Source organism: Canis lupus, chromosome X (genome assembly GCF_003254725.2).
Source record: "Canis lupus dingo isolate Sandy chromosome X, ASM325472v2, whole genome shotgun sequence".
In the NCBI taxonomy this organism is placed as follows: Eukaryota; Metazoa; Chordata; class Mammalia; order Carnivora; family Canidae; genus Canis; species Canis lupus.
This window is the reverse complement of record NC_064281.1, coordinates 29,654,390-29,726,478: the sequence shown is the minus strand read 5'-3', so window position 1 is coordinate 29,726,478 and position 72,089 is coordinate 29,654,390. Positions and strand designations below refer to the sequence as shown.

Here is a 72,089-nt window from a genome sequence, read left to right as displayed (position 1 = left end):
TTCTTACATTATCTGTAATCATGGCACTGCCTGTGAACAAGTAATGCTCTCATCCAAGGCCAAAACCTGCCCCACACTTTCATGAGTGAGGAAGGGGATATCTACCTGCTTTGGCAGAGTTCTTTTAACTGCAAATTCACATGATTTTTGTGATGCAAAAAATAACTAACCTGGATGGAGCTGAGTGCAAATATTGGTCCAACTGCAATATCAAAACAGTGAAGTTAATATAAAAAACTATAAAGAATTTCTCTAGGATATGTACCTATAAGTGAAATTATTGGATGAGCCCAAAGCAAGAAAATAACCTTAAATCAAAAGCAGATATTATAATGCCTTGTTATACAATTCATAATTTCTTTAAATCTCTAGCTTTTTACACTTGCAAATAAATAAATATTACATAAATTTATTTCTTGTCTTGGAAACATAACTAGATCATTTTATATTCAGTCTAACCACATTTCCTAAGATGGGGTTTAATGTTTATGTCCTTTTTCAATAGGTTGGGATGCAAACAAGGTCATATCTCTTATTTTTCAAATTGATTGCTTAAAACCTCTCATGTCGGGATCCCTGGGTGGCGCAGCGGTTTGGCGCCTGCCTTTGGCCCAGGGTGCGATCCTGGAGACCTGGGATCGAATCCCACATCGGGCTCCCGGTGCATGGAGCCTGCTTGTCCCTCTGCCTGTGTCTCTGCCTCTCTCTCTCTCTCTCTCTCTCTGTGTGACTATCATAAATAAATAAAAATTAAAAAAAAAAAACCTCTCATGTCCTTATTAGCAAGATGGCCAATTTCTCCTTTTTGAGGGCTTTAGCTGGCTAGCACTAACTAAGAAAAATAGAGTTTACTTGGTCCAAAGAATCTATTATTCTCTCAAAATCTATCCACATAGAGAACTACATAGTCTGGTTCTAACACCATTGTGTTGTTGCCATATGGTGTCACAGCTGGACTCTGGTTCTCGGATGGTTGCTTGTCTACTGCTGAGGCAAAGACTTGGTGGTTTGGATCATTTATGGGTCCCATAAATGTCTAGGGATCCAACTTTACCTTTATATGTGTGTGGGAGGAAGTGGTTCTTAATGTCACATTCATATTCTCAGTCCCTGTTATTCAACATAAAATGAGACCTCTTCAGAGACTGAGCACCTATTTACCAATTTTGTGATATAGGCCCAAGATACTTCCTCTGAATGAGAGTGCACTGATGAAAGTCTCCTAATATCTTTCATGAATAAATGATTATCCTGTTGTTTTGCTTTTTTTGTTAAAGATTTTATTTATTTATTCATGAGAAACAGAGAGAGAGAGAGAGAGAGAGAGACAGGCAGAGGGAGACTCAGGCTCCACGCAGGGAGCCCGACGTGGGACTCGATCCTGGGACTCTAAGGCAGGCGCTAAACCCACTGAGCCACTCAGGGATCCCTGTTTTGCATTTTTTTTTTAAGTACAAAGAGAACTTAGACACTTAGGAGTCATTCTGGATCTGTACCGCATCTGGATTTTTGTCTAATTATTTCCCATTTTTTATCATTGCTTCTCCAACAGTTAATTTGACAATTACCAGAACATGCACAAGCACTGTAAACTGGTATCACAATAAACACAGATAGTTCTTGGTAAACATTCATCTCCAAGGTGAGTGGGGCAACAATAGAGTAGCCTACTAGCCCTGAGTCTTGAGTATGTCTCGGGCATCAGTTGGCATGCTTTACAGATACAGTAGAAAGTGTTAGCTAATGTTGGTTGAGTAGAAACAGATTTCTTACATGGTACATTAAATGATATATAAAGTATGACAGGACAAAAGAAATCTGAACTAGGAGATACAGGTTTCCCTACATTTATTATCTTTCACTTAAGATGCCTTCACTCATCTGGTTAATATAGTAATCGTAAAAAAATTTTTGGGTTTATGTTAGTATTCAGATCATGCTTACACAAAGTGAACTTCGTGGGTGTTTTTTTTTTTTTAAATAAATACTGCTTAGTCTGATAGACTAAGTCTCCAGGTAGAAAGAAAGGCGATTAGTAATGCCAGGGGAAGAAAAAGGGTGAATGGAGGGTCAGTTCTGAGCTGAATTCTACTAGCAGGAATGAAACAAAAGGCAATTAGTAATGCTTTTCAACTCTTGTTCTCTGGGCATAGCATAGCTTTAGGCCTCTATGTAAAACAAAACAAGACAAACAAAACAAAACAAAACATTAGTTGGGAATAATGAAGCAATCTTGATGTTCTATCAATTTCAGAAGACATAAAATAGAAACCTCAGCTTTACTACTTAATTGTGTGGCCTCAGGTAAATAACTCAAACTTTACGCAACTTGGTTAACTCACCTGAAAAGCTGTGCTGGCACCTATCTCTTTGTGTGGTTGTATTCACTCAGTAATTAAAAAACATGTGCAAGGCATTTTTTTCCTACAAACCATCACAACTGGTTAAGGATTTCCAGTAGTTAATTAAAATCTCAGGAGAGGAATGAATAGTATTATACAAATAACAAGATGTGTTCACATTCCAAGATCTTTTTTTTTTTTTTTACATTCCAAGATCTTAATACTAAGTTTTCAAAGAGGAAACTCTATCACTTCTAAAAACAATGTAAGTTTATTAAGAGCAAGAACTCTAGACTGTCCTCTAATCTTCTAATCTAGTGTTTATCTATGCCATCTCTCCAGTTCCAAAATGATTCTATTCCATTCTAGAAATTGAAATATGTAATTTGAAATCCTTAATAAAATTTGAATTTAATTAAAAAAATAAAAAATAAAAATAAAAAAATAAAAACGGGCAAAACACTTCGAAAATGCTAGTAGTTGGTAGGCGCTCAATAAATCCTAACTGAGAGTAATATTAACAAAATGATGTGCAATGAAATCTGATTTGGAGCTACTTACATCTCTCATACACTGGGTCATTGATACAAGTATGTCACAACATTTTATTCTCTGACAGTCCTGGACCAGCAATCTGAATGATAGCCACAGAATCCTTTCTCTTTCCCAACCTTCAGGCCAAACATGACAGTACATTGTAACAGGGTCTTATAATGGAACTTGCCTCAAATTTATTTTTTTGTTTTTTTCTTTTTTTCTTTCTTTTTTTGTATATTTTTTTATTGGAGTTCAATTTGCCAACATACAGCATAACACCCAGTGCTCATCCCGCCAAGTGCCCACCTCAGTGCCCATCATCCAGTTACCCCATCGCCCCGCCCACCTCCCCTTCCACTACCCCTTCTTCTTTTCCCAGAGTTAGGAGTCTCTCATGTTTTGTCACCCTCTCTGATTTTTCCCACTTATTTACTCTCCTTTCCTCTATGGTCCCTTTCACTATTTTTTATATTCCTCATATGAGTGAAACCATATAATGATTGTCCTTCTCCGATTGACTTACTTCACTCCACATAATACCCTCCAGTTCCATCCACATTGAAGCAAATGGTGGGTATTTGTCATTTCTAATGGCTGAGGAATATTCCATTGTATGTATAGACCACAGCTTCTTTATCCATTCATCTTTCGATGGACACCGAGGCTCCTTCCACAGTTTGGCTGTAGTGGACACTGCTGCTATAAACATTGGAGTGCAGGTGTCCTGCTGTTTCACTGCATCTGTATCTTTGGGGTAAATCCCCAGCAGTGCAATTGCTGTGTCATAGGGCAGGTATATTTAAATAAGGCATCAAATAGAATGGGTATTGGGATGCCAGAGTGAGGCTGGCAGACTCCCTCTTCCAATTACTAAATTTACAAAGAATATAAAGTAGGACCAGTTCCATATCTCTTAAACCCCTCAGCTGATCAATGGCATAAAAATAGACCTATAATAGAAGCAGTTTTCCTTAAAAAAAAAGAGTGGCTTTATATGTCCAACCTGAATTAAGCCTGATCTACAGAATTGTTTTATTGCTAACTAAAATTTGGAGTTTGGGTTACTATATTGCAGCTGGACATTACGATCACTGAATCAAGATTGTATTTGCCTCCAAAAAAAAAGATTGTAATTGCCACCTAAAGTGACCGGGGGACTCTGAAAGTGAACAGACACCCATGAGCTCTGTAAGAGATATCAATGAAGAGTGGAGGAAGATTATCCCACACTAAAAATGTTTAAAGAGATCCTGAAGGAAGAAAAAAATTAAGTAGCCTTTTTTCTTCAGATGTTTTTTGTTGTGGTAAAATACACATAACTAAAATGTACCGTTTTAACCATTTTTATGTGTATATTTCAGTGGAATGAAGTGCATTCATAATGTTGTACTACCATTACTACTATTGATCTCCAGAACTCTTTTCATTATGTAAAACTAAAACTCTAAACCCATTAAAGAATAACTTCCTATTCTTCCCTTTCTCCTAGCCCCTGGCAACCAATTTCTCTAAATTGCCTTTTGAATCATGTTTTTTCAAACAGACCTGTTACCCATAAATGGTGGAATCATTTCCACCTCCTCAATCTTTAGTATCCACATATCTTGGCTGTTTCCAAGCAGGCTTTGCATTTATTTTCTATAGAATGATTTCCCATATTTTTTCTTCTTCTTTTTTAAGATTTTATTTATTTAATCATGACAGAGAGAGAGAGAGAGAGAGAGAGAGAGAGGCAGAGACACATGCAGAGGGAGAAGCAGGCTCCACACAAAGAGCCTGATGTGGGACTTGATCCCCCGACTCTGGGATCACACCCTGAGCCAAAGGCAGAGAGGCAGACAGCTCAACTGCTGAGCTACCCAGGCATCCCTCTAATACTTTTTCTTCTTATGGAGTCATTGTCAAATAAGTTATTTAGAGCACAGTCAACTCTAACCCTATCTAGACTAATTTCGAAATCAGAGACTTCTGATCTCTTTTTGTTTAAAGCACTATTAATGATTGCCATCAAAACTATTCTCATTTCTGCACGTAATCTACTATCTTATACTTCTGACAGCTACCAGAAGGGATGGTAGAAAGGCAAGAAACACCTTACAAGACTAAGCCTTGCAACATTAGTGGATATAATGAGAAACTCCGGCATGGTTGGAAAACCATTTGGAAGAGTGAAAGAAAAATGGAGCAGCGACAAAGCCACTCAAATTCTTGGCTTAAACAGTAGAGTCTGGATGAGAACAGAGATCAAGGACGGAGTGAACATTTTGTACTACAGATTCAGTGATCCCATGTCTGGATTTTGCAGGGGAGTCCTGATTTTTAATATTCTGGCTAGTTGTTCCTTTAAAACAGTTAGTTGGTGTCCTAAATTTGGGTTTGATGACTTGTTGGTTGGCATGAATCTGGCTTGGTAATGGCAAAAACAGCCCCATATTCAGTAAAACAGCAGTAGGAACATTATCCCCAAATATGCAGAGTTTTCAGTTTGGTGAAATTGCTCATATCCAAGTGAAATTTGACTATACTTCAGGGAAAGATGGTTCTACATATTTCCTGGGGAGAGACAAGGATATTAACAAGGATTGGATGTCACACAAATAATACAGTATGAGCCATGCATGCTGTGTGTGTGTGTGTGTGTGTGTGTGTGTGTGTTCAGACAATGTGATTCACTGCTTGTTTATTCCAAAAAAAAGTCAGAATGTGGATCATGTGAGAGACTAAATATGACAACAGCAGAAAAAGGAATAAAGAGGAGTAAGGTTTTTTTAAACGGGAAAAAGCAAGTCATGTATATATACTTTAGAAATGTCGTTTGTTTTTACTTCTCTGTTTTTCCGTCTATTTCTTTCACTGGATTTAGAGAATGGAAGTAAACATTGAAAATCATCAGGAAAACATGATGAATTTAAAAGGATATGATAAATGAAAATAGAATGAAGAAGCATGGAATAGCTGAAAGTATTTTGCAGCAGGCCTATCAATAATTAAAACCACACCCTTTGAAATAATTTCTATTTTAGTTTTGCTGACTCCAAAGCACAACTTTAATATATTTAGTTTTTTATATTACTTAATCCTGCACTCAGAAACTTGAGCAAAGAATGAAAACCAGATTGGCTTTTTCTTCTCAAAGGAAGCTTATTTCTCTAAGAAAGAAATGTACTCCAGAAAAGTCATGAACAACAGCAACACACATCAATTGAGTCAATGTCAAAATAAATAAATAAATGAAACAAAAACACCAAAGCACACACAACACACATGAAGTATGTGCTCTCCTTCCTGGGCACACACAAAGTATTAAAACATATGACCAAAGAAGTGTCCAGAGATTGAAATGAAAGTGATAGTGAATTGGTAGACTGTTTCTTTTGCTGTGCAGAAGGTTTTTATCTCGGTTAAGTCCCAATAGTTCATTTTTGCTTTTGTTTCCCTTGCCTTCATAGATGTATCTTGCAAGAAGTTGCTGTGGCCAAGGTCAAAAAGGGTGTTGCCTGTGTTCTCCTCTAGGATTTTGATGGATTCTTGGCTCACATTTAGATCTTTCATCCATTTTGAGTTTATCTTTGTGTATGGTGCAAGAGAGTGGTCTAGTTTCATTCTTCTGCACGTGGCTGTCCAATTTTCCCAGCACCATTTATCAAAGAGACTGTCCTTTTTCCAGTGCATAGTCTTTCCTGCTTTGTCAAATATTAGTTGACCATAGAGTTGAGGGCCCATTTCTGGGTTCTCTATTCTGTTCCATTGATCTATGTGTCTGTTTTTGTGCCAGTACCACACTGTCTTGATGACCACAGCTTTGTAGTACAACTTGAAATCAGGCATTGTGATGCCCTCAGCTCTGGTTTTCTTTTTTTTTTTTTTTTTGTGGCTTTTCATTTTTTTTTTATTGGTGTTCAATTTATTAACATACAGAATAACACCCAGTGCCCGTCACCCATTCACTCCCACCCCCCGCCCTCCTCCCCTTCTACCACCCCTAGTTCGTTTCCCAGAGTTAGCAGTCTTTACGTTCTGTCTCCCTTTCTGATATTTCCCACACATTTCTTCTCCCTTCCCTTATTTTCCCTTTCACTATTATTTATATTCCCCAAATGAATGAGAACATATAATGTTTGTCCTTCTCCGACTGACTTACTTCACTCAGCATAATACCCTCCAGTTCCATCCACGTTGAAGCAAATGGTGGGTATTTGTCATTTCTAATAGCTGAGTAATATTCCATTGTATACATAAACCACATCTTCTTTATCCATTCATCTTTCGTTGGACACCGAGGCTCCTTCCACAGTTTGGCTATCGTGGCCTTTGCTGCTATAAACATCGGGGTGCAGGTGTCCCGGCGTTTCATTGCATTTGTATCTTTGGGGTAAATCCCCAACAGTGCAATTGCTGGGTCGTAGGGCAGGTATATTTTTAACTGTTTGAGGAACCTCCACACAGTTTTCCAGAGTGGCTGCACCAGTTCACATTCCCACCAACAGTGTAAGAGGGTTCCCTTTTCTCTGCATCCTCTCCAACATTTGTTGTTTCCTGCCTTGTTAATTTTCCCCATTCTCACTGGTGTGAGGTGGTATCTCATTGTAGTTTTGATTTGTATTTCCCTGATGGCAAGTGATGCAGAGCATTTTCTCATATGCATGTTGGCCATGTCTATGTCTTCCTCTGTGAGATTTCTGTTCATGTCTTTTGCCCATTTCATGATTGGATTGTTTGTTTCTTTGGTGTTGAGTTTAAATGGTTTTCTTTTTCAATATTCCGCTGGCTATTCGGGGTCTTTTCTGATTCCACACAAATCTTTTTTTTTTTTTTTATTTATTTATGATAGAGAGAGAGAGAGAGAGAGAGAGAGAGGCAGAGACATAGGCAGAGGGAGAAGCAGATTCCATGCACCGGGAGCCCGACGTGGGATTCGATCCCGGGTCTCCAGGATCGCACCCTGGGCCAAAGGCAGGCGCCAAACCGCTGCGCCACCCAGGGATCCCCCACACAAATCTTAAGATGATTTGTTCCAACTCTCTGAAGAAAGTCCATGGTATTTTGATAGGGATTGCACTGAACATGTAAATTGCCCTATGGTAGCACTGACATTTTCACAATATTAATTCTTCCATAGAATGGAGTATTCCAGAGCATGGAATGTTTTTCCATCTCTTTGTGTCTTCCTCCATTTCTTTCAGAAGTGTTCTGTAGTTTTTAGGGTATAGATCCTTTACCTCTTTGGTTAGGTTTATTCCTAGGTATCTTATGCTTTTGGGTACAATTGTAAATGGGATTGATACCTTAATTTTTCTTTGTTAGAGTCTCAGTGTATAGAAATGCTACTGACTTCTGGGCATTGATTTTGTATCCTGCCACATTGCCGAATTGCTGTATGAGTTCCAGCAATCTTGGGGGATAGTGAATTGGTAAAAAGATTCCCAACATTTTGAGAAAACTTGCAATAGACATTGAATAGAAAAATATATTGGAAAAATGTACTTGAATATGCCTACCAATCTGCTTTATCTGTCTTGCTTTATCAAAATTGGTGATACCTTGTCAAGAAATAATACGGGATTATCAGAAATCACAGCTTCACTTAGTTCACTGTAGGGTAATGATGTCAAAACATAGAATGGTGGTGTCAATCACCCTGATTCTATGCCAGCTACGAAAAATTGGTCCCTATAAGGGTTACTAGACTGTCTTTCAGCCTTAATTGGCAACTCTAGTAATCAGTAACTTTTATTTATTTTCTATTTTTTCTCCTGAACTGCCAACTATTCATATATAATTGAGCCTTTATAATTTCTTAAGTAAATTGTACTTGTCCGTCATTTTAGTTCTCTCAATCATATGAAAAATCCTGTACCCACTCTGTCTGTACACCACGTGTCCTGGATCAAGTTTTACAAAAGCCATCTTTAGCTTACTTTTGCTTCCACAGGGGGTTTCTATTCTCAACACTGTTCACTGGCACACCATTTTTTTGTTTGTCTGTTTGTCGATTTGTCAATTAAGAAGACTATGTAAGAGTTTCTAAAACCTAATAACTAAAGATCAGGAATTTAAAAGGAATCTGGAGAACAAATGTCAAAGTGGCCAGAGTTTAAAACCACAACAATGCAGCTTTATCCTCTCTTACTTTACCTAGATATATCATTTCCAGGCCTATGACTCTCTGTATTTGATGGTCTTTATCGGTGGGGATTAGCTGCCCTTTTGTACTTTGTTCTGTGATGTACTTTCAGATGACTTGGATAATTGGACTTCTGCCTTTGACTTCTAGGTTCCTAGCAATTTATTTACTATAGTACAGCTGCATAAATCTCTTAAAATGAATTCACAAGAAGGCAGGGGACACTCTTAGTGTTTCTCTGTCTTAGAAGTTGTCTTTTAAGATGTACTTGAAGAGGGAACAACATTTATCTTCATCAGTCAATTAACACATCATCAGAATCTTGGGACTACACCAAGAATTACAGCTCCTAGAAGTGAGACAACATGGCTTAGAACTCCTGAGCCTAGGGATCCCTGGGTGGCGCAGCGGTTTAGCGCCTGCCTTTGGCCCAGGGCACGATCCTGGAGACCCGGGATCGAATCCCACGTCAGGCTCCCGGTGCATGGAGCCTGCTTCTGTCTCTGCCTCTCTCTCTCATTCTCTCTCTCTCTCTCTATCATAAATAAATAAAAATTAAAAAAAAAAAGAACTCCTGAGCCTAGAATACACTGATGCCAATTAAGGTTGACAATGCTGACTAATCATCGCCAATGGCACCAAACTCAGTGATGATTAGAGCCAGCTGAGAGGTGGGTAGGAATGAAACACCATTCACCTGGGCAGCCGGTAATGCATTGAAGGGTAGGGCATAAACTGGTGAATTTTCATCTGCCTAGCAGCTGCTTTGATAACACTGCTTGTAGAAGTTGAGCCCTGAGAGGCCTGAGAAGATGTAGATCATATGTTTCTTGAACACTTGTACACGAATCACTATGGATGCCATTAAACTACAGCCTTTGATTCAGTAGGTCTGAGGAGAGGCCAGGGTTCCGTGCTTCTAGTCAACTCCCCGGTGATTCCAGCCCTGGTGGCATCCTTGGATCACACTTCAAGTAGCAAGGATTAAGAGCACTGGAGATGGAATCTACTGAATAAGGAGACAGGGAGACGAGGGGGGGATGGAACCCACATAGACATGGGACAGATGCGGATCTGCTGAGGCAAGCAAGACATGGAAGGCTTTACCCTCCATAGTGGAACACCGCTTCCTTTTGACTTCTCAAGTAGTCCAAAAGGGTAATAATTCAAAACTATACAGAGCAGTGCTATTTGATGTATTCTTCCTGGAAATGGATGAATACGTTGGCATTTTCACCTAGCTTGGTTAGGGATAGAATTAAGGATCCGTTAGATGTAGAACCAGATACAGAGAAGAACAGAAGCAAGGATTGAGGAAAGGGTTTTGGGTCTAAAAGATCATAAAATTAGAGATTCAAACAAAGTTTGTCTAAATCTCCCAGGGACCAGAGGGTGCTAGCTGACATCTGGATTATAATAATATAATAATTATGATTAGTGCTTACCATATGGCAGACCTTTTACATTATATAAATCACCTCACTAATTCTTACAGCAACTCAATGACACAGGTATCACACCATCTTATAAAAGAGGGAACTGAGGTTAATGGTATATCCAAATCCATACAGTCAGTAGTATCTTAACCTTGGTCTGCCTAAATCAAAAGCAATTCCCATTCTTGTTTGCTGAGGACCAAAAAGCTTAAAAGGAGTGTGTGGGTGGGGGGGGGGGGGGGAGAAGGCTGAAAAAGGTAGGCTAAGGAAAAGCTGAAAAAAATGAGTCAGAGAATGACAAAAAAGCAATGATCTTCATATTGTTCTGATATTTCCATCTATATTTGTTTGAACCTGAATGAGCTGACATTTTGAATTTTGACAGACTGCTGACAAATCACGCAGTACTACTCAGTCACTTCAGAGACAAATTTTGAAAGGTGAAATCTAGAGGTGAGAGCTACACTGAAATAAAATTCCTAAGAGAATCTGTTTTCCACTAGCCTCAATCCCCTAGCATTGCTGACATTTAAGACCACCTTTGGGAAATTCCAGAGAGAAATACCTCAGCTGCATTCTTCTTCTTGGAAGTATGAGTATAAATTGCTCCAGGTATCCTTTCTACTTAATCTTTTTTAAATTTCAGCCTTACCTTCAATTAACTTTGAGCCAACGCTAGAGATTTACGAATGTTGGGTTAATTTTTTCCCCCCGATTGCAGATATGAGTTCTTCCAGCCACAGAGAAGAGGATGGATCCATACTTTCTAACGAAAGAGAACTTTCTTATACTATAGATATAGTCTCTATCAGGAGAAGACTTGGGAAGGGCTCCCAGCTACAATTTTGAGACTGTCAATACAAAAAAATAAACACAAGATAAATAATGCAACAGTGCAAATCATCACATCACTGGATGAAACTATTTGTGAGATGAGAAACTGACACTATTGCAGACCAATTTGGGAAGGTGGAGGTCGGGTGGGTTCCTAACCAGGCATTTCTTAGAATTTTCCCATTAGTCTCAACGGTCTTCATTCAAATGTCTAAGGGTAAAAGGCCTCTATGAAAATTCACAAAGAAGTGCACAAAGATGACTTTAGCCTGAAATCTAAAATCACAGAGGAAGATGAGCTAACAAGTTCCAGAGAGCAATGGAAAGGGTGATCAATTTCTCAGGGTGATTCCTGATGTTGATGATTCCATCTCTACTCAACTTTGCACCAAGAGAGATGTAGAATTAATATATCATGCTGGCAGTGGCCAAGGAAAAGTGAAATTCCACCAGGATGGGAATTTGTTGGTAGGCATGCACTTGCTTTAGGGTCACCAAAAGTTTCAACTTGTAGTTGTAGAAACAAAGAGAGAAACAAAAGTATAAAAATGCCGTCATGAGGCACACCTGTCCGTTTATCCACAAAGCTAAAAGTCAATACAAATAAAATATATAGAGGAAGTTTTGTGCCTATAGGTGATTGCTATTAAGGAAATTAATGCTTGAAAAAGATGGAAAAGGCATTTAGAATTAGTCCCACCGGGAGTATTCTAATTTTCCATGTATTCCTACCTCCTGGGCATCTGACTCATGCTTCTTTCATTATAACAAACATTTATTTTAAAACTAATCATCCTTCAACTCCAGTGGCCTCTTGTGTTTTCACTTCCAAGATTTATTTCCTGTATTTGTGGAGGAGTAAATTATTATGGTCACAGGTACCATTATGAAACAACAATTAACTTGAAATCAAAACATCAACACATAATGTGAATAGCCAATGTTCTATTAATGACTTAAATCTAACTGATTCAACAATATCACACATTTTTAAATTGTTAAAGACCTTAGCAAATGATGGTATTTAGGTTTTTGGGATGTGCAATTCCTTATCTTCATCAATGTTCTTTTTTATGAAAGCAGAAATAAGCAATTATTAGTAACAATCTTTTCTGATAACGCTAAGCCAAGAACTTCGCCGCAACGCAAGAAGAAATCTCAGTCATGCAATACAGAATACACCATATAACCTGGAACTCTCTTGGACCTTATTAATTATCATAAAGAGCAGCCGGGCCTCATTATATCATAGTTTCACTCCCAACAGAATCCTTCTGGCATGGAAGTCAAGAATGGATTTAGAGTAAAATGAATAAACCACAGACGCACCCTTTGTTTCTGATTTTTAAAATATTTTGCCAACATTATCATCCGTGACACTGGAAAAACAGTTGGTGTGTATTTTTAATCTTTTAATGATTGCTTCATCACTTTCCCCCTCCTTTCTATTTCTTCTTCTCTAGGAGCAAACAGGTCTAACCAGTAGGCATCTGGATGTGATCCCAGTGCTGAAAGAGCCTTGGTAGCTGCACTTTAGTAGTTGTACATTTCAAATGCCAAGCAAATGCAGAGATGTGCCTTTGCGGATAGACTGTGAGCAGATGACGTGACATTTACTCCTCTTTATTCTCTTAAGACACATTCAAAGTCTGGAATGTGCTCCTCCTCCCCATCTCTTCTATACCCTCTACCTCCCACCACGACACTTTTCTATTTTTCTGATGAACTTCCCAATCTCTTCCATCTGACCTCATCTCTCACATCACTGCCCCATTTTTCTGGCCTGATTCAAGCAAGGGGTTCATCTTTTCTTTTTCTTCAGGGTCCAGGGAACGACTCCTCCCTGCCTTTCCCTGGCTATACATCTCACACAAAGTCACACATTGCAGTTCTGTGACTCCAATTTTCATGGAGTTCTTCCACCGTGGGATAGAGTTAGGGCCTCCAGCCTTGGCCCCCCTGAGGCTGAGGGCGAGGGGTGACTACAGTACCACGGTGTTCCAGGCTAGGCTCAGGTGAAAGAGCAGGCCTCCGGCCTTGGAGTAACACTATATAATACAGGGCCAACAAAGTCATTCTTCTAAGAGATTTCAAATAAATTCTTTTGAGCTAGGAACTCTTTCTTCACTGTTCAGTGTTGGTCCATATCATTTCTCAGATATAAGTTCATTTCAATCTTCATTTCTACCTCTCTCCTACACACACACACACACACACACACACTCCTTAGTTGTCACCTCCTATCCTACTTCCAGTCAGTTGACTTATTTTTTTTTTTGTAGTTTTCATTTAGTGTTTACTGATTGTTGGAATCCTCCACGAAACTTTTTCCATCTTTAGGGTAAATGTAAGTTCACCATCCCCTAAATAAAATTTTGAAAGAAGTCATATCTGGAGATAATTCATTAAATGGAGTGTTCTTATGAATTTTTCTTTTCCGTTAGGGTAAGATTTTAACCAGATTATAGATATATTACATTATAATCAATGTTGAGGAATTCAGACTTCTTCAGATTTTTTAAGGATACTCTGGTGCACGTGCTGTAAATTTAGACAATACTCAATAGGTTCTGTGGCTGCATATTTATTTATGCTAAGTGGGAATAAACCAAAACCATAAATAGCCTCACATCAGTCTGGAATTGTTTTTTTCCACCAAATGAGTTTGCTACAAACTTATGAAAACAACAACAAAATACTTTATCTTGAGAGCTTTTCATATTTTAAAAGCGAGGACTAAGGATGGTAGATCTGTATTATGTTGTACAAATTCTAAAAATGATTAACAAAGGAATGGAATATTTCCGGAGAATTTGGGTGTTTGTGGTTAAAATGGCTTATTTTTCTAATTTTGGAGACAGTGCAGAGACAATTTTGTAGGTAGGACAAATTAAGATGTGTTCATTCGAGTAAGCAGTTGAAAACAAGCCAGAAAAACGAAGCAAAATGAGTGTGTGTTGGAGGGGCTGAGCGGAGCAGCTAGGGTAGAGGGAGAGAAGGAAGGAACCTCAAATCACAGGAAACAAAGATAAGAAAAAATAAAACTTATTAAAGGGCAGGTTATAGAATTTGGAGAAAAAAGATGTCTTTATAACTGTGAGGCAAAGTCAGGAAATTTTCTTAGATATTATTTTCAAATGTACATTATAAACCCATGAGCATAAATCCAGGTAAAAGAGGGCACCTGGGTGGCTCAGTCAGTTAAGCGTCTGCCTTCAACTTAGGTCAGGATCCCGGATTCTGGGACCAAGTCCCAGCCAGAGCTCTCTGCTCAGCGAGGAGCCTGCTTCTCCCTCCTCCCTGCTCCTTTCTTTGTCTCAAATAAATAAATAAAATCTTTTCTAAAAAAGTCCAGGTAAAAGAAAAATATCACATCCCTGTTAATCATCCTGGTTTTTAATTTTTCAGTGTTTCATTTGTTTTCATAGAGAAGCTTGAGGCTTCTTTCTGCTTGAAAGGTCGAAGACCAAGAAACTTACTGGAAGTTAGAGGTTAAGGAGCTCAGCCTGGTCTAGCATTCCTTTGTGAGGACGGTACATATCACAATTGAGAGGTAAGGGGAAGTTGCCAATTTCCTAATTTCCAAGTGTAAGAAAACCACGGGTTTTTATTTCACATTGGATTGACTCTTATTCTCAAGTCATTTTGACGCTAACTCGATGGTTTCTTCCATTCAAAATATTGCTTCGGCCAAAATGCCGTCCGCTCTATGGAAAGATGTGCTTACAGGAAAAAAAAAATTGTTATCAACAAAAAGTATGAAATCCCAGAGTGCCGAGGACAATGTTTCAATAGAGGAGCGAAAGCATTTCTTTCATTCTTCCGATCTGAACCACTATTTTGGGTTTCTACCAAATTTTCCAGATGGTGAAAGATCTGGGAACATCCCCATCCCCAATGATCTATTCAATAAATTGCTTCTTTTATAGGAAAAGTGGAAAGTAGTCAGAGATACAATAGAGAACCCGCCAAGCCCAAGCTGCACTAGTCAATTACAGAACCACAAAGTCAATTTCGAGGGGCGTTTATTCCTCACAGATAAACAAACAAAAGAGCGAGTCTCCTTAAGAACAGAGGCTAGGGGGATCCCTGGGTGGCGCAGCGGTTTGGCACCTGCCTTTGGCCCAGGGCGCGATCCCGGAGACCCGGGATCGAATCCCACGTCGGGCTCCCGGTGCATGGAGCCTGCTTCTCCCTCTGCCTATGTCTCTGCCTCTCTCTGTGTGTGACTATCATAAATTAAAAAAAAAAAAAACAAAAAAAAAAGGACAGAGGCTAGGTTGTATTGGGCTGAATCCTCAGCTTGGAGCGCACAGTAGGTGCTCCATAAATGTGTGTAGATTAATTACTTAAAAATATGCCACTTTTCCTACGTCAGGCTCTGGGCTAGGTCTTGTGGGGCGCAAGAATAAGTTAATGCCCTGGGAGGAATTCGGATCTCACTTGGCACAGCGTAAAACCGAATGAATAAAGGTTTTAGTCAACGCGCAATCCAAGAACGGAGCCGCAGAGAAGCCAAGGAAGGATTACTTCACATTTTGCAGGAGCTCTCATACCCATTTTAGCGCTTGCGTTCCCTGAGCAATTGCCCTTTATAGGGGGCGCAAAAGGAGGCGAGTCCAGAGAACCGAAGCGATAGCCGGATTGGGGGAAAGTTAGGAAACAGGAAAAACCGCGGGGTTCCAAAGGGCCAAGACTTAAGTGTGTGCTGGGTTTGAAAAGAGGACTATGCCTTTTGTCACTCTTCTTCCTCCAAATCCCCCGGGAGGAGAAACTGGCTGGGGGGGCGGGGGCGGGGTTTACATCAGAGAGACACAGCAGGAGTACCGCTCTTTGCTTTAACGGCCACAGCCCCAGAAACCTATGAATCCACAGCTGACGCCTTCCAGAAAAGGACCCACCCAGGCTCGCTAAGAAAAGGAAGCCCACGTGACCGCGGAGGGTGGGGGTGGGAAGTGAGGCGACCCCGGAGCGCGAGAGGCCAGGGGCGGGGCCGGAGACCAAGCGGTACAAGGAGCCGCCCCGCGCAGACGGTCCGGGGCGAAGGGCTCGCTCTGGGCTAGGCGCTGGTCGGACGCTGCGCAGGAGACAAGTCGTCGGAGCGCCCCGCGCACGGCGATCAGAGCAGAGGGACCCGTTTCGCGCACGGGCACGGGGCGGGGCGCGCGCTAGCCTCTCGCGCCGGGAGCGGGGACCCGAGCTTGGCGCCGCCCGGGTGCGGACCCGCCGCCCCTCCCCGCTCGGCACCGCCTCCCGCAGCCCGGGGCGGGGCCGGGGCGGAGCTAGCTGAGCCGCGCCGGGGCGGAGCGGGCGCCGGCAGAGCGCGGCTCGGGGCTGGCGGCGAAGGTCCGCGGCGGGCTCGGCGTGGCTGCGGCTGCCCAAGACCCCCCAGCCCGGCCGGGAGCTCCCGCAGACCCACCTTCGCGGCGCGCGCTTCCCTCCAGAGGAGGTCGGGCTCCCGGCTCTGCGGACCCGCCTGGCGACCTCGCCTCCGGCGGCGGGGCGCGCGGCTGCGGCGCCCGGGGCATGGCTTCGGCGGGCAGCGGCATGGAGGAGGTGCGCGTGTCGGTGCTGACGCCGCTGAAGCTGGTGGGGCTGGTGTGCATCTTCCTGGCGCTGTGCCTGGACCTGGGGGCCGTGCTGAGCCCGGCCTGGGTCACGGCCGACCACCAGTACTACCTGTCCCTGTGGGAGTCCTGCCGGAAACCCGCCAGCTTGGACATCTGGCACTGCGAGTCCACGCTCAGCAGCGGTGAGGGCCCGGCGCGCCGCGACCCCTGCCTCCCGGAGCCCGGGACCGCCCCGCGGCCCGGACGGCCACCGCCTCTCGCCCCCACCCACCCACCCACCCCTGCCGCGTCCCCGACCCGCCCGCCCGGGGCCGCCCCGCTCCGCTCCGTCCTGGCCCTCCGCGGGCCCCTGGGCTACGTGGGGCCGCCTCCCTGACCCGCGCCCCTCCCCGCCCGCCCCCCCCCCCCCCCCCCCCCCCCCCCGGCTCCTGGCCGCCGACGCCAGTGCCACGGGCGCCCCACGCCCCCACGCCCTCTCCGCCCTCCCGTGGCCGTTCCGTGGGCCCCGGAGTAACGCGTATGCTGTTTGCGGTAATTGATCCCCTTTAAGGCGAGAACCGTGCGGTGGTGTTCAAAATGCAACGCCTTCCACGCTCTCGTTAAAAAGGACAAGCGAAACCGCCCCAACTGCACCAGGACGCCCCGCGTTCTCTGCTCCGTCTTCCCCCTCCTCTCTCAAGGAGCAATTTGCCTGACTTTACCTCGTAGTGCCCACGTTTCTGGCAGCTCTACTCCACTTTGTCTCGGTTTTCCCTGGGGAGTTTCGGTTTGGCTTTTATTTCCTTAAATTTTTGAGGGGTATGGAGAATTGGAAGAGACAGGCGTAATTTCCTTTCCTTTTTTGGTGACACGTCGTTGGTTGTGAGTTGCCCTTTCTCTCCTCTCCCGAGATCTCCTCTCTCCTCCGTCAGCTACTTACTCGCAGACGCCGGGAAAGTTGTGGCTTATTCAGCTCGCACTGGAAGCTGCAGATGGACGGGGTGGAGGGTGGAGAAGAAGGTAGTCACTGGGGCTGCCGAGCCCCGGCTGGGGCTTACTGTCTCCTTGACCCCCAGTTGCCTTGCCCTGCGCCCCACTTAACGCCGTTAGCAGAAATCGGCCAACTTCCGATTTCTTGCAGTAGAAACCCCTTTCCTTGCTAATCTTGATTCTTCAGCTGCTGGTGTCAGTGCAGAGAAAGGGGAATAAAGGAAGACGACCTGCCCGTGATTTTACACTTACCCACGCGTTACCCCCTAAGAAACTGATTAAATTCCTTCGTGACAGTTTGTCTTCTCTGGGACTATTTATGAAGCTTTACTGGAGACGTTTCAAGTTCCAAGAAAGTTGAAATAGCACAAATGCCACACAAATCTGATTTACTTTTGTGTTTGGTTTCTTGTTTCAAGAAAGATTAGTTCACTTGGTTAAGTTTCTTCCATAAATTTGATTTTCTGTTTACAAAAGGCTTTTTCTTTGATTTTACTTCAAAATTCCCATTGACGGGGGCTTTGCCTTTGTTGCTTAATTCACTGTGGCGAGGACTGGTTGGCAGCAGGAGGTCAACATTTAGGTCTTTCAATTCTTTCAGGGTTGGTTGTTTACAACTAAAGATAAAATAAATTGGTAAAATGCCTTTCTTCAGTAACCAGGGGATCCAAATAAACTTTGGAGAAAATATCTTTTCTTTCCCCTCTCCAATAGAAATGGAAATTTATGTAGGAATGCCAGCTTCAGCATGTCTCCTTAGCAACGGGAATCTTTTGCCCCTTTCTCCTGTCTCCTGAAATAATAGCCCCCTGATTGCATAAAGACTTTTCAGATTGGTTAGAGAAACCAGCCTCTACCCCTCTTTTCTTTTCAGACCGTATCCTTTTCTCTTGGCCAGGAATGTGGGGAATGGGGAGAAGCCAGCCCCAGTTTGTTGAGCAGTATGCAGTGTTTGCTAATCTTTCATTAATTGCCTGCATACCCATTTATCTCAGTCCCCCCCCCCCTCCAGGCAAGGAAATAGAGAGACTCAAGCTTAATGCAAATGTAGTGATAAGAGGTCTCTATGAGGTAGAAATTGGAGGCAGGTACGGGTTTCTGATTGTTCCCCCCCCCCCCCACCGCAGCCCGTTGTTTTACCCTTCTGCTGGAACTCATACCACAGCATTTATTTCTATTTGGGTTCCTGAAAATCAGCTTCAGTTTTCTTTTGCTTAAAATAGTTTTCATCCCAGAAAAAAAAAAAAAAGTGTAGTTGGTGAGCAAATGATGTGGGAGGCATAGAGATGGTTTTGTTTGAGGCTAACTGGAACAAGTTCTTGACTTTCTTTATGTAGTAGTGGTTCATTTTTCCTCTCCAAGGCGGTGGGTGGGGGGGGGGGGTGCAGGAGGAAAGGAAACAAAATATGGAAAATTGCTCTATCTCCCCCACTCCACAAAATGTGCTTTCTTAAAACGTTCTGTGAACTTGAAGCTTCTATCCACAAATGTTTTGAAACGAAGAGGGAAGCTTAAACTGAAACGAGCAATGCTTTTCTTGCCTGTTCCAGAGGGCAGGCAGCTTTTCTCAGTCTGTTTGCTGTGTGGAGGAGCAGAAAGCAGGGAGGGAAATGTCTTCTCTGAAGATTTTTAAGAGATCCACTTGCTTGTCTCTTGAAATGAATTACCTTGGGAGGAACCACCAAGGACAGTTTTACTGAAGGCCCTGCACCAGGATCTTCGGGGCTTAATTAAAAACCTTTGTCTTAATTAGAATTAAAACTGCTATGAAGAGGCAAGCTTGTGATTTACAGAAGGGAAATTCAGGAATGTTTCTACTGACGGCAATATGTCCTACTTAGGCCCAGTTCCTACGGAAACTTTCCCCATAGCCATTATTTTTAAAGCTGCATTTTAATTTTGGTATCAAATACGCGTCGTTTGCGGCATATAGCCCGTTCTGTGGTTTTAAGCAAAAGCAGAACCATGCCTTTTGTGTCCTGGTGTATTGAAGGTTGCGTCAGCACTTCTAGTACGAACCAGTAATCCGGGTGTCAGTCAACTGTAATGCTTTTCTCTGGTGTCCCAATTCAGTGTAGGGGGACAGTCCAGGCATTCATCTAAAGCTCTAAGTTTTCCAAAAGGACAAATGGGCAAAACAGCTAATAGACTGCCATTCACGGTGGAAACAAAAAATAATAATAAGGTGTGCTTCTTAGGAAGTTTTGAATAGGTAGTACTCATGGCTGCCGGCCACAGAATTTCTAAGGATAGTTTTCCCCACTACTGATTTTGGCAGCCTTTTAATAAATCTCTAATCATATTTTTAAATGGTAGTAATGTTTTTGGCTTTTGCTTACTCACACTTACTTTTCATAACTTTTGTTTAGAATATAGTTGTTAGGATTTCATAGCCATTACAAAAGAATTCTTAGTGCAAATAGGATTGCTCAAGCAGATACAGAATGCTGATGCCCTAAACTTGACGTCAAATATGTTGTGTAACCTCTAGGGTGGTTTGATGTTTCTTCTTTACAGTTTATCAATATGTAGCTATTTCATGTAAGGCAGATTCCTTTTTTTGATGTCTATGTGATTTATTGACTAAGCGAAAAGCAAGGACATGCAGATGGCCAAATGAACACGTTTAACTAAGAGTCATTTTAGGATATAAAAAGTGCATTTATCCATCTTGCCATCCACAAAATCTATCCATCTTTTCCATCCATGAAATACTTGATCAAATAATGGCTTTTTCAAGGAATTTTGTTAACATCATTCGTGCACTGTCCTAAAAATAGCTTCATTTGTAACATGAGTCACTGGCAGTTTTGAAATGGCAGTGCGCACCGTATGCTAATAACAGGTGAATATTATTATTTTCAGTCGACAAGACGTTCTCTTAAGAGTGCTTTATATGTAGCTTATTTTCCTAGAACTAGCCAAAAATTCCACTTTAAAAGGCATTATAAGAAAACCCACATTAGGTCTTAGTTTAGGATAAACCAAACTACCTAGACAACTGCAAATCTTAGAAAATCTGAGGTTTAGTGCTTCTGAATTGAGATGTATATCCTCTGTGCATATTTTGAATCCATACCTTCATTGAGAAACAGAATTTCTCTGGGAAACCTCACAATGTGATTTACACCGGGAAGGTTCAGCTTGTTGCTTGAAATGAGTTGGTATTGTTGTGTGTTTACAAATAGCTCTGCAAGCCTGGAGGTCATGACAGACCCTCTTTTGGCTTCCTGAAAAAGAACAGAAGTAGAACAAATGCAGTTTTATTTAACCTACACAGCATAGGTGGGTGGAAAAAGTACACAAAGCGTAGCACTCGGCACCAAAACTTTCTCAATAAACCAGAGAAAGCCAAGTATGACTTATTTCACAATCTTCACGATCATTTTCTTTTAGCATCTCCTAAGATTTCCAAGCTCCCAAGATTGACTTTTACAAAGGACGTTTTAATTTGTGGGCAGATATAATTCCTCTTTTGCTCACATTTATAGAATGATTGTAATCTCCAGGGAACCATTTAGATCAGTCTTTGTCAGCAAAGGGATTTGATGGGTGTGTGAGAAGCCTGGCCTTTCATAAAACATTTCACAATAAAACCAAGACAAACAAAAGTGTATCTCAAGCAATAGATTTTGCCTGCTGTCAGGAATATATTTTAGGAATTTCTTTCAAGTTTCTGTTAATGATAAGACCATTTAGTGAAACCAAAGATAAATCTAGTAAAACTAGATATTTAGTGAAAAGGATTGTAGATGCTTCAAAATAAGTTCCTGGAAAACATTACCTAAATACCACAGTAATTTTTTATATGGACGATGCTAAATTGTAATGTAATCCTGTAGGAGGGCAGAGTAGTGTGGCGGAGAATACACGAGGCTTTAGATTCAACCTGCCCTGAACTTGGCCACTTACCAATCATGTGACCTCATACAGTTTAATGGCTTCAGATGATTTGGCATTAAGATTAAATATATAAAAGTATCTGCTCCTTAGGGTTGTGCTCCTTCCTTATTATATATTCAGAAAAACAAGCCCAAAGTGAGGTGGTTTTTTTTTTTGATAGTTGAGGACTCCCCCCACCCTCCTTAAAAGGTAAACTCTTTGCATTGAGTAATGAGATATGCTGTTGGTTTCAAATTTAAACTTTGCCATGCATCACCAAGCATTTAACAATGCCCTTGGTAGATCATGATCACAAAACTATTACCAAAAGCTACCTTTTTTGTCAGCACTATTACAGGGCAGACATCTCAGTTATTCCCAATGTCACAGTAAACTTGCAAGGTAGCTAACGTTATCCCTATATGTTATTGAAGAGACCAGGCATTTTTGTGAGTTTACCAAGTTTTCAGTCAGCGGTAGAGACAGATTTTAATCAAGAGAGTACCAGTTACTAATACTGGGAAACAGACCACCTCAAAAGTTATTGTTATAAAACAACAGTCATGTTATACTCATGACTTCTGTGGGTCAAGAATTCAGATAGGGCATAATGAGGATGGTATATCTGATGCTCCAGGATGTTTGGGGACACAGCTGAGGGTGGGACATAATGGAATGGTTGAGGACTGGAACATCTAGAACTGCAGGATCTTCCAAGTAGTTTCACTGGGTTTGGCACCTTGGTGGAAATGGCTGGGACACCAGACTCCGCTGGCCTTACTAGCACGGTGGCCCCAGGATAGTCAAACTTACTACAGGATAAGTGGTTTTCCCCAGAATTAGGGTCCTTAGAGAATCAAGCTCTGTCTTAACTAGCCTGGGAAGTCACAGAGGAGCCATAAGGCAGCCCAGATTCCAGGGGAGGAAAGTTGGAAGCCACCTCTTAATGGAACAGCAGCAAGGTCCCATTATGGAAAGAACATGCAGGATAGGAGATGCTGTTGGGCTACTTTTGAGGCATATAGTCTGATGCTGGAGTCTAACTGCCAATCTGCATTCTTACTTTATTGCCTCTGAAGAACAAAGACAACTGACATAGCTGCTTTCTTAAGAACTTTGAATAAAAAAAAAAAAGGTGAGGGATGCCTGGGTGGCTCAGTGGTTGGCTCAGGGTGTGACTCCCGGTCAGGACTCCCTGTGAAGAGCCTGCTTCTTCCTCTGCCTGTGTCTCTGCTGCTTTCTCTGTGTGTCTCATGAATAAATACATAAAATCTTTTAAAAAAATAAAAACTTTGAGTCAATTATCAAAGTAAAATTTGGCTAGGGCAAAACTGCCCTCAATACATGGCTTTAACGATTGGTCACTTGTATGGGGTTACCTTGGATTTGGAATCAAATGAACTCAAAAAACTAACCTCTCTACAAAGAGAGACCTTTTACCTCTCTCTTAGCTAGGTGACCTTAAGCCATTTTGGTTTAGAGTCTCAAATGACCAAGGCTCAAACTGATTAAGAATCTGGAGTATAATCTACTTCATGTTGCTGATAAAATTTTATTGTCTTTTTTTTTTAAAGAAAGTTTTGTAGGAGTCTGATGCAATAGATGCTTTGTACACGAACCCTAAAATGTTAAAATTTCAGACAGGAGCCAAGTTTTGTAGCACAGAAAGGTGTTGGAGTTGCAGAATTGTTTCTTGTTTGCTTGTTTTTCCCTTGTTTTAATAACATAATTCTTTTTTTTTAAGATTTTATTTATTTATTCGTGAGAGATAGAGAGAGAGGCAGAGACACAGGCAGAGGGAGAAGCAGGCTCCATGCAGGGAGCCTGATGTGGGACTTGATCCCAGGACTGCGGGATCACGCACGCCCTGAGTCGAAGACAGGCACTCAACTGCTGAGCCACCCAGGGGTCCCTAATAACATAATTCTTTTCCTGACATTTGCTCGTGTGTGTTGAATTGCAGAATAATAGCACATTTGAAGTAGAAAAGATTTTAAAAGTATTCGTGCCCCATCCAATTTCTTACATGGATAGCAAAGAATGAGGAAGATGCAATGGTAGTTACTCAGTAGGGATTGAACTTCGCTGTAGTATTTTTGCAGGGTGCATTTTCAGACTTTCCTGTCATATTGCAGGTAACTAACTATCTTTTGGTGTTTGAAAGTTTGTTGAATACTCTCAGGTATGGAACTTTGGATGCAGAGATAAAGTGCCACACATGAAATAGATGTCTAGTTTTTATAATCATCCAAGATTTGATTTCACATAGAATTTAAGGTCTTCAGATAGACTCCTCTGTCGGTAAGTCCGTGAAATTTTAGATGTTTCTTGTCATCAAATTTACATTGTTGGCATGACTAGTCCTTAAAAATCAACAAAATTTCTTCAAGTTTTGCCGTGAAAGGACGCTTTAAAACATCTGTTTAATTTTAGGTTGAATCATAATTGCAAAAGTATGTGGAAGGCAGCCATGTGAGTTTCTTAAATTGATTAAATGAATATAAATTTCACTAGATCGAGTAATTACTGCATCCTGGCTTTATTTTTAAAAAGATACATTTATTTATCAAAAGAGACTGATTTTTCCCTAAACAGAATTTCATCCTTTTATGTCAAAGACACTGACAGTTAAATCTTACCAGTCTTTTCAGAGTATTAGATCATCTCCCTTAAAAATTAGACAAGAACATCTTTCCTTGCCCTTTTTTATTTATGTGTTTATGTGGGATTTTGAGACACTAGTAGACCATCAATCTTCTATTCTACTGTAGTCTTCTTGCCTTTGCCACCAAAGACTCCCATTAAAAAACAAAACAAAACAAAACAAAAAAATCTACAAAAAAACAAGACAAAAATACCTAGATCATTTCTGTCTCTATCAGCTTATATTGACTGTTGGGAGATTTTTAAAAAAATCTTTTAAAGATTTTATCTATGAGCGTGTGAGAGAGAGAGAGAGAGAGATCATGAGCAGGCGGGAGATGGGCAGAGGGATAAGCAGACACCCGGCTGAGCAGGGAGCCCAATTGGGGACTTGATCCCAGGACCCTGGGATCATGACCTGAGCTGAAGGCAGATGCTTAACCAACTGAGCCACCCAGGCACCTTGTTGGGAGATTCTAAATGATAGCTTAATGAGCCATGTTTCCACATAATGTTACGTATTGATTCTCTTTTCAAAATATATGTTTATTAGCAAAAAGGTGTTAAAACGTAGAATTTGGGGCACATGAGTGCAATATCCTCAATGTGTAAAAGGACATACCCACAAAAGAACTCAAATTTCCATCAAAGGGGGTTTTATTGCTCTCATGTTTTAAGGTCCCTCAACCAAAAGTTCATCAAAATATTGCCCTAGTGCTTTCTGAATGCAACCCGGTGTCTATTTCTAGCACCACTAGGTGACTTAGAGAAATTATCTTTCCCTTTTCCTGTCTTCTTACATGTACCCAAGGAGTTAACTTCATTAAAAACGTTTTCATTAACTTCATAGCAAGGAGTAGGCCTTGTCTTGGGACAGTTAGTTTGTGTGCCAGCACTGTGCTAGGTGGTGACAGCAAGGTGATGAATGAAACACCTGCTTTTAAACAACGAAATAATATAAATGTACAAAGTAATGTAAAGGAGGAAATAGAAGGTTAAATTCTGCAGGGGATGAAAGATATCTAAAGAAGTTTGCTAACGGGACTGCTATCTTACTGGTTTTATCCCTCCCATATTTACTAAGAGGGTATCTTAATACGAATCGTGGGTGAGCTGGCTGGATTCCATCTACTCTTTGATTATTATTAGCAACTGTAAACCTGTCACAGAAGATTTTTAGTTGCTTAGAGGAAGGTCACCCACTCCTAGTCCTGGTGTGGGTTTTCTTCTTCCTGCTTTTCCAGATAATCAAGTTTTCTAAATTGTAACCTTAGGTTTTTTCTTAAGAGTAGGGAAAAGATGATGTTCAGTGTAACAAACTCATTACAACTTTATGGAAATACTATGATTAGAAATTCTTACTGAGATATGCCTGTACCCGTTATATAATATTAGTTACCATCAAATGCTAATGAAATCTTGCTAACATAGTACAGGGTAAGAAACGGCAGTCATTAGCGGTGATGGTATATCTTTTTTGTGTGTGTGCTCTACGTTCTGCAACATGCTTTAATAGCAGGGCTCATTGCTAAGCACTGTATATAATGGTCTGATTTGGCGGGAAAGATACCAGATGCTATGGTATTTAGATGATAAATTGCATTTTCACCAAATTTTCTGAGATAGAATTCTATGAAGCAGCTAAAATGACCCTTGATTTGTTAAAGAGATGTGTATCCTAACACCAACACAAAAGAACTCAAAAGTCTTAAATGAAATTGTCACGGATTGAAAAATCAGCAACCTGGCCAGTACTTTTGGACAACCAGAATTTTGGCAAAATTGACCTGCACTTTGGTCATTAGAGTTGTCACATCTAATTTGCATGGTTACCTAGGGTCATGTATCTGCTTAAAATCACATTGGCACTAAACTCTTAACACATTTTTTTATCCATAAATTGGCCTGAAGAGTAGGACTCTAAGTTGTATCATTGCAACTTGACTAACATGGATATCTAAGGTAAGTGCTTCTCTAATATTCCATTTCACTTTGTGCAACACAGCGTACAGTGTCTATATTGTCATTTTGTAAAAGACATAATTTTTTGCCTTAACTCTTTGCCCATGAAGAGTGTTAGATTTGATATTAGTTGCTTGAAAAGACATGATCCTTTTAATTATTGAAATAAGAATCGGAATTCTTCTCTTGCCTGACTTTGTTTGTGTCTGTATCTCATGGAATAGTGGAAATTAATGCAACACTGACGGATTTAGGTCGGAATGCAACTTAGCCAAGAAAACAAAGTTTAAACTCCCTCAGTAAAGGTTTAGGTTTTCAACTTCGTTTGACATATGCAGACTAAAAAAGTGAAGTGAATCATTTGATACCTCTGGGAATATTTTGGCTATAGTTACCATCCCTTTACAAAAAATAACACTATTTTTTTTTTTGCAGTTTTTAAAAAAAATAACGCTATTTTGATTCATTCTTCATACATGAGGATACGGACTTACTGTCCAAACTCGGAAGTATATAGCATCTATCTCAAATATCTAAATTACAATTGATGAAAATAATTAAATGTCATAATTTCTAATAAGATGAGATAGGAAAAAGACATGGTCTTTTGTGAAGAGATGGCTGTGTTGGAGAATTTGGGTTTGAAATGTTTTTCTGTAACTGGAGCTCGTTTTCCCCTCGACAAATATAAACTACCCCAGTATTTCCCATTCCTGATAATAAAAGGAAATTGGCGATAGTGAGTTCGCTTTCTGAGTTCTCACCAATATAATTAAAACAAATTTAAGTGTTTTGGTATACATATGCCCTACAAGTGAATAAATGTATTTAGAAGAACTGAAAGTTTGCTGGGGATGAGTGAAAAGATCCAGCTTACGTGGGTGAGTTAGGGAGGATTTATGGATGACCTGTGAGGTAATGTCAAGATGATAGGAAATCTCTTCAAGGTGGAACAGTAAACGATTTTGATTACAGTTATAGATATCATTTTGGTTAATATAACTGTATTTTAGGGAACTCAAAGATGAAAATAAAAGTGGCAAATTTGAATGTGATTATAAAAGTTATTTAAAAATCAATATTTCAGTTTGTGATGAGAATTCTAGAACAGTGATACTCCTGTATTAAAACATTGAAATACGTTTAGGAAAATCCTACCTACCCAAACTGTGATAGTTGAATTTATAAGGTTAAAAATCTGTTTCTTTGTTGCTTTTTAATTTTATCTAATTTCTTAGAAGTGGCAATTGTGTGCTCAGGGATTTATATACAGTAGAACTAATTTCAGAGTATAAACAATACCTACTGGGGTAAATAAATTAGCCAGTGTTTGACAAGTTAAAGATTTTGAAATAAGATGGGTGGAGGAAAGCTTTGGGCACTGGTGTGGTGCATTTCACCTTGGTTCAAAAGTGCGGAAAGTGTATTGTCATTAAGATTTTTGCCTTTCCTGGAAATTGGAAGGAAATTTTGACCACGAATTCCCTAAAGGAATGTGAATTCTCCAATTTGGCAATTATAATGTGGCTCATAGAATTTTCATAATGCAGTGGCAATTTCAGACCAGTCTCATGTATTAGACTGTAAAGTAAGTCAGCACAATTCTGCAGAATACTAAAGCATTTATAGACATTGGAAACTCTGGCGCCAGCTAATAAAGATACCTTGAAAGAGGGCTTGAATTTAGTTCCTGAGTTGCATATTAATGCTGGACTTGATGTTCTGGCATAAGGACTGCCCAATTTTGATTCTGTAACTGCAGGGGAAAGTATAACATTATATATATATTCATTCCTGTTATTTTTTTCCCTTTTTTTTTTTTTTTTTTTTAGAGAAAGCACTAGCAGAGAAGCACACACTTAAACCTTGAGCCTTGGCTTCCACAGGTGCACGTTCAGTGCCAACTGTGTGTCATTGTGTCAGTTTTGCCCCAAAACAGTTGTCCCCCCCATACTATCTGTGAGGGATGCATTCCAACACCCCCAGAACTGTGGGTAATACTGAACCCTACACACACACACTATGTTTTTTCTTATTCACACATACCTGTGATAAAGTTTCATTTTTAAATTAGGCATAGTAAGAGAGCAACAACAATAACTAAGATTATAAAATTGAAGAGTTATAACAATATACTATAATAAAAGCTAGGTAAATGTGATCTCTCTCTCAGAAAATTGTATTGTGCTGTACTCCTCCTTCTTGGGATGATGTGAGATAAAAGGCTTGTACGATGAGACGAAGTGAGGTGCATGATACAGGCATTGGGATGTGGCCTTTGGCTACTACTATTGACCTTCTTGATGATCCATCAGGAGGAGTATCCTCTACTTCCAGACTGAACTGCGTTGGGCCGTGGGTCAGCGAAAGCATGGAAAGGGAAACTGCAGATGAGGTGAGGACTGCTAGACTCCTCAGCAGAACTTGACAGATACTATGGCAGCCTCATTTCAGGTTTGAGTTCCAGATCTGAAACATTCTTCTCAGCCCATTTGAGCCCTTAATGGTTCATGGACCAACGATGTACATTTTTTCATCAAACCTGATTATCACTTGTTTTCTGAGCTCTTGGAAACCAAACTCAGATTTCAGATCAACTGGCCTGACATTGAACAATGACCAGTTTTAATTGTGCAGAGCACTGCAATTTGTAAAATAGCACTGTGGCCCTTGATGTTCTGCAGAGCTGGTTTATGTTCACTGCTCCACTACGGTGTCAGTTTATCATTTATAGAAATGTGTAAAACTAATGCAGAGTAATAAATCTCTAAGGGCTCTTAACACTTCATCTGACTAAATACTGTGAGGGCTATAAAATTGTGGGACTAAGATTGATGTAGAAATTAACCAATTATGGGAACTTAAAATAGATGATTTTTTAAAGAAATGGGCCTGAAAATTGAGAATTTTATGACATTTTAATTTGTTTTGCAAACAGTGAATGTGGGATAGCGAGTATTTGTGATATGCGAACCTTCTGATGGAAAAGCCAGACAAGTTGTTTGGTCATTTATTATAATATTACTGTAAAATTGTTCAAGTTCTACAGTATATAACAAAACATTGTCTACGTATATTTTGTTAAATCTACATTTGGTAGGTAAGTAAGTATGTGTGTATACGTGAAGCCCAGCATAAATTATTTTAATGGCCATCACTAGATATCTATAAAACTGTTTTTCACGTTTTGAAATTTCTCCATATTCTAGTCTTGTTCTAGTCTTGTTCAGCAAGAAACAGGAAATGGTATCAGGCCAATCTACATAGTCACTGACTTTAGCTCACCTCTAAGGCAGGCGGGCCCCAATATTCAGACAGGAATGGATTCTGCTTGTCAACTGAAAGAGGCACCATGCCACAAGACTGTTCTCAGCTTCAGAGTACCTAGTGCTGAACCGTGAAGAGTGCCCTGCGTCTCACTGACGATGGTAGCCTTATCGAACCACTTTTCTCGCTTCCTGATTGATGATCAACCGATCAGCATGTTAAAGCTTTGGTCCTGGGCAACCTGCCTGAGTGAATCATTCCAAATAGACGTAATGACAACAATCTCAAAACTTGGCACTGTCTACCGGAGATATGGGCTCCGAACTTCAGTCCAAGCCCTGAACTTCTGGCCGGGACAATGGCAGACATGGCCCAGTTCTAGGCTCCTGTAAAATGAAATGGCTTCTGTGTATGAACAGGCATTATCTATGGTTCAGGACCAAAGGGAAGGGTAGCAATAGGACGGTGTGATACTGGTCACATGCCTTTTTGACTTTATGTCTAGGAGGACTTTCTCATTAGCCACAACCCTCAGTACTAAAAATAAATACAGGACCTTAAGAAGAAAATAAGGAGGCACCCAGGTGGCACAGTTGGTTGAGTGACTGACTCTTCTTGCTTTTGGTTCAAGTCGTGATCTCAGGGTCATGAGGTGGAGCCCCAAGGTGGGCTCTGTGCCCAGCGTGGAGTCCACTTGAGAGTGTCTTTTCCTCTGCCCTGCCTCCTCTCAAATAAATATTTAAAAAAGCGGGGGTGGGAGGGTGGGGATCAGAATCAGTTGTATCCACTTACTTTTTAGAACCACTTACTGTGCCATAAGACATTCCCTTCCTAATTAGCTTCTAGTCCCTTTTAGTAAGTATTATTCTGGTGGCTCTTACTGCACTTTATTGGTCTTCCATATGAAAGAGAGTATTTTAAGGAAGTTCAACATTTTGTGAGATTTGGGTTTTTTATGTCCTTTTTTTTTAAAAAAAAAAAAGATTTTATTTATTCATGAGAGACGCAGAGAGAGAGGCGGAGACATAGACAGAGGGAGAAGCAGGTTCCTCGCTCCCTGGACTCAGGATCACGCCCTGAGCCAAAGGCAGACGCTCAACCACTGAGCCACCCAGGCATCCCGTTTTTTTTGTACTTTTTGATTGCCAAATTGGATAAGCATCACTTTGTACTCCTATATAACTCATTTATCAACTTGACTTTATTATGAAATAATTATTTCCTGAGACACCTTTACCTAGAAAAAAGTTCAACATTTCTAAGTGGTACATAAAGTACAGACCATGGGTCAGTAAATTTTAGCTGGAGGGTTAAAACCAGTCCACCACCTGTTTTTGTAGATAAAGTTTGGGACATAGCCATGCTCATTCATTTACATGTTGTCTATGGCTGTTTTCACACCACACAGCAGAGGTTGAGTAGTTGCAGCACCCATGACCATGACCCATAAAACTGAAAATACCCTTTGGCCCTTTATAGGGAAATTTTGCCCAGTTTGTCTGCCTTAGTTTGTTTTTACAAAATGCAAACAAACACATGTATTTTAGCTATTCTTTGAGGATATTTAAATAGAGAAAAGCAATCAAAAATCCTTTTTTTTTTGGATTAAAAGTGGAAATAGTCAAAGTATGTGGCATTTTATGCATTTATATTGGGCTGTGTGAAAGAGCTTATTAGAAAATAAAGCTATCTTTTAAGTTATTTTTTTAAATAAGTCAATATTTACTTGTGTCTAGACTTAAAATTGATTCTTTAAAAATTCTTATTGAAATAATTTGGAGAGAGTTGCTAAAAGTAGTAATCATTTTATAAAAATAACGGTCCAACTAAAAAGTATTCAGCATAGGCTCTCTTAAAGAATTTGATGAATTTGACGGATGAATGGATGGTATTTTTTTTTTACCTCAAACGCTTTGATACAATGAAAATTTTACTTATTCAGAAATTTCAAACTTAAACGTTTTCAGAAGGATTTCTGTTATGTTAAAGTGAAAAATAATTGTGCTTTGTATAAACTTTTTCAAAGAAATTTAGAGACTTCCAAATGTAAGGATTATTCTTTTGGTTTTTTTTTTTTTTTAATTCAAAGCTACATGCTGTTATGGAATAAAAAAAATCCATACTATGGCTATCCTTTTAAACTCTAGTTGAAAGCCAGATATACTTTTGTTTGAAGTTATATGTCTTTGTTACAAGTAGATGGCATAAAAAATACTCTCCATTTCTTTGCAATTCACCTTTATATTTTAAAAAGTGTGGATTTTTTCTGTTTTCCCCTTGTTTGTTTCCTGAATGCAGTGTGAGTTCTGCTTCAGTGCCAGTTATGAATCCAGAATTTATTAGAAAGCAAGAATGTGGAAGAGGACACTTGAGGCAGAGACATAATATAAATAAAAGAAGAAAATCCTAGGGTTTTGTAGGTTCTTCCATTCATCCCTTATCCTACAGTGGTAAAGAGTGCACTATGGAATCTTTCTGGAGGGATAATTTCAGAGTGCAGCATCAAAATACCATGAGTTCTTGACTTTGGATAGACTACATTGCAATTTAACTATGGATTAAGGTCTGTTTTCATTTTCTACACATACATTAAAGTGAAGGCCAGAAGAGGCAGCCTGGGACTTCCAAAGGACCCCCACAGAAGAGAGTTCTGCACAGCATCATTTTTTTTTTTTTTGTGATGCTTCCTAACCTGGATAGTGCTTTCATAAATTCACCTTGCTGCTGCTTAGAGAACATTCTACTCTTCTTATGGAATGGGAAATGGGCCAAGTTTCTGTCACCCTATTTCTACATTTTTATAAGAAATGACATGCCCTTCAGTGAGGTTTATGTTTAAGTACATGGGAGACTCAAAATATCCACATACAGAGACCTGTACATAGCATGTGGTCAGTATATGCTTGCTGTTTCCATGTATGAATGAAGAAAGGGGCCCAGTGGCTATTTAGAGTACATTCTGGCTCCCTGGGAATACTTACTTTCACAAACCATCTCTGTAGTAAATACCACAGCGAGATTAGAATGAAATGAAAGGAGGGAAAGACAAACAGCAGCAGATCTCCTGATGCCACTTTGCTGGGGGAATTGTTCTAGAGAAGGGGAGGAAGAGAGAGGAAGAGACAGGCAAATAAAAACTTGGTTTTTCTTTTCTTTCTTTTTGTTTTGGTATGGAGAAAGAAGGCTTTACAAGAAAGGATGGGGGGGGGGGTGAAAGAATGTGTTACTGCCACACAACAACATGGGTGGATATCAGAGACCTAAAAGCCAGACACAAAATCAATATCACAGACTTAAAAGCTGGACACAAAAGAGTTCATGCCGTTTACATAAAGTTTAAGAACATGCAAAAATGAATCCATGGTGATAGCTGACCATTACTAGCCTGGGTGGGAGGATGATTATTGGCTGGGGAGGGGCATGAGGGAACTCTGGTGGAGAGAATGTTCTAGATCTTAATCTGGATGGTGGTTATTATATGGGGGTATGAATATATATAACATTTCATCATGTTTTTGACTTTCATATTTAAGATTTGTAAACTTCATAGCTCAATAGAAAAAGAAAGAAATAATAATGAAAATAGGTTATGGAAAGGACACCACATTTACCATATGGGCTTAATAAGAGTCTTCGGAAAGCATGGCAAATCCCTGGTCTAAAAACGCTGCTGAGCTTAGCATAAGAGACTTCCCTGAATAAGGACATTTATACAAATTTTTGTTGCAAAAAAATTTCGATGCTTAGCATGCAGTAAGATCACATGTATTTAGCTGCAGCTAGACACAGGCTGCTGAACATCATTCTGTTGATTCTTTGAGGACTGCCTGCTTAAAAGCAATACTTTTCTTTTTTTTTTTCCTTCCAGATTGGCAGATTGCTACTCTGGCTTTACTCTTGGGCGGTGCTGCCATCATTCTTATTGCATTCCTGGTGGGTTTGATTTCTATCTGCGTGGGATCTCGAAGGCGCTTCTACAGACCTGTTGCTGTCATGCTTTTTGCAGCAGGTAAATATATACTTAATTATTTTCACACTGGTATTCAAGTTTCAGGAACCTTCTACCATCCCTCCGTTCTCATGCAAAAGCAGCATGTGGTTGCTGCATTATATACAAATGGAGAGGCTTTTGTTATATCTTAAGGTAAATTGACTAAGGGTTTGTCATATTACTAGTTTTCAGTGTGTTAAGTATTTCACGGAGCACAGTGGCAGTTTTTTTTTTTTAAGATTTTATTTACTTTTTTGACAGAGCACAAGTAGGCAGAGCTGCTGGCAGAGGGAGAGGGAGAAGCAAGCCCTCCCACTCCCGCTGAGCAGGGAGCCTGATATGGGGCTCGATTCCAGGACCTGGAGACCAGGACCTGAGACCCTGACCCGAGCTGAAGGCAGATGCATAACTGACTAAGCCACCTAGGCGCCCTGTACAGTGGCAGTTTTTAAACTTCTAAAACATGGATAAGTAATAGTGCTTGACAGGGCTATTGCCTTAAAAATTGCTGCAGATATATTTACCAACAGTCTTTCTTTACATTTAGCTTCCCCCCAGCCCTTTTACTGCCCCTGTGGTGCTTTTAAGGCAACGTTATTTTTTTCTGACCTGAAACTGGAAAAAATTCCAATATACACAGCCTTAAAGGTGTAAATCTGTGTGGAAACAAACATGCTTATAATGAAAAATGATCATCTAGAATTTGAACCATCAGACAATTCAGTTGCATGTGGTCAGCGGCATAGTTAGTAATTTAACAACCATTATTCTATAAGGCACAGCCTGGATGAAAATATCAAGCAAGGTAAGGTGGAGCTTTTGCTAAAATCGGGGAAGTATTTAGAAAGAGGGTTTACAAGACTAAAAACTCAGCACATTACTTTATGTGTTTTAATTTTCATTTATAAGAATAGCCTTGCAAAAAAAAAAGAATAGCCTTGAATATATTGTTCTTTTTTATTCAAACTGAAATATTCTTGTAGTGCCTTCAATTTCCCGTCAGTTACATCTGATTTGAAGACTGCAAAATAAGCCCCTGTGACTGTCAATAATTGAGACACTGACAGAACCATCTCGGCTGTTAGACGGATTTTTTTCTAAAGCTGTTTAAAGATGGGAACAGATGAAGTTTCTCAGGATTTGAAGGATAGTTTGATCTAAAAATAGAAGATCAGAAGTATTCTGCTGCCCCCTGCTGTTTGTATTCATTTTTTATATCCACAGACTGATCAGAATGTAGGTGTCATAAAAACAAAGGTCCAGAGGGCTGAAGGAATCTAGAAGTGCATCTAATTCAGATCTCTTAAGTGACTTGCTCAAGATTGCATAGTAGTTACCAGCAGAGCCGGGGCCAGGAGGCTACTGACTTTTGAACTAGTGGCTCATTCACTACTGACTCATTCATTCATTCATTCAGCTGTTTATTAGGTACCTCTTACAGACAGAACATTGCATTAAGAGACCCAGAAGACTAGCTAAATAGCACCACAGTTACTTTCTAATAGAGTAGAGAACCGTATTACAAAAAATATTTTGAAGTCTTGAGCAGTGGCCACACTATCATTTTTTTGTTGATCTAATGTATAATAAAGACCTCTATTGTGAATCATTTAGTACAATATGAAGATTCTCCTAAAGATTCCATCACAGTTTTCTAGTTTATATCTTGGTTCATGGATTTATCACGTATCTTTCTATCCTTAGGATGAAATAACTTAGATATTTTAATTTTAATATACATTTGTCTTTGCAGCTAGGATTTATTAACATAGTGATTAGATAATTAATTGTGGTAGAATTTCTTGATAAATTATTTTGGAATGGCATACCATTCTTTAAAACTGGAATTATGTTCTGAAAAATTTTTAGAAGACTCAGATATTCCTGATTTTAGGAGAGTTAGAGGTACTCTAAGACATTCTCTTATAAATATCCAATATTATTGTGCTACCTAGTTACTATCTCATTTAGACTTTAACTTACCACATAATAGCATATGCAGAATCTATAAAGAAATTCATTTTCTATAGCAGCTATTATAAACATGCTTAGAAAAACAGGAGTTTCTAGTTCTTTCCTAAAAAGCTCTGTATGTTTTCCCAAGTATAGCAAAATTTATGAAAATGTGAAAATAAGTACTGGTTGTAACAGAAAACATACCATAAATGAGCACAAGTTAAAGGTAATGGATTTGGTCAAAATAAAGATTTTGATTTAGCTCTAGCTACTTACAAGTATTAGTAAATTCTAAAATAATGAAAAGAATCCCTACAGCAATATTCATATATTCATATTTTACCCACTGAGACCTAAAGCAAGCATTATACTGTTGAATTTTAAAAATGTACATGTGCTGTGATTTAATTTTACTCATTCTCTTTGACACTGTGCTTATGGAAGCTTTTTTTGAAATAACCATTAGTTTAGTGTTCACAGTGCATATAAGCAAGGTAAAACTTACTGGTTATTTGAAATGTGTCATGAAAAGGTTTCTCTCTCCCATCTGAAAAACCATTAAAGAGTTGCCTGAAGCTGATTTCTAGAAAAGATACTCATTACACATAATAATCCATTATTGATTTGAGCGTAAGATTAACAAATTTGGAAAATCTGCCCACTTGATACAATGCTAGTGAAAATCATGGCTGTTTATTTTGTTTTGCTTCATAGTAAACATACTTATTCTCTTGGTTGGCTTGTCTCACTTGTAATTCAGTTTAGTGATTCTTTGTAAATATGTATTTGGGCCATTTCCCCTTCTTGCTCATCTCGGTCTGCTTGAAAATGGTCTGTGTTTCTCCTCTTTTCTCAAAATGTTTTTTTCAAATAATACCAAGCCTTATCTTGGTGCTCACACAGAGAATGTTATCTTTCTCAGCAAATAAATATTATTTTCTTCTGCTGAAACATACAGTACATAAAATCAAAACAAACACAGCACTACCACTTGGAAACATCTCTACACAGGACTACATAATTAATTCAGTACCATGTGCAATGCCTGGTACAATGAGGTGCTCAGTAGATAGTTGAATGAATGATGGAAAAATAACTAAGGTGTATGGCTTATAATTTGACAGGGAAAAGCAGGCATGTAAATAACTATAATTCAATTTTTCTTAAATCATTTATCTTTTTGCAGTTTACAAAACAGCAAGTTTTATGTGAACACAAAGCTCAAACCAAAACAGCTCATAAAAGTAATAGTTACAAAAATGATTTTTTCATTTATTCATGTTTTCCTTCACTTATTTAATGAATACATGTAGGGTACCTCTAGTATGTAGCTATATTGCCGTGGTGTTAGATTATATACTCCAAGGATATTTACTAAAAGCTGATGACTAACCGGCTGTCATAAAGACAGCCAAACGTATCTTAAAGGTTTTTCATCTTCCCTTTTTCTCTGAAGTCCCTAATTTAGTGTGGGCTTGTCACCTGCCTGATTAGTTGCTAAGAGCGAGTCATCACTGCAGCCCATCTAAAACACTGTCTCACAACTCTCTCACTCACTGATTATAGAAGTTTGGACTTCAGAATAACATATTATCTGTAATAATAAGGTGGACAATAATCAGTTGAGCACCTACCATGTGCAACATTGCTAGACCCTTCACATATACTATCTCTAATATAGCAATTTTAAGATTGGGTATTTATTTTCCCCATATTATCAATGAAGAAATAGGTTCAGGAAGGTTAAGTGATTTTCTAGGGTTATCCAACTAATAAGTTGCAGAGCCAGGGTTTCAAGTCCTCTTTACTTGGGTGTGTATAACACAGGAGAAAACAAGACCAGAATCAGCCTTGAATTTTGAATTCAGCTGCCAACTGTGTACTGCAGTTGGGAGTCCATCCTGTAGCTCGTTATTCCACCTCTTGAGGGCAACACTTGAAGGTAGTAAGCAATTTGAGATGTCATGAAGACCACACATTGATCAGTGCAGCATGACTGAATCATTGCCTATCATGAAAATGTGCATGTTTCCAATACACATGACTATAGCATATTTCTTATTGTGTAACTGACAATGATAGGTAATAGATGATGGGATCATAACTGGCATCTAGTTCTCCCTAAAAACTTGATGAAATTAAAAGGACTGCCTCTCTCTGGGTCCTCTTTTATCATCTGGTTTTGCAGATCTTTTTTATGCCGCACTGGGACTTAGGATGATTGTTTCCATTTTTTAAATGCCTTTAATAAAAATTGCAGAAGATTCTCAGTCTTGTAATTCAGATTTTAAATAACAGAATCCCCCTAATTTTATTAATGATATTTCCTTTGTGTTCTATCTGCAAAAATCTTTCTGTAAATGAATGTTTGCACAGAATGGTGATTTTTTTTTTCTCCCCAGGATCCTGCAACTCCGCCTCTGAGCTATCTTTGATTAGAGGCTTGTGTTTTGCAGCCCTTCACCATCCTGTTGTACAGTGAGGTGGCTGGAAGTATTTTGAGTCTAGATTTTGCAGAAAAACCAGTGTCCAACTTAGATTTCATACTGAAAAGGAGGGTTTTTTTTTAAATAAAGATTTTATTTATTCATGAGAGACACAGAGAGGCAGAGACCTAGGCAGAGAGAGAAGCAGCCTCCCCTCTGGGAGCCCGATGCGGGACTTGATTCCAGGACCCCGGGATCATGCCCTGAGCCGAAGGCAGACACTCAACCACTGAGCTGCTCAGGTGTCCCTTGAAAAGGAGTTCTATTCACAGATTTTTATCAGTATCGAACTACCCTTTGGCTAGAACAATTTGTGGTATCAATACTGATAATTTCATATGTACTACAACTCTTGGTAGTTACAGATTAAATTTAAAAAGGAAAAGGAGGCACCTGGGTGCTTGAGTTGGTTAAGCATCTGCCTCCCGCTCAGGTCATGAGCCTCACGTCACACAGGGCTCTGGCATTCAGTGGGGAGTCTGCTTTTCCCTCTCCCTCTGCCCCTCCTCCTGCCCGTGGGCTCACTCACTCTGTCTCTCTCAAATAAATAAAATCTTCAAAAAGAAAAAGGAAAAGAAGATCGCTTCATTTAATCCTTCATGGGCAAATGTTTTTTTCTCCAAATTACCATTTTCTTTTTGTAAATTCCATATTTAGAGACTTGACTGGCAAGTCCCATCAATTCTATCTCTAAATTATCTTCTCAGTCTATAGCTTTTCACGAGCCCCCATTACTGCCTTAGTCAAGGGCATAACTCTTCTGTAAGTAGAACATCTCTGTTCCCAGATTTGAACTTCCCCTACTTTCTTTCAATGGTAATATCTGACTTAAAATATCTACATGACTCCTTCCTTTCCCTTTCCTAGAATTCAGCTACTGAGGTTTTCTTTTCATCCTCTGTGCAGTGTCTTTCCTGCTGGTGTCACCTTAGTCCTCACTGCACACAGGTAGCCATTGCATTGACTGGTGTCCTAGGGGCCTCCCTTCTCTCGTCTCCTTCCTGTTTATAGTCTGTCTTGCGCACAAACACATGAGGTGTAGCTCTCAAATGCACATTGGGTCTTGCCACTCATCCCTTTGGTTTTCCCAGAGGCAGATTAAGACAAGGAAATCAGTACAAGTACTTAATCTGGGAGTCAAAAGAAGGGATACATAAAGTGAGAGAAGGGAAGGTAGGCAATAAAGACCTTAAACTTCCTGGAAAAATTCTGGAAACCAGCTTACAACACACACCTCAAAGTTATTTCAATGGAAGAACTAGGGAACTGGGTGTTTGGAAACCGAGTTCTGAGAGTCATCGTTGAGGGCTGAGGGGATGCTGGGGAGACAACAGTGTTAATGTTCCAGAGCACCAGTCCTGCCCCACAGTCAGGCAAAGTAGCTTTAGTGGCCAGAGGAAAAGTCAGGTGAAGAAGTGCAGGCGCTGCTGACAGCTGGAAGTCAGGCTGACCTATATCGGAGTGATGAAGATGAAAGCAAATGGATAGGGCACCAACAGGATCTACAATTAAAATAAGCTCTGAGATGTGTCCCTGTAGAAACCAGTCTCATTTTTATGGCACACTACGCCTTTTAGAGTGTGAGCCAAACATTTCCATGTGAATGTACCCTTTATTCCAACCATGTGAATTTTCTATAGGTTACACCCTCTTAATACTGCTAAGCTCTCTACAAGCTGCTGCTTTTTCCCAGAGGTCTTTTCATTTTTGTCTTCTGACCAAGTCCTATCTATCCTTCAAGAACCAGTTCGAGTGGTGCTTCCTCTCTGAAGCCCTCCCTTCTTTCTCCAGGCAGAAATGGTGTTTGGAATATTGGAGTTCAGTAAACATGTAATGAATGGATCAGTGAACATGCTTCTGCTATTACTGTTGAACACATTCATTTGTAATTATCTATGAGTCTGTTTTCACCATAAAGTATGAAATATGACAGGTCAAGGGCTATGTCCTGTATCATCCCTTCCACCTACCACAGAGTCAACGTCCAATAAATGTTGAACTATCCACTTCAAAGAAAATATTGAATATTTCAATATTGAATGTTTTCAATGTTTCAACATTGAAAGCACTGAAAAATATCCTCCTAAAGAAAACTACACATAAGACAAAAATTAGTACCTCTAAGTTCTTGTCATGCCTCTCTATCCATGCAATTTCATGGTTAGTAGTTTTGTTGCCTCTTTTCAAAAAAGTGGAGAGAGGTATAAAATGAACTTCAAATTCCCTTCAAATTCTAAAAGGCTACACGACTTTACTTATGTTGCCTCTGCAGCCAATGTCTATTATGTTTCATTGATTGGTGGTAAAGTAGAAATATAAGTGTGATAATGTTTTTCTTGAGTTCTGGACTCTTCAGGTTTGTTTGTTTTTTCCCTTCACAGCATCTAAACAAGGCAAGGAGGCATCTTTACCTGCTTCTGTGTATTTTTATTAAATAGAAAAAGTTATTTATAAATGCAGGCTTATATATCTTTTTTTTCTCAGTTTTGCTATTACGTGCATTTCTCTCAGTGATTCTAAAGAGAGTAAAATAATTCAGAGGCATAAAGCGTTTTAGGGTAATTTTCATCTGGCTACAACACAATAAAGCTTTATCTCTAAGAAAGCTGCTCAGGAGAATATGCCAGTGGAGCCTAATGGAGTTGTATTTCCACTTTTCCACTAGAGGGAAATTATGTCATTGTATTATACCATGGAGGCCAAATATTTACTAAATAAAACACATCGAAATGAATATTAAAAGCAGTCTAGGTAAACAACTCACCCTAGGGACTGGCTGTTTCACAAAAGAACCCATATAATCCTTCTAGAATAGAATTCAGATCAGTTACTACTTCTCTGCTCAAGCTCCTTTAACAGCTGTTCATCATCCCTGGAATAAAATGCAGAGCCCCGCCCGTGGCTCACAGGGCCATCCCTGGATGGGCCCCCTGGTTCTTTTTGCTGTCTCATCTCAAGCCACCTCATCTCATGCTGCTTCTTGCCTTGTTCTCTGTGCTGCCTTCCTGAAGTCCTGAATTGAGAGTTTTGTACTGCCTGTGCCCTCCACCCAGACGGCTCTCTCCCCACTATACTGACCTGACCTGCATCCTTCACTTTGTTCAGGTCTGTGCTCAAATGACTCCTCCTCCTCAGCTTTGGATCTGAAAGAGTAGCCTCCATTCCTCTATCTTAGGTTCTTGTGTTTTCATGTTTCTTTGCAGTTCCTGCCACAATCTGCATTTGTTCCCTAATGGCCTGCCTTCTCAGGAGAGTGGCAACTTTTATTACCAGTGTCTTAAACTGTATCAAACATTTATTGAATGAATGAATTTGAATTTGAAGGAGTAAATGAATTACTATTCCTAATTCACATTTATATTTCAGTCATATACCAGCAGGATCAGTCATGCTTTAAGTATAAAAACCTGAGGAGAAATGCTGTTGTTTTTTAAACATACATACTAACTTTGTAATTTTTTTCTGTAGTTCATGGTTGATAGTAATTGACTTCTTATAAGTTTTAAGACATTTAATACATGAAAGCACCCTTCCCCTCACAAAGTCACAGAGCCAGCTGAATTTTTTTTTTTAATTGATACACATTTAGCATTTACTGGCTGGAAGTAGAGGAAGTGTGGGTTATATAATGAGGTATTAATCCTAACAATGACTTAAAACCTTTTCTGAGATTTTTAAACTATAAACAAGGTGTGATGTCGATTTTAGATGCCAAGAGATTCTCCTTTCATATGGACCTATTCATCCACTCTCTATAGCATGGAACTGTGGTAGGCCAGTGCTGGCCTGGAGCAGTGTTGAACTGCATGGCAGAGGTGTTTCAAATTCTTCTATCTGGCTCCAGAAAGGTCACCTGACACTTAGTCAGAACCTTTTAGAAAATAATGATTTTGCGGAATCACACCCTCATGAATTTTCTGGAGTTCATCAGTTTTATGCTAGAGAGAGGACCATTAATGTAGACTTTCTAGGAACATTAATCATATTGGTAATAAGGATCTTTTATAGGTACTGAGAATACATGAGCATAGACTTTAAAGCACAAAACTCTAGTTTAATTAAACACACTATCCATCCTACTAATCTTTTTAAAAAATGTAATAAACTGTTATCTTTTTTACTATATCAGATTTTATTCTTGTCTCTTTAATTGTTACATTTTTTGTTGTACTTTTGGAATTCACAGTATTTTAAAGAGAAGTTAAATGATAATCATTTTGACTAAACATTTATGTACCAGGGGTTGGCCAAATTTTTTATATAAAGGGCCAGATAGTAAGCACCTCTGGCTTTATGAGCCACATGGTTTTTCCATTGCAGCTACTCAGCTTTGCTATTGTAGTGCAGACAGTACATAAATAAATGAGCCTGGCCGTGTTCCAATAAAACTTTTTTTTCAAAAACAAACAACAGACCAGATTTGGTAGCTTGCCAGTCCCTGTCCCATATTACATAGTACCCCAGATTTTTAAAGATTGTTTCTTGAGGGTAGAAGCTGTCATATAGTAGAGAATGAGGCAGATCCATCCCATAAATTCTAGTTAAGTTGATTTAAATAAAGTAGAAATTATATAATAGTTGATGCAATATGAAGTTACGATTTTGGATGGAAGACATCATCTCATGTAATCTAGTGTCTCCTATATAGAAATACCCACAGGATAAATACCACTTTAATTTTAGATACTAAAAAAAAAAAAAACCCTTTCCTTATTAATTGGCTTGTTTTATTTCATTAGGCATGACTCATCACAGTTTCCTGTTAGCCCTGACAACTGACTTAAGAACTAAGATTTAGCTAACAATGAAGAGCTGAGTTTTGTGCTCAATTGTTGGAGTCATCATTAGCTTATGTTTTCAGTACCATTATCTCCCATGCCTTCATTGATTTAATTCATTTTTGAAAGTAGGTGAAGAACAAATATATCAACATCATCTGTTATATCTATTACAAAAGTAGAGTTGGACGTGGCTTCTTGACAAAGATGACTTTTGAGCCCCTTCTTAAGGATGAGAGGAAAGGAATGAAAACTGTTTTTGATCAGAAGAATTTAAGCGAAGATATCATGGTAGGAGTTGCTGGAATAGTCAGCTAAGTTATGTGGTTTTGAGAAGCAGTGGGAAGAAAAGCCTGTCTTAAATCATAGCTTGACCAGTTTCATCAGTACAAATGAATTTGAATTCCTCACTTCCTCAAGAGCATAAATAGCAAGGGTTTGGGGTGTTTGGGGCCACTGTTCTCGGGGAATTATTTACAGGTTTTGTATAGTGGAACAGTTTAGCTTATAGTGCTACTTGCATAATAGTGATGATTATATATGCATGTCTGTAAAGTGAGAATCACTACTTTGTATGCTCATGTAAATTATTATATTGTACTAATTATTTCATCGAATACTGTTATAGTGAGTTACTAGTTATTAGTAGACTAATTCTTACTCTGTTGTGAAACTGTTAAAAAATTATTAATGTTTTAAGGTATACCACCTAGAATAAGCAGTGCTTCAAATTTTTTGGCTGTTATGTTTGATTAAAAAGTAATTCTCATATATATTTGTATGTTGTATCATTTTATTTCCTGCAAATAACATGTTTCTAATTTCTACTTACTTTTCTTTCAGTTGTTTTACAGGTTTGCAGCCTGGTCCTTTACCCAATCAAGTTCATTGAAACTGTGAGCTTGAAAATTTACCATGAGTTCAACTGGGGTTATGGCCTGGCCTGGGGTGCAACTATATTTTCGTTTGGGGGTGCCATCCTTTATTGCCTGAACCCTAAGAACTACGAAGACTACTACTAGAACCAACAGTCTCAGATTTTAAAAACAACCAACCATCCAACAAAAGGATTACTTCTGTATCTTTTCTAACTCACTGTTTTCTAAAACACTTGTGGAGTATCAAGCAGTTTGCTCAGTTGATTTAATATCTTTTGCCTTTTGGCTGTCAGTATCATAACCAGCTTTTACATCCATTTTAGGGACCTGCACAAATTAAGAGAGCTGATTAGACATAGGCAAATGCTGCAAACTTCCAATATGTTCATGTCATTTTTCTTGACAAGTGAAAGGGTCTGTATGACAGCAACCATTGTGAGATACTAGTTGGAATGAGAAATGCCTGAATCTCCTATTGCCTGCAGGGGAGCAGCTGGCATAAGAAACATTTAGAAGTTCCTTTGCTCTGACAAGGATTCCACTGCTATAGAGTCCTTATTACCTGCTTATCCCACCCAATGACTAAATTGGCCATTGGTTATTTGCTTGAGTGAGCTTTTGAAAGGTGAACTGCCCTTCAGCACCTAATGGGAGTTCTGAGTGTAATGGGTTAAAGGTATATAGATTCTACCTTCAAGAATAGTCTTTTTGAATGGGAGGCAATGCTTTGGCAGTCAGCATCTCCCTGGGAAAGGAGTCAAGACTTGGAGACATGTGCTTTTCATTATGTGGTTAGAAATTGTGCCTCAGCCGTATCTAGAATGAGGACAATTGAGAGTCTCTACTTTCCCTGGGGCAACTAGAAAGAACTATGCATGAGTTGCTTTTGTCCTAAGTACCCTTTAAATCATTTACCAAACATTACCGCAAATAATTGTGCGTATGTAACAAGCTTAAATATTTTTATAGAAGGTGAACCATTAGTATACATGGTAGTAAACTATTCCGTAGCCCTATACATGCATTTGCCTATTACACATAAAAGTAACATTTGCTCTAGTGAAGTGATTTGAACACTAACCTTGTACACGTTAAGAGGCTTAGATTGGTATTCACACTTACTTACTGTACAAAAGTACATATATTTTAAAGCTTTTGCTCTCTGTTCTCTACTGTTTCACTGGAAAGTTTTAATAGAATTGTAAAGAAGAAAAATTGCAATGGTGTTAACCTGAAAATTCATGATTCTTCTGTAAGCACTATAGTTCAACGAAGAGTAGCAATTAGAATGATCATTTTGTTAAAAATTCAGTAAAATAGAAGGCTGCTTTTTTTTCAAGTACCTTAAATGTCTTTATTAAAAAATAAAAGAATAGTGATAGATTTATAGAAATGTCTTAATGTCTCAGTAGAGGAGTAGAATTCATTGGTGATCACCTGGTCCTCTGAAGTGAACTAATGGGCTAACTGATTTGTGCACACAATTATGATGGATTTATGTTACAGGAATCATTTGTTGGCTGTTCAAATGGAAGGAAATATCAATGATAGGGAATAAGTTTGCCACTAATCTCAGACTGCAAACTTGTGTTAATCCTGTTTACTATACAAATTTGGATAGTTTAATTGTAAACATATTTTTATATCAAATATACAGTTCTAATATAAAAGTTATAAATAATTATTTTTGTTAACAAAGGCACTAAAACAGTATTCCTGGTTTTGGCCCTTTTGCAGAAAGAAGCATTGGAAAAATCATTTAAAACATACTTATGTTCTATTGTATTGCAAAATCCGTTAAGAGCAGGACTACATCAATAGTATTTAATAATTTGGTTTACCTCCCAGAACAGAGTTCTGCTTTCAGCATGTCTTATGAACTGTTTGCCAAAACAACAGAAAAAAAAATCTATTTTATTATTCAAATGCTTAGAAAAAAAAAAAAACCCTCCTATCTTGTGACTTTTCTGTAGGATCACAAAGTAAATATGAAGAACCAGGCTGAATCTTATTTTAGCAATGACAGACAAAAGTAATTAAATGCATCCTAGAGAGAAACCTTTATGAAAGTATATGATTCTCTCTAGAATCATAAGAAACTATGGGTGAAGTTTTCCAGAAAAATATTAGTATTATATAATCCTTTGAAGCAATTTTCTTGAGAAATAGTAAAATCTGGGCCAGACTGTCTTGCAGTTAATTGCGTATTGTCAGAGCAGCATGAGAAATACGATATTTGTTGGATAGGGATTTCGGTTACTAACCACTCTCTATTGTGAGAGAGTCTCTTTATTCCTGAATAATGGAAGAACAGTACTTTGGTGCTGACATCAATGAGGCACTTTTCTTAGTCCTAGTGGAGGATGCAGTGTGCTGTTAGACCAGTACCACATCTCGAGTCTTTTCAAGTTTTCATTCTCTGTCAGTATGACAGGCTGGAAAATGACAATATGTTATAGGCTAAGGCACACATGTTTGCAGTACACTGAAAAGTAGATTTCTTCTATAACTTTTTTCCTCTCCCCAGTGAAGAGCCCTATGTTATATTTCTACCATCACTAATATTTGAAAGTATTTCATGACTAACGAACTCAGTACAACATGAAAGTTGTTGCTCATCCGAAATATGGTATCGTCTATCAAAATAAACACGTGAATTTTCACCTACATTATGTCTTTGCCGCTTTAGGTTTGTTTGATGTTTTCTTACAAGCAAAACTGTTAACTATAAATCCATTGTTTATCTTAGATATATACATGTACACACATAGAGCATAAAATACTCAGCAGGGCTAGTTATTTGGATTTCTTGCACAACTATTTAGCTTTTTGTAAGTTCAACATGTAAATTTTAAAGACAAATATAGAGAGACCTATGTGTTTGAAATATAAATGATATATATGGATTAGCATGTACCTGTATATTATTAAACATGCAATGAACTGACTGGTAAGTGATGTCTAATTGTATGGCTAGCAATGTAATTTATTCAGACTGTATTTTTGTACAGAGCAGCGCACACTAACCTATGCCTCTGTGTCCTCTTTAATGCCTAAAACTGTGCCTAGAAATTTCATCTGTCTTAAGAAATAAAATTATACTTCATGCTGTTTATGCTATAGTTTCTCTACTGCTGTTCTATATTTATTATTTTTAAATATATGACATGTTTACTACTTAAATATGAATCCATGGTATTCTGGTTATTTTTTTTAACAGTCCTCTGGGGGGAACCTGTTTCTCACTCCAGTGGTTTTGAGTTTGCAGTTTCACAATCAGTTCTTCATTTCATGATTTTTGTAGCTGACATATGAAGTTATCTATGTGGATAAAATAAAAATAAAAGTGGTTTCACTGATGTGGTTTGACTTGTGTCTTCTCTACTGTGTAGACCCATTAACAGATTCCTAAATTACATGTCTTCAATTCCCATCTCCTTTATGATATATATATCACTTAGTAAACAGAACCTACTGTGACATGCTCATTTTATGTAAAACTTTTTAATACTAGTTTTGTTTCATATTCTTTTCCAAGATTCTTTCTGTCCCCTGCAGTTGAGTTATATAAGCAATAAAAGAAAGAATGTTAAATGTCTAAACTTTGTTTTGAAATGCACAGGAGGGAGATACAGTGTAGGCTATCGGTTTTCTACTCTAATGACACAATTAGAAACAGGAGTGGCAAAAGGTTGATACTCTATTTTGGGTTTTGTTTAGTTTACGGCCTTTGCAAGGTATGTTAAAACTGCCCTTCCTGCATTATTTCTAATTCTTAGAGAAGCAGTCTACATTTTCAGTACACATGCACATGTGCGTGTGAAGAAATCCATAAAATTAAAAGTCAAAATTTCTCATCACCTTTGTGTCTATAGATGGTGAGTGTACTTGGAAAGAAATTTAAATAAGGCAATAAAATCCACTTCTATGATTGCCAGAAATTTTTCTTGAAGGTATAAATAGAACCACATATAATTGAATAAACTTTCTTGGGTTGATAAAATCAGTTTGAACACGAAGCACATATTTTTGTTAGAATATCCCTTCATGTCTCATATGAACTCTTAAATGTTGAAAGGTTCACAATTTTTTTCTGCCAAAAGATACTGTAAATCATCTACAATCCTATGCTATATTTAATATGAAACTTCCAAAAGTATGTATATTTGACAGCTATAAATTCTATCATTTTTGGAGATTTCCCTTTCAACAGCCTTATTCTAATTTGATGGAGTAGCATCATTCATTTCATGTATTACATTTTCAGTATAAAGTACTTGCATTTGTATACAGAATTCTCATGAGCAAAACACTTTTACAAACATGTCCTGCCTGGTAATTATCCATGACCCACTTTCTCAGAATTTGGAAGACATGGAGACATAACTTCACTCTGATTTGACAAGGGAAAATCCTTTGCCTTCAGAGATTTCATTGTGAACATGAAACAGAAAGGCATTTTCAATTTGCTTTGCCATAAGGGCCATATACCCTGGTAGCTGTTTCTTTTATTAAGTCAGGTCCATCCTATATCAACACAGTGTCTCATTTTGAAGGTTTTCAAATCATTTGGGTTAGAAAATAAATTGGTAGTGAAATTATTTCCTATTCTGTAGGATAATCCACCAAATACCTGAATTTCTGATTTATCAAATTCTCATGACCTTCTGTTAATAGCTTTTCAGAAGCACTACTTTAAATGGGACTAAATGGGATTAAAAGAGCAAATAAAAAATTACAATTATGTGCTTAGTATTTGCACAGGAAGCACTAATTTATTTGAATAACTTAACTTCTATGTCAACTACTGGAACGTGGTATCATAGCTGCTTAATGCCAAAGTTAAAATCAGATTAACAAAACGCCATCTACTAAAATGCAAACAGTTTTTCTTATATGAGGCAGATCTTCAGACTGTTCGGGAAGTCCTCAGATTTTTAACAACCACATGTTGCTATGAGCAAAGAGTCCATATATCTATACTTGGAAAATCTGTTTTCAAAGAGTCACCAGCTGAGTGACTCATACATTTATATTCCAGCAGTAAGTCTAATGGTTCCAAAGTATAACTAAGAGAACAGGAGCTGAACTGTTCAAGTGGGAAGAATAATATGTGGTGTTTCTAAGCCAAGATTAACAGCACACAAAGAATGGTGTTCTTTATAAAACTAAAGCTGTGTTGAGTGGTTCACCAGAGAAACTCAGTTTTGGCAAGCAATTATTTCCAAGTTGAATGACTTCATAGGAATAATGATTATAAAAGAAACTTGGAACAAGTACTGGAAAATCATGTCGTCAAACCAGAAAAACCTTGAATACTTCCATTTTTTGCATGTGACAAGAATTAATGAAGAAAACAGTATCTAAACATCTATATACTAATAAACATATATATACTAATTATATATAATTACACATGATGTATATGTGATGATGGTACCGAAGACTCCCCCCTTGGGTGATTTCGATTTATCATTATGAAGGTAAAATAAGAAATAAAAGGCTATTTTTAAAAATAAAAATTTGGTTCACAGGAAGAGTTCAAAGAAATTGTTTTAAGTCTGAACAGACTTGAGATCATTATGACTGAGGGATTAAATTGTTCAGGGATACATGCAGGAGAAACACTACCTTGCTGGTCTTTGATGCCATGTGTTAGCTGAAAAGACATATGGTCTCATGCTTGGGAACCTCTCCCACACCAACTTCTCTATCAAAGTGTTTTTGGAGAGTAAGTCGTCCTTAGTGGCCGTATCACTGCTCCGTGGCAACTCCTTACAACAAGAACAATTTTCCAATTTTTAACATTTTGGTGATTCTTCTTTTTTTTTTTTTTTTAAAGATTTTATTTATTTATTCATAGAGACAGAGAGGGAGAGAGGCAGAGACACAGGCAGAGGGAGAAGCAGGCATCATACAGAGAGCCTGACGTGGGACTTGATCCAGGGTCTCCAGGATCAAGCCCTGGGCTGCAGGCGGCGCTAAACCGCTGCGCCACCAGGGCTGCCCCATTTTGGTGATTCTTCTTAAACATTATCTAGCTGTTATGGTTGTGCTAATTATTTGCATAGTGATGTGTCTGAAAGAAGCAAAATCAGAAATTGTAATTGTTAGGAAGGAAACATTTTCCTCTACCATTCAAGCTTTTTTTTTTTTTTTCTGGTCTTAAGAATTAAATTAACATGAGACAGATAAACAGGAGAAAATCCAATTTAATTACATACATATGGGGACTCTGTAAGATTATGAGGCCCATAGGCAGTCAGGCAATTGAGGCTTATATGACATTGGTAGCTAAGGAGAAGGGGGTATGGGTTTGAAAAAGTCAATATTTGGTAAACAAATATTTCCTGATCCATCCAGAAACAATGGGACACAGAGAGGACCTGAATCAAACAGCACTTGCTCGGTTCCTCTCTGTCTACCATGCCTAGTTCATATTATACTATAGTTATCTATGGTGATAGCTCTCTCCTGGAGTAGATCCTGTATCTAAATACTTTCAGGCAGTTATGGAGGAGGCAAAAAAGAAAAACCCCTGAGTCTTCTGTTTCTTAAAAACAATCATCCTGGGATGCCTGGGTGGCTCTGTGGTTAAGTGTCTGCCTTCCACCCAGGGCCTGATCCCGGAAGCCCGGGATCAAGTCCCACATTGGGCTCCCTGCATGGAGCCTGCTTCTCCCTCTGCCTGTGTCTCTTGCCTCTCTCTCTCTGTCTCTCATGAATAAATAAATAAATTTTTTTAAAAAATCATCCTAAAGTAATACACATGCCAAAAGACACATTTTGGGGTGGCAAATTTTGCTCCCCAAAATAATAAAACGTTTAACATTTATGATAATGAAAATTATATTTTTCATTCATCTCCAACCTCTGAGTGCTGTTCACTCTTGGAAAAAAGTTGGCATAAATTTGACATAATACAGAAAACCTTATGGGGGTATAATGTTTCATATAAAATTTCCAGCTATACTTTCTGAAGTCCTTCATATTTTTAAACGCTGCTTAATGAAGCAGAATTTTGTAAAAATCTATTCTTGGGATATTTCTGTGCAAGCCTCAATATTCAGAACATCTTTCTAGCCAATTTTCAAGACAAGGATTACTTTGAGTTACTCTCTCCCATTTCTTCAGGCATGTATAAAATTATTTTTCCCTATCTGTATCAAAAATAAATAAACTTTTATATTTAGCCAGGCAATTGAACTTTAGCAAGTTACAGTATGATCCTAAACACCAGAATCCAACCTCCCCCTGCCAATGACTGGATAGCATTTTGAAATAGAAATGCTCTAGAAGTTGAGGCAAGAACTAAGGCTACTCCTGCCTTTTCAAACCAAAAGCACTGTTTGGCTTCGGTTAGGTTTCTTTGACTTTTGCACTATTTGGACAGGGAAGACACATGTAACATGCTATTTTCTGAAACTAAGGCTGCTTTTGATTTATTAGTATAAATATATACAAATTTCATGCATTTATATGCTTAGAATGGTTTGCATATTATCTATTTTGGAACTGGAGCATTTTTAGATTTCCAATTTAACGGAAATACAAAATTACAGTCAGAGTAAGGATTGGGGAAAAATATCTACTGAAAAATATCTCCTGAAAAGGAAATTAGACAGTTGGACCTTCCAAGTTTTACCATCTAGCCATAACTGTGTGGTATAAGACTGTGTAGGTATAAGAGTAGAAACCTGACAGGCTGGTGTAATTAATTAGCTTTGGAGTCTATGCTCCACCCACCATGATTTTTCTGAAAACAGTAGAGGACTTGGCAGGCAGCCGTATTTGCACCACACGACCCTGCACCCCTGGTCAGAGGTAATTACAGCAGAGATGGTTCCTGCCTTAAGCTAGCCTCTCTGTTTCTCTTGCCCATTAATTTGGAATTGGTCTCTGCATGTAGCTAGTAATAAAATGCATAAACCATGGGGTTTTGGGGGTGTGTGCAGGGATGCAAAGAAAAACTGCAGAGAATACAGGAATGAAATAGATATGCAGAGAGAAGCAGTTAAGAAAGATCATGTAAGACCCAGAGAGTGTGAAAGAGTACCAGTTCCTAGTATAAGGTCAAGCTGCTTGTGTTCCATGAAATACTCCCATGTCCTTCCAATAATTTCCTGTTTTGATTAAACCAGTTTTAGTTGGAACCAAGGGAACCTTTTGTTAGACAAAGCACTCTTCATTTGAGAGTTCAATATTCAGGTTGTGCTAAATGTCCAAAAAAAGAATTGGGAAGTACATGAAAATTTCTTGACACACTTCCCATCCCAACCCAAGTTGCCCAACATTCCACTTCCCTGTCAAAATTTGTCCCACTTGTCTCATTCATATTACAATGCCTCATTCACAGTACAATGTAGCTCAGCAAAAATATTTTAATGTAAACTCTCCCTTCTCTGAGTATATTTTTTCCAGGATACAAGTCATATTCTAAAGGTGAGAGATCAGTAATTATCAGATGGCACAAAAGCTGCCCGGGAATCTCTGAAGCCACTCACAGTCATTTCTCCCCCATCTTACATCTAGAATGCACTGGCAATCTGCATTAGCCCATAAGAGCTGTTGTACTATGCACAACTCCAGAGAACACCGTACATATGTGTTCTCCAAGAGTGCCAGTCTTGCTGATTTCACTTATTCTTTGAATTTATGGCTTATTTTGAGGATATCAGAGCAATATATCACATACACAATATTTTTTAAAGAAGATTTTGTTTATCTACTTGAGAGAGAGAGAACAAGCAGGGCAGAGGGGCAGAGGGAGAGAGAGAGAGAGACAGAGACAGAGACAGAGACAGAGAGAGAGAGAAGCAAACTCTCCGCTGAGCGGGGAGCCCGAAGTAGGGCTCCATCCCAAGACTTCCAAGACTCAGAGATTATGATCTGAGCCAAAGGCAGACACTTATCCAACTGAGCCACCCAGGCACCCTTCACATACACAACATTATCAACTAAAGTTTCCATTATGTTCACTCTAGTGCTGCTTTGGACTCAGGTAAATCAGGCTCAAGTATAATCAAGCATGTTGGAACAAACCCATTAACTGCATGTGGTAAGAGTCTACTCATTCAATTTCTCTGGAGATCTGATCTGCATGGCTGCCTTCGCAGGTCAACCAAATGGTTACAGTTATTCAAAAGATCATCCTTTGGCTACACAGTGGCTCCAACACATGAAAAAGTATTGATATACAAACAAAGACAACTAAACCCAAGGCCAAAAGCTTAATCTCCCCCGAACTTGTGTTCCTAACTCAACCAAGGATTAAACAAGGAATGGGAAGTTCAACCTCCCCCATTCTTGCTATTGTGTCCTCCTAAACATGTGTGTGTGTGTGTGTGTGTGTGTGTGTGTGTGTGTGTGTGTGTGTTTTAAGAAAAGAATGTTACTAGAGTGCCTGGGTGGTTCAGTCGGTTAAGCATCTGCCTTCAGCTCAGGTCATGATCTCGGGGGCCTTGGATCGAGCCCCACATCAGGTTCCCAGCTCAGCAGGGAGTCTGCTCCTCCCTCTCCCTCTGCCCTGCTTATTCTCTCTCAAATAAGTAAATAAAATATTTTTAAAAAGAACATTACTTGTTCATGAAAATCCACTGATAAAATATGTATTTCAATATTAGATGCACTATGATATATATAATAACAACTTCAAGAGGAGGATTGATCTTTCTTGCAATGAGACCAAAAATACTTAGGTCTTTACAAGACCTACTAGGATGAATTTTTTAGTTCTTGGTGCAAACTATTACAGGCAGTCAAATTTTTTTTTTTTATTGGTGTTCAATTTACTAACATACAGAATAACCCCTAGTGCCCGTCACTCATTCACTCCCACCCCCTGCCCTCCTCCCCTTCCAATACCCCTAGTTCGTTTCCCAGAGTTAGCAGTCTTTACGTTCTGTCTCCCTTTCTGATATTTCCCACACATTTCTTCCCCCTTCCCTTATATTCCCTTTCACTATTATTTATATTCCCCAAATGAATGAGAACATATAATGTTTGTCCTTCTCCGACTGGCTTACTTCACTCAGCATAATACCCTCCAGTTCCATCCACGTTGAAGCAAATGGTGGGTATTTGTCATTTCTAATAGCTGAGTAATATTCCATTGTATACATAAACCACATCTTCTTTATCCATTCATCTTTCATTGGACACCGAGGCTCCTTCCACAGTTTGGCTATCGTGGCCATTGCTGCTATAAACATCGGGGTGCAGGTGTCCCGGCGTTTCACTGCATCTGTATCTTTGGGGTAAATCCCCAGCAGTGCAATTGCTGGGTCGTAGGGCAGGTATATTTTTAACTGTTTGAGGAACCTCCACACAGTTTTCCAGAGTGGCTGCACCAGTTCACATTCCCACCAACAGTGTATGAGGGTTCCCTTTTCTCCACATCCTCTCCAACATTTGTTGTTTCCTGCCTTGTTAATTTTCCCCATTCTCACTGGTGTGAGGTGGGATCTCATTGTGGTTTTGATTTGTATTTCCCTGATGGCAAGTGATGCAGAGCATTTTCTCATGTGCATGTTGGCCATGTCTATGTCTTCCTCTGTGAGATTTCTGTTCATGTCTTTTGCCCATTTCATGATTGGATTGTTTGTTTCTTTGGTGTTGAGTTTAAGAAGTTCTTTATAGATCTTGGAAACTAGCCCTTTATCTGATATGTCATTTGCAAATATCTTCTCCCATTCTGTAGGTTGTCTTTGAGTTTTGTTGACTGTATCCTTTGCTGTGCAAAAGCTTCTTATCTTGATTAAGTCCCAATAGTTCATTTTTGCTTTTGTTTCTTTTACAGGCAGTCAAATTATCCATCATCTCCACAGCTTTCATCCAGGAGCTAAGTCATCCACTTGAAGAAGTTTTTTGGTGTTTTTTTTTTCTATTTAATTTCAAAATAAAGTTCTATTGTTTGATGTGAATTTCAGCTTTGATGGACATTTTTCTGTGACTCTGGATGACAGCAGATGGCCTCATGCCCTTAAGACAAATTGATTCATCACCAGTGATATAATACATGATCCCTTCTTTCTGTGAACAATATTGTCAAATTGTCCAGAGAAGCCACATGTTCGCACAACATGAAACAAAGGAGTGGTTCTGACAAAAGGTACTGCTGAGAAAAGTATCCCTTAGGTCGTAAGTGATAGAAGACTTCAGGGATATGGTGGAACTTTCTCTGGCCCATTTTAGTTCTTCAGTATTTGACATCACTTAATAGTCTGCATCATCATTTTTCTTATTTGTTTAAATTTCTCAGGCCTTCAAAAGATCCTTGAACACATTTAACAAAAAGTCCAATCCTTTAGCACATTCTTTTTTCCTGTGGCCTGAGCAGCAAAAGGCATTTGTTTTTTGAAATACTAGCAACTGTCCCATTTCCTGGGTCAAAGGAAAATGCATGCCTTGTTATTTTCCATTCTTATTTGGATCTAATAATCCAAGGCAAAATAATTTCGCATTTCTGACTCCTTCATTAGGAAAATGACATAAAAATCCACATAAGAAACATAGCACAAGGCATTTAGGAGTGCTGTATTTTACACACTATATTTAAATGCTTCAGGAATAAGAATAGAGTCTTAAAAATACATCAGGTCAGGGACTTGCTTCCTCCTTTATCCAATCTTTAAATGCAAACACATGCATACTGACAACTCTCCGAAAAATAGCCCTAATGAGAATTTCTCCCTTTCCCAAGGGGTGCCCTCTGCCACCATCTATTTATGGAATAATAGTGGGCTCCCTCCTTCATTCTCACATCCTACATTTAAAAGAGCAATTTCCATTTTTAAAGTATTGCTGAAAGGAAAGAAGTCATCTTTTATCACAGTCAGGAAAGGTCAGCAAGTCAGTAATCCTCCATTCACTCACTGACAGAAATATCCTTTCCTCCCACAGCAGACCAGAAAAGTGATTTATTTGAGATTGGCATTAATACATAAAATGGCCAGTACACCTAGCTATGCCTGGGCAATCCCTTACATGGTCCAGAGGCTTCTTTTATTACCTGCTAAGGCTGTGAATTGAATCTGTTGGAGCAAGCATTGTAGATAGGATTCCCAATCCCCTCCCAAGCACTCTTCCATAATATCTAATCCTGCCAAGGCCAAAATATTTTCATAATGAAGACCAACCAAGAAGCGCTCTGGGACTTTGTGCCCAGGTGTTGACCTTTCCTTTGCATTCGGGTGCCCACACACACAGACAACCCTATTTACAGAAGTTTTCTTTGTTTCTTGCAAACCACATGTTTGTTTTTCAGTCCTCCACATATTCACTGAGTTTTATTGTGTTTTTAATGTGGGCCCAATGTTGGACAAGGTCACAGGACATTACTAAAGGTATAATCTGACACTTCACAGGTCTTCTAACTCAAGTAGGGAACACAAAGCATTGCACACAGAAGCAATAATTCTGCCCTATATTGTGGAATACTTGCAGTTCTCAAATTAAGTCCACTAATTTTGTTACAACCTGATACTTTAACAATCGAGAGTATATAACAGATTTTGACCAAAATTAATACACCAGCCAACAAAATGATAAATGGAAGAATCAATCTGGGTTTTCCTGTCCAATTGTAGGTTAAGTATTTTTTTTTTGAAAAAAAAAAAGGAAAAAAAAGCCAGTCTATACCTGTGACCTATATCTTGTATAATCTAAGACACCACAGATTTTAAGACTTTGTGTACCAATAAGATAAGAAAAATCGGGGACACCTGGGTGGCTCAGTGATTGAGTGTTCGGCCTTTGGCTCAGGTCTTGATCCCAGGGTCCTGGGATTGAGTCCTGCATTGGGCTCACCACAGGAAGTCCCTCTGCCTATGTCTCTCCCTCTCTCTCTGTGTCTCTCATGAATGAATAAATAAAATCTTAAAAAAAAAAAAGTAAAAACCAAGATTCCATGGAGGAGTGGCCTAACAGGAGTCCTCTCACTATAACTGGGTTACACCAAAGCCTATAGCTTCAGCATAAAACTACGTGACTCAGTAGAGTGGCCAGAGAGAGGAGCAGCAAGGGAGCCTTAATATTTCAACCTCGACCTTGAGTGGTGAATTTGAACAGCCAGTCAGTAGTCATACAGGTTTGAGGCCTGAAATGACACTTCCAATGTGGTCCAAGAAACCTCAAGCAGAGAATTTAATTTAAAATGGTCTCAGATGGGTAGTGCCTGAAGTTGGCTGGCAAAAGCAAATGAAAATTCTCTCTGAAAGACCTTAGCTTTGATCTAGGCTGACAATGATTGAGGGTGCCATTGATTATAAGATGCATTCTGATTTCATAGGTGTGAGAAAACATATTTTAGGATTAATGAAATATGGTTATTACTTATTTGTATGCGATTAAAAGACATTCACCTCAGAATTAGCAGCTCTTAGTTGTGATTAAAACACCTGAGATTTAGGAAGAGTTGTCATATATCTTATCTTAGTTATTATTTTTCAGTGTCTTTCATTTTAGGAGACTTATCTATTGATCTTCTGTGAGGTTTCTAGCCTAGCAGTCCTAGGCTAATATGTCACTTATTCACAAAATAATAATGTCAACATATTAGGTAAGACTTTAAAGTAGTTCAGTTGAAAGATTTGCTCTCTAAAAGCAACCATTTAAAAACAGCAAGATGCTTAATGGCAGCTTAGGCTAACGGAATTTAAATAAACTGGAAGATAATCATGTAGAGGTGCTTCCATACATGATGTTCTAATTAATATTGTTTGTCTTTAAATCCTTTTTATTGTGAAATAAAACACACACAAAAGTATACAAATGTGTATGCAGAAGTTAGTAATTTTTCACAGAGTGAATATCCATATAACCATAACGAAGATCAAAAAGCTGAAATGTTGAGCTTCTTTCATCCCTGTCCTCCCATTTCCCCCACCCTAGAGATAATCATTTCCTTGTTTCCTTTTTCAAAAAAATAGCTTGGACGTTTAACTATTCATCCTTATACATTACAGTTTTATTTAGTCTGGTTTTTGAACTCAGGAAAATGGACTTATGTTGTTTTGTTTTGTTTCTGTCTTAGTTTGTTCAATATTATGTCCTTGAGATTTATCCATATTGTTGCATGTGAGTTGTAGCTTGTCCATCGCACTGCTCTATAGTATTCCATTTTATGAAGATGCACAATTTTTTACATATCTTTTTATTTATTTAAAGATTTTATTTATTTATTTATGATAGAGAGAGAGAGAGAGAGAGAGAGAGAGCTAGTGCAAAAGCAGGGAGGAAGGTAAGAGGGAGAGGGAGAAGCAGACTCCCCATTTACCAGGGAGCCCAATACGAGGCTCGAGCCCAGGACCTTGGGATCATGACCCGAGTGGAAGGCAGATCCGCTTAATTGACTGAGCCACCCAAGTGTCCTGAAGATGCCACAATATATTTATCCATTCTACTGTGGCTGGACATATAGTTTGCTCTCCGTTCGGACTATTATAAATATTGATATGATTATTCTTGTATAGATCCCTTGAAAACTGTACACACAGTTCTGTTGTGTATTTATAATTTGGAATATAATTGATGGTTTCTTGGGGGGAATTCACATGCTCAACCTAGTATTTCCAAACAGCTTTCCAAAGCAGTAGAATCAATTTGTATGCCCATTTCCCATGTATTAGCATGCCAGTTTTTAGGCGGGTTTTTTTGTCTGTTTTTTTAGTCATTTGGCCTGTGGAAAATTTTTTCAACGACTTTTAAGAATACATAAAAATTTGCATATAGCATTGTAGGATGAAACTGTCAAGATCAAAAACTATTGACAGGCTAGGACAATGAAGCAGTGACAATAAGGTAAAATTCAGCAAGAACTACATAAAGCTACATCTGATCAAGTACAATATGAAGAGACTAAGGGTCACAGAATCTCAAAAGAAAAAGATGGTGGGAGGTTATGGAGCTGTAGCTGTCAGGGGGGAAAAAAGTGCTATCCAAATCCGCATTAAGCATGGTCAGTTTTCTCATAGCAGAGCTTGTATACGGCTCACCCCCTAATTAGAAGTTCTCATTTCTCTCAGTAGATGTTTGTTAATGAATAAGTGAATGAAGGGACAATGGACTAGTTTGTGTTCAAAGCTGAGTACTAGAAAAAGATACTCAAGAGCAAAACTCCTCCCTCTTTCCTATTTCAGAGGACAGAGACAATTGTCAGAGGAGAAATGAATGATTAAAATAGGGAACAGTGATGGGGATCCCTGGGTGGCGCAGCGGTTTGGCGCCTGCCTTTGGCCCAGGGCGCGATCCTGGAGACCTGGGATCGAATCCCACGTCGGGCTCCCGGTGCATGGAGCCTGCTTCTCCCTCTGCCTATGTCTCTGCCTCTCTCTCTCTCTGTGTGACTATCATAAATAAATAAAATTTTAAAAAAATATTTTAAAAAAATAGGGAACAGTGAAATCAAGGCTAGGATCTTTTGGAGACATGGATGAAACATGGATGAAACAATAGTTTTTTATATAAATCATTTAAGTCTTAGTTATGCTTTCTGGAGAACTCTCTTTTCCTGTTCTAATTTTTTTTTAAGGTTCCTTTTTAGTTTTTCTTCCCTTTTCTTCTGAGTTCACTTTTTTCCCTCTCTTTCTCTCTTTTTGAAAGTGTCAATTCTGTGTTTTATTAAAAAAAAAGTGGGGGGAACTCCTATGGATAAAAACCTCCCAAATCAAGAAGTCCTTCTTCTGGTCATGCCTTGCTTAGCTTAGGAACACCCTTCTACAGAGAGTCCTATTTCTCTTCAGTTCTCTCCGTTATTCATTTCACCCAGTTTAGCATTCTAGTTTTATTTTTTTTTGAAGAAAATAATAAATTTAGGGAGTGTTTAATATATATAAAAATGAAAAATCGAATGGAATTTTAAAAATTCATTCCCATAGAGAATATTCCATGTAAATAAAGTCACACCTCATAAACTTAATGCCTATTAGCATCTCCAGACTTTTCTTTTTTATGTTTATTCCAATTTCCAGGCATAATCAGCTTCTTGTTTTGCACCATTTGTATTTGCATGCCTCCTCAAAGCTGAGGAATAAATGCTTGTTTCATTGCTATTTCCCTAGGTTATTTTGGTTCAGTGGTCTGATGTGTGTAACGCTTCATAAAATTAAGAAATATCTTATTAATGCCTTCATTTCCCCTTCAGGTTTTTTGCCTGTATGATCTATGCTACAGATTACATTTACTGTAAACTTAATCTATTTTTAATGACACTTGCCAAGAAAACCATGGCTTTATTTTTCTGTTTACTTGGTAGTTGCCGAGCAAATAGCAGCGGTCTATCACTGATTCGGAAGGAAGGTGGCATGCTAAATTTCACCATTTATCAGTTTTCCCTATGTAACTGGCATATCAAAGAACAGTGCATTTTAAATCATCTAGTGCTTGCCTGGGGTTTCTTTTTTTATGAGACAAAGAAAAAACTTAGTTGGAATTTTACAGCATCTTTGAAAAGGAGTTGCAGCTTCATAATAATGACTTATATTTTTAGTGTGCTTTAACATTGACAAAGCACTTTCAAAAAAAATAATCTCATTTCATCTTCACAAGAACAAAGCCATTCAGTATACTGGTTAGAATATGGCCTCTGAAGCCAGCCTCCCTAATTTCAAACCTTTCCTCTGTCATTTACTGTCTGTTAATATGACCCAGGGCAGTTCACTGAACTTTTCTGGGGTCACAGTATCCTCTTTCATCCAGGGAGGATGATAATAGTGCCTATAGATTTGTTGTGTGTGTGAAATGAGAGAATCATTTATATCTGTTAGTTATTGCCACAATAATATGTGTACTGATATAAATCCTCTAAGGTTCACAACTAAAAGTTTATAGCTGGAGGTTGGCTAGGGGTTGGCTATACTAATCATACTTGGTCTCCTGAACAGGTCTAGGAGTTGGCTGGATGTCAGTTGATCTAGGATGGCCCAGGCTGGAATGACTGGATGTCCATAACTCTCTCTAGATGTGTCTTATTCTCTAGCAGGCTATCCTGGATATATTCTCTTAGCAAAAGAGGACAAGCTCCATTGCTAAAGTTCACTTCAAACCTCTGCACCCGCTCACCCATGCTAACATTCCATTGACCAAAATAAGTCAAGTTGTTGAGTCCAGACTCAAGGGACAGGGTAGGTCAGCCCACTAGTGATGGGAGGATGCTAAAAATGTATTATTGCAAAGGGTACAAATCCAGGAGGAGGGGTAAAAAAATTGAAGCCATCATTGTAATCTACTACAACATGTGGAACATAGCAAAGTGCCTATAAGACGGAAGATTCAACAAATGTGTAGCTCGTACTATTAGGTTAATCCAAGTGAAATGATCATTTTTGTAGATAAAAATGATCAAATAGCAGCAATTTTATATGATTCAACCTCAAATTACCATTACAACTTCCTGTAAAAAAGAATTACCATCTACAATTTTCAGTGGAAGAAACTGAAGCCTAATTAATTTTCAAGGTTAGCCAGCTCATAAATTTTAGCCTTTTATTCCAATGTAGTCTTCGGACTCTAAATCCAGTTGTCTTCTCTTATATTACAGCTGCATGATGAGATGCTTGGTGATAGATAAATGATTGTAACTATGACATGATTTTATATATAACACAGAGTCATAATTTTCCGACTCTTTTTTTTCTAACAGGCTTTACTTCACTTTATTTTTCTTATATAAAATTATGTGGTGGCCACATCTGAAGCCTGGGTTCTCTGCCCAGAGATTCTGGTGTGGGTCTTTACAAGATGGTCCATGAATTCCCAATGGAGAGATTTGGTGAACACAGTCTCTTTCCAGATGTCATAGGTGAGATAGCCATAGGTCTTGGAAATGACATCAGAAGTGGCCTTGGTGAAGTTGCCTAGTGGCAGTGCAGCCCCAGGTTCAGGTGTAGCAGGTGTTGATACATCATCAGTAGCTTCTTGGGCAGTGCTTCTGGGGGCAGGGATGAAGTGCACCAGCACAGAGCCACAGGGGCCAGTCACCTTGCATGGAATGGTGCAGAGATTGCTGATCTTGTTCCTCCAGGAGCCTTGTGGCACAGGGAAGATGGAGAGGGACGCTAGAATGCTGGCCCCAGGATGGCAGTGGCTACCTCCTTGGAGCACTTAACACCCAGACCAATGTGTCCATTGTAATCTCCCATGGCAACAAATGTCTTGAACCTGGTTCACTGGCCAGCATGGGTTTGCTTTTGCACAGGTATAACTTTCAAAACCTCATCCTTGAGGGATGCCTCCAGGAAAAAGTCAATGATCTCAGAGTACTTGAGGGGCAGAGGGAAGAGACAGATCTCCTCTGGGGACTTTATCTTCATATCCTTGACCAGGTGGCCCAGCATGGTGACAGGGATCCACTCCACGTGCTTGGCCTTGCCTCCACGAGCCCTGCCCCCGACCACAGCCAGGACCAGGTCTGGTATGCCGCTGCCTCAGCCTCCACTGAAACCTTGGTGGCCTACCATTCCAGGGCCCCTGGGCCCTCCAGACTCTCCCACAGCACCAGCATAGTCACCGTTTGGTGTTTTCCTAGAGGAGCAGCTAATTTCCCAATGCTTTATCCTCATCAAACTCGTGCCCTGCCAGTGAGTACAGACATCTGAAACACCTGGTCTTTTGCCAACACTAACCCTGTAGCATTCCATCTCCTGGTTACTAGCTCCTAGAAATAGAAATGAAGCTGGTAGTAGCTAAATACTATATTAGTACTCTTAAGGAAGCCATCTCAAAAAGCACTTGAGAACTTGAGAGTTATAGCTAAGTACATTATTTCATGCTTATCTCTCTTATATTTTCCTAAACTTGCTGTCTATGGTGTTTTTTCATATTTATTTCCTGTTTATATATCTATTTATATTTTACCCTGTTAGATAAATTATTTATAAATATACATTTGGATTATTTTTACATATGTGACTATTTCATATTTAGCATTAAACTATGCATCATAATGTTTCTAGAGATGCTTTGTGTATTGTCTTTCACATGGCCTCTATTCAACAAATTGCTTTATATTGGTAAATAGACATATAGTTACAATACAATTGATTTCCCTATGTGTGGATATGGATGAGTCAATTAAATGAACATCCAAATCCAATTATTCTTACATTTATAAATCATGTTTCATATAGCTCAAGAGAGAATATTTGTAAAGAGCAATAAGCTATTAAAACTCTTCATTATCATGTATTGATGCTGAATTAAGTTTCCTTGTCTGTCAGTATCTTATTTACAATAAATCTGATTTCATTCCCCGCTTTCTACTCTCACTAGGGTCAGGATCATCAAAGGATTCTTCATTCTCTGAAAAACTGGTAATTTTGAGACTCCAGAATTCTCTTACTTAATGCTTTTTAAATTAAATGATTGCACTGATTTATTTTGTTGACATTGTCAGATCAAGAAGGACATATATTTATTACTAGTGTGGAAAGTCACAGCTTCTTACCAGCACTAGACACTCACACTTAAGCATCTTGTTTTCTGCACTGGGCCTGAAAAGGTGTGTATATGGAATACCTGCCATATGCCATTTAAAGGAAGTGTGAGGAGAAGGGGACATGATATCACAGGGTTTCTAGTTGATTCCTATTCCTTTCTTGTACTAGTTGGGTGACTCTGGGAAAGATATTTAAGTTCTATGTTCTCTCTCTAATATTTGTACAAGCTCTAACGCACAGTGTTACTTGGCATCAAATGAGATCTTATGTACACTGAAGCGCGCCACACAGTAGTTGGTCAAGCTCTGAACTGCAGAATCCAGAGAGCCATCTGAGAGATAGATGGTTATAAATCTAGTAAAGGAGAAAATGAAAAACAGCCCACACAGCCTCTAAAGCTGAGGAAGTTACCAATCAAATCTTCCAGTTATGGTACTTTATTTTAGGGGGTTTCTTTTTTTGCATATTATAATTACCACAGATTATTTTGATTTGAGAATGTAGACTGCAGTATTTTTTAAACTTCTTTTTTACTGTGATACAGCAGGAAATGCATTTTTATTTCAGATCATTATACACATGCTGCACACATATACACACACATCTGAAAGAAAAGTTTCATGAACCGTGCTACCTATGTTGCTGTCCAATATTTTCTACTCTGCCTTGTTCTACTGTAATTTTTAAGAAGTTTTTTTAAATGGTTGATCAGTATCCCAGCAGCAATGTGTCATAACACATGTTTTAAAATACTTTGAAGTAGGACAGATCATAATTTAAATCCCAAATCATCTACTTACTAGCATAGTGACTGTGAACAAATTAGTCTCAGATTCCTCATTTGCAGAATAAGAATTATAATAGGGAAAACCTTATCTCATAGAGACATAGTGAGGATTATATTAGATAATTAATATAATGCATAAAGTGTAGTAGATGCTCATTATTGGGGGTTTCAAATCGCTACCTTTAATTTAATTGCATTAGAGATAAAGTTTTAAAAATGTATCTGACTATATTCTATTAAATGCAGAAAAGTCAGACAATGATCTGGACAATTCAGATTCTCAAATTTATTACTCCCTTGACTATGTCATGTAGAGAAATCAAGTATTATTTTAGGAGGTTTAATATCCATGAAGACACAAATTTAATATCTAAACACCACTGACCTAGTTTGGTGGGAAAGGCCATGAAAGCTTTGGAAGCATCATTCTGGAACTTGACAACTGCCTCATTGCACAAAACCATTCAGGGCACTGGCCTGGCATAATTTAACTCTGTTCCCGAAAGCTCTAAATCCAGGCCAACATTTGTAAACACCACTGCACGACTGATTGCAATGTCACCCTGTTCTCTCTTTTCCCTCCTTACCCTACTTCATTTCCCCAATGTGAATCAAAGTTTAAATTTATCTGAACCTTCCAAGTGTGTCTAAGAAAAGTGCATCATTGTTAGTCACCTACCTCCCTTTGGGCTTAGAATTATTGGCCAAACCCAAATGTCATATTTCAAAGCAGACCTCTCTCTGTTTACTACAAGTGTGAAAAGCAGGAATTCATCTTAATTTGTATTTTCTCCCTAATTTAGTAATGCAAATTGTTCTATTCTGCCCTGTAGATGTTACAATGAACAACACCACTGAGACCCTCCCTGTTGACTAGCAACCCAGATGAGTGAATCAGTGGAGATGTTTATAGGGAAGCAAATAACATGCTTACTTGAAATTCATTTCTCTTTAATGACAAGAAAATTTAATTTCAAATTGCAATCTACAGGTGTTTGCTAACAGACCTTTTCAACCATGATGGCTTTTCTTATCACCCACCCTCTTTTGCCATGCCTAGTAAATATTGTTGACAATGGGTTTCAAAACATTCTGCTGATATGTTATATTTCTAAGTCTTATGGATTGCTTATCATGTCCTCTTGATGTCATCTGAAACATAATGTGTTTTTATGAGGAAACTGGATGATTACTTAATTGCAGTGTTTCTGTTTTCACTGTATGTGCTACTGAATAAAAATGAGAGGAATATGGTCTCCTAAATAAAATTCCATAGCTAAGCTAGAAATCTGATTTTCACATCTCACTCATCAGGTGAATATAATCCAAAAAATTCCTCCATCCAAATGGAAATATCTCATGCCTAGTCTCTGATGGAAGGAGCAGCTTATTTTGATCCAACCTATTTCAGCCACTTTTCCATTAAAAAATCTTTAAAAATATTTTTGTGACCTGTAAAATGTTCAGACAGTCTTGAAAATGGAACAACTTTAAAGTAGCAGGAAATCTCATTAATAAAATTACTTACGTGCTCTTGTTTAATTACAAGCTCTTTGGAAAAAAAGATCACCATGGAATGAGATCAACTCAGAGATTTCAACAATAGAGATTTTAGGATTTGAAATCTTAATAAATTTAATCTCAGGAAAAAAATGGGAAAGGTTAATCATTAATAAAGTAGCTGTCTTCATTATGTAGAGGCATTCTGTATTTTTTTATTATTTTATTATATACTTGTACCTTTATATAAGGTGCTTAGTTCCAGGGTCTCTAGGTCAATGGCAATGACTGCCTCTGCTTAGGTCTACTCTCTATCGTATCAGGTAAACTTTTGGGTCTGTCATTTCAGTGAGGCTGTGTGTATGCTGTTGAAACATATGTGTAATCTTAAAATACTCCAGTTTGCCCAAATACAATGAAAATAGTCACATCAAGAGTAAGAACCAGAATTTGGACCAAAGTACCAAACAAACAAAAAGTCCTAAATGGATAAAAGGGATATGACCAGAGTCATGAATTCAAGTACCTACGTGCTTGTAGAAATAACAGAAATGAATGAGACTGTATGCAAGACACATTGGAGAATGGCGGGGTCTCTGTGCAACTGAGACTGTAAGAATTTATTGATCCTAAGCCCAACTGCTAGGCTTATTTGAAAATGTGGGTTCAATGTTTCCATTTTCTATAAGAAGTCAGAAACAGATTTCTTTTTTTTTTAAGATTTTATTCATTTATTTGAGAGACAGAGACAGAGAGTGAGCTGAGCACAAGCAGGGGGAAGAGCAGAAAGAGAGGCAGAGGAGGAAGCAGACTCTCTACTGAGCAGGTAGCCCAATGTAGGGGGTGGGGGGCTCAATCCCAGGACCCTGAGATCATTACCTGAGCCAAAGGCAGATGTTTAACTGACTGAGCCACCCAGGAACCCCCAGAAACACAGATTTCTAAATTGACAATGTTGAGAGCCATTTAAAAAATTTTAAAACATAAATTTATAATTTTTGTTGCCTCTTTAAATTTTATTCTTTTCATTTTGGTAGTTTGATTCAGAATCCAAATAAGGTCCACACTCTGTAGTTGTTTGATAGAGCTCTTAAGACTCCTTTTTTTTTTTTTTTTAATAGGCTCTACACCCATTGTGGGGCTTAACATAATGACCCTGAGAACAAAAGTCACATGCCAGACCCTGAGATGGAAAGTTACATGCCCTCCTGTCTAAGACAGCCTGGTGCCCCAAATATTGTTAGTCTTTTTAACTTAAGAGTCTTCACTCCTCCACATTTTTAGATATAATTTACATAAAATTAATTACAGAGATTTTAAATATGTACTATAGTAAATTTTGATAAATATATATACTCATGTAACTTTTACCCCAAACAAGTATATATACTCATGTAACTTTTACCCCAAACAAGTTATAGAATGTTTCCATTACCCAAAAATTCCCTTATACTAAGTTCCAGCCAATCACCCACCTAACAGGTAAGAAAATTTTTTATTTCTATCACCATAACTTAGATTGGCCTTTTCAAGAACTTAATATAAATGGAATGACACAGCCAATTTAGGTTTAATTCTTCTTGTGCTATATAATGTTTTTGAGATTCATCTATATTGTTACATTTATTGATAGTTTGTTACTTTGAATTGCTTAGTAGTATTACATTCTATCCATATTAAAGCATTATGTGGATCAAGTCTCAAGATAGACTTGGCCTGCAGGAAAATAGTAGGTTATTTCTGGATTGGAGAGAAGATAATGGGTGAAGGTAAAACAAACAAAAACCTTAAATGCTGAAAGAATGAAAGGATAGATAATTGTGCTAGGAGAGCGTTCAAATAAAACAGTGTAAAATAGTGGACATCGAAGAACCGGAAGGCAGAAGAGAGCAAAGGACCCCTTAGGTAGGCATTTCAAGAATCTGGGTGTGATGGGGCGCCTGGGTGGCTCAGTCAGTTAAGTGTCTGCCTTCAGCTTAGGTTGTGATCTCAGGGTCCTGGGATTGAATCCGTCATTGGGCTCCCGAGAATCTGAGTGTGAGAGGGACACAGATGTGACAAAAGAAGTGAAGAAAATAGCTGATCCTGTGATGTGTAGGAGTTGCTCAGCCAGTTTCCGGATTTCTTTTAGAGAGAAGTGCTCTATGTGTAGCTGTAGGTTCTATGTGTTTATTAGAGGAGGTGAATTCAGGAGCCTCCTATGTCTCCATCTTGTACTGGAATCCTTCTTATGGCTTTAATAGTAATCTTAATATTCTGTTACATGGATGACAAAGAGTGTGCTTTTATTTTCTTTAGGATTTTGTTTCTTTCCCATCTTTCTTTATTCTGATCATTTCACAATAGTTTGACTCTTTAATGATTTACCAATGATTATAATTTTCCTGACTTATGAAGGTTAAGTTCACATTGCAAAATTATCTCTGCATTGATGATAGCTTAAGCACAGGTCATATTTTTCCTATTTCTCACACTTAAGAGAAATAGTCTCCCTTCTATTTTTCATCAGGATCTCATGCTCTGCAATGAAATTGAATAATAATTCCCTAGCAGTACGGAGAACTTCCAAATTGGGCCACAATATATGAACTAAAACGTATTCATTTATTTTCTGTTGCTTAAAATGTAGGCAAGAACCATGAATTACAAGTATCCTATTTTATCCTAAAACTCAGTATGACAACGAAATATTTTACAATGAATCAAGGTCAGGGTAGAGCTAATGATGATGTACTTCCATGATGTTTAGAAGAATATTTTTTGATAAGAAATACTAAATTAAACTTTCCCAAACAAAAAGGAAATATATTTTCTTGCATACTAGGAAGACTAGAGGTAGTGCAAGATCAAGTATAGAAACATCAGTGATTCAACAATTCAGTAAAACACCATCTCTTTCCTTTGTTTTCCTTAACAACTTTTTTTTTAAATAAAGATTTTATTTATTCATTCATGATCCTTAACAACTTCTTTTCAAGAGAATACCAACAGCAACTAGGGTACTTACTTTCTTGTTTAGTAAAACAAATAGAGTAACTTCTCTTCAAAACATGGAATAAAATTTATTCCGATTAGTTCAGGTTAGGTCAAATGACCTTTGTGGAGCAAAAATAACCAGGAGAAATTCTATGTTCTTATTCTTTTGGCAATAGAACTCCTCTGGAGCAGGAAATGGAGTACATACCTAAATGAAACTGAGGTTCCATTAGGGAGGAATAAGTGTGGCTTCAGCTATTCTCCATTCTGCTTTATTTTCTATTTTAATATTTCCTGAAATTTTATTTATAAAACATGAGCATTTAATAGCCATTCATGCTATTTAATGTGTGAAAGGGTGAGTACTGAAAATGCACTGGAGTCTAAGTCCAAAGTGATTCACAAAATGTGGACACTGAATTTTTATACTGAAGAAATTATTCATAACTTTCAGAAACAAAAATCTTTCCAAATCGTTTATTTTAACTGGGTGTGTTTCCTGGCTGCAGAAATAAATAATAAAAACTTATTTTAAATTTGTGCAATATGTCTTCAAACACCAGAGATATGCTGAGTCATTGATAAATAATTCACTTAGCCTGGCAATAGATGAACCAATTTCTGAAAGCTGTAGGCATCTAGGTTTTCCCCTACTTTCCTTGTTGAGATTAGCTAGAACAGATGAATGATGGCATTCTAATCAAGACCCCCCAAAATGGATATCCCCTTTAAATCTTCACCAACCTGCCATGGTGAATCACTAATATCATGCCCAATCATATTATTTGTGTCAAAATTCCTCTGGTCTGCTGCATCTAAGTGCTGCAAATAGTTGCAAATAGTTGATATTTCCTCCAGACACAGTCCCATTTGCAAATTAACACACCTCCTAAAGGAGATGTGATAAGCAGGAAAGTGAGATAATTCTACCCCAAGTAACTTAAAAGTAAGTTTGAACTCATTTTACCCAAACCACTAATGTAGTCCAGGATTTTTCTCTAATTTTTATCCAACACTGCAGATTACCAGGTATTTTAGGGAGCATTTATTCAATCACCTGCTTGGTGTATTCTCCAATATCCCTGAGTAAAATGAATTAATCTCTCCCAACCCCCAATCAAAGCCAATAACTTAGAGTCACAGGAATATGCATCTGACTCTTGATATCAGCTCAGGTCTTGATCTCAGAGTTAGGAGTTCAAGCCCTGTGTTGGGCTCCAAGGTATACATGAAGACTACATAAAATAATAATAATAATAATAATAATAATAATAATAATAAAAGCTAATGTTGACTGTGGAATCAATAAATGTGTTTTGGTGACCTTGAATAACTTTTAGGAATAGAGCCACAGAACAGAAGGTTGTTTCACTGAGGTTTCACAGATACATTTCATAAAATATTTGTAAATTGAACAAACTGGATCAGAAAAGAAAAACAATTACATGATGAGCCAATTTCCCCTTGTGTTATTCAGCCAAAATATCTTTTCTTAAAGAATTAACTTACAGATTTTTAAATTACTGAACTAAATTTATATACAATGAAATAAGCATTATTGTAAGGGCACAATTCAATGACATTTGTTTATGTGCATTATTTTTTATTGCTAAATATTATTTCATTATATGAACACACCAGTTTACTATCTTGCTAATAGACTTTGGGATTATTTCCAGTTTTTAGTTATTATAAATAAGATTACTATAAACATTCTCATCTAAGTATTTGTGTGGCCAAAATTTTTAATTTCATTTAAGTAAATACCAAGGAATGGAATCACTGGATAAGGTGGTATATATTTACTTGTTTAAGAAATTGCCAGAAGTTTTCCAAAGTGGTTGAACCACTGTGGTCTTAACTTTTATTTTCATGATGTCTAATGACATTGAGAAACTTTACATGTATTTATTGGTTATTCACATATCTTCTTTCAAGTAGTATTTGTTCAATTATTTTGTCCATTTTTTATTAGCCATTTTTGAGAGATTTCTATATATTCTGGACACAAGTCCTTAGATATGTGTGTTGCTATTATTTTCAACTTCTCTGTCACTTGCATTTTTATTTTCATAAAGACAACTATTGAAAACCAGAATTCTTTTTTATTTCAAAGTCCAACTTATCATTTTAAGTTCAATGATTTTGTGTGTGGCTACTCTAAGAAATCTTTGCTGACTGCGTATTTGCAAAGATATTCTGCAATCTTTTTTTTAAAAAAGCGTTTATAGGTTTAACTTTTACATTTAGATCTTAATGTATCTCATTAATTTTTTTGTACCATGTAGGGAAGGAGTCAGAGTTCGTTTTTTCCCATATGGTTATTATACTCAACTTGTTGAAGATATTTTCCTTTCTTCTTTGAATTGCATTAGGCTCTTTCTTGAAAATCAGTTGAGTGTATGAGTCTTTTTCTGGGTGATGTGTTCTGTTCTTCTGATGTATTTGTACATGATTTATGATACCATAATATCTGAATAACTGCAGCATTATAGAAAACCTTGAAATTAGGTAGTCTAAGGCCTTTAAAACAAAAATTTAGTCATTGGTTTTAGATCTTATTTCTTTTTTTTTAGATCTTATTTCTAAAATAAACATGTGAAGGTATAAATTTCCATATATGTATTGCTTTAGTAGCACCCCACAAACAGGCATTCTGTTTTAATTTGGCTCAGTTTGATATATTTTCTAATTTCCTTTGTGATCTATTTTACTCATGGATTATTTCAAAGTGTTGATTAGTTTCCAAAGTTTGAGGCATCTTCTAAATATCTTAGTATTATTTAATTCCATTATGCTCCAAGAACATACTATGCATGTTTTCAAATTTATTGGTGCCTATTTACTGCCTAATATCTTCTATCTTGATAGAAATTCCATGTGCACGTGAAAAGTATGCTTAGTAATTGTTGAGGTGATCTATAAATGTCAGTAAGGTTGAGTTGGTTGATAGTGTTGTTCAAATAGTTTACAGCACTATGATCTTTTGTCTACCTGTTTTATCAATTACTGAGAGAGGGGTAATGAAATTGTCTACTATGTAGTCTTTTCTGTTTCTTATTTTAGTTCTGTCAGTTTTTACTTCATTTATTTTATTGTTCTGTTTTTTGATCAATTCATTTTTAGGATTGTGATGTCTTCCTAATGAATTGACAAGTTTTTATATGGTTTAATTTAAATCTACCTTCTAAGCTGTTTCTTTTCAATTTGTTCCATACATTGTTTTTTTTTTGTCCTTGTTTACTGCTTTTTTGTGTTTTTTGAATATGTTTAATACTTTATTTTACATCCTCCATTGGGTTTTTATTGATATATTTGTCCTACTTTTGCTACTTTTCCTAGGGATTTTAACATATATTCTTAATTTATCAGTCTACTTAGAATTGGTATTATACCACTTCATGTAAAACTCAAAACATTTAAAAGAGTATGATTCATAGGGTACCTCAGTTAAGCATCCAACTCTTGATTTCAGTTCAGGTCATGATCCCAGGGTTGTGAGATCAAGCCCCGTGTTGGGCTCCTCTCTGGGTATGGCACCTGCTTAAGATTCTCTCTCTCCCTCTCTCTCTGCCCCTCCTCCCATTCCTCTCTTTAAAAAAAAAATAAGAGTATGATTCTATTTTCCTTATATACTTTGTGCTATTTTATTATACATTTAACTTCTACATATGTTAAAAATCCCAAAACAAAATATTTATGCTTTAAATATCAGTTTTTTAAAACAAATCTAGAAAA

General features: G+C 38.2%; 1 protein-coding gene and 1 pseudogene across 1 annotated transcript; one reads left to right on the top strand and one right to left on the bottom strand.

Annotated features, from left to right (window-relative positions):
- The first annotated feature begins 16,572 nt into the window (after nucleotides 1–16,572).
- Nucleotides 16,573–47,014, top strand: TMEM47 (transmembrane protein 47). Its single transcript, XM_025439572.3, has 3 exons — nucleotides 16,573–17,025; nucleotides 33,435–33,575; nucleotides 43,621–47,014. Exons 1-3 carry the CDS (start codon nucleotides 16,800–16,802, stop codon nucleotides 43,797–43,799), a joined length of 546 nt encoding a protein of 181 aa, XP_025295357.1. The 5' UTR covers nucleotides 16,573–16,799; the 3' UTR covers nucleotides 43,800–47,014.
- A 14,311-nt stretch (nucleotides 47,015–61,325) lies between these two features.
- On the bottom strand, nucleotides 61,326–62,128 carry LOC112655828 (40S ribosomal protein S2-like; annotated as a pseudogene).
- Nucleotides 62,129–72,089: the final 9,961 nt, after the last annotated feature.

What these genes read in the sequence shown, in the direction of transcription:
- TMEM47 (XM_025439572.3), top strand. Translation starts at nt 16,800, where the DNA reads ATGGCTTCGGCGGGCAGCGGCATGGAGGAGGTGCGCGTGTCGGTGCTG. An exon ending in CGAGTCCACGCTCAGCAGCG is followed by an intron (nt 17,026 to 33,434) that starts GTGAGGGCCCGG and finishes TTTTCCTTCCAG; the next exon opens with ATTGGCAGATTGCTACTCTG. An exon ending in TGTCATGCTTTTTGCAGCAG is followed by an intron (nt 33,576 to 43,620) that starts GTAAATATATAC and finishes CTTTTCTTTCAG; the next exon opens with TTGTTTTACAGGTTTGCAGC.